This window comes from Culex quinquefasciatus, chromosome 2 (genome assembly GCF_015732765.1).
Source record: "Culex quinquefasciatus strain JHB chromosome 2, VPISU_Cqui_1.0_pri_paternal, whole genome shotgun sequence".
In the NCBI taxonomy this organism is placed as follows: Eukaryota; Metazoa; Arthropoda; class Insecta; order Diptera; family Culicidae; genus Culex; species Culex quinquefasciatus.
Window position 1 is genome coordinate 197,513,519 of NC_051862.1, and position 70,738 is coordinate 197,584,256.

Sequence of the window (70,738 nt, forward strand, 5' to 3'; positions counted from 1 at the left end):
TTAAAATTATTAGATTATTAAATTATTAAATTAATAAATTATAAAATTATAAAATTATAAAATTATAAAATTATAAAATTATAAAATTATAAAATTATAAAATTATAAAATTATTAAATTATTAAATTATTAAATTATTAAATTATTAAATTATTAAATTATTAAATTACTAAATTATTAAATTACTAAATTGTTAAATTATTAAATTATTAAATTATTAAATTTTAAATTTATTAAATTATTAAATTATTAAATTATTAAATTATTAAATTATTAAATTATTAAATTATTAAATTATTAAATTATTAAATTATTAAATTATTAAATTATTAAATTATTAAATTATTTAATTATTAAATTATTAAATTATTAAATTATTAAATTATTAAATTATTAAATTATTAAATTATTAAATTATTAAATTATTAAATTATTAAATTATTAAATTATTAAATTATTAAATTATTAAATTATTAAATTATTAAATTATTAAATTATTAAATTATTAAATTATTAAATTATTAAATTATTAAATTATTAAATTATTAAATTATTAAATTATTAAATTATTAAATTATTAAATTATTAAATTATTAAATTATTAAATTATTAAATTATTAAATTATTAAATTATTAAATTATTAAATTATTAAATTATTAAATTATTAAATTATTCAATTATTAAATTATTAAATTATTAAATTATTAAATTATTAATTTATAAAATTATTAAATTATTAAATTATTAAATTATTAAATTATTAAATTATTAAATTATTAAGTTATTAAATTATTAAATTATTAAATTATTAAATTATTAAATTATTAAATTATTAAGTAATTAAATTATTAAATTATTAAGTAATTAGATTATTAAATTATTAAATTATTAAATTATTAAATTATTAAATTAAATATTAAATTATTAAATTATTAAATTATTATATTATTATATTATTATATATTATATTATTATATTATTATATTATTTTATTATTATATTATTATATTATTATATTATTATATTATTATATTATTATTTTGTTATATTATTAAATTATTAAATTACTTAATTATTAAATTTTTAAATAATTAAATTATTATTTTTTGTTTTTTCTTAGTTCGGATTATTTTCGGAGTCATATTTTAGTTTAGAGAAATTTAGAGAAGAAAATAATAGAAATTTCGTGTTTCGATTTTCCAGAGTAAAGTTTTGGCGAGAATTATCAAGTACTAAATCCCTTGATTTTATAATTTGGTGATTTATTTTATGGTTTTATTTTTTTCCTGAATTTGTTTTTAAAGCAACGATATTTAAAAATAATAATATTGTTTCAGAAATGATTTCGCGCGGATTGGGTTTTGGGGTCGGCGCGGATCTGGCGCGGATTTTTTCTCGACTTTTTCGTAACAACCCTGGGTAAGCTCGATGTAAAATCAAATTTGCAATCAAAAAGTAAAATTTTAATAAAGTGCATCGTTTTCAAGTTAAATCCATTTTTAGGTGACTTTTTTGAAAATAGTCGCAGTTTTTATTTTTTTTTTAATTAGTGCACATGTTTTGAACTTTGTTGATACGACCCTCACGGTGTAAAGGCACGGTTCAATAAGCCGAAGGTCTTAGGTTCGAGTTTCGGTGCCGGTACTTTTTTTTGATAACTGAACTTTTTTCGAAAATGAACCGATGAGTGAAGTACTCTCGGTAATTTTGGGATTTAACCTCTCCGTCCGCACACAGTACCATTTTACTACCGAACCGTGCTATTTATCCTCTCGTATGCCGATGCCCAGTTCTGGGTTTAGACAGTGCCGATCATGAGGAAGGTAATTAAATTAAGATTTTTTTTAGAAAGGCCCAAATTATTTCAGGAAATTGGTCATATCTCTACCTATAACGGACCTTGTTCAGAAAACTGTTCTCCACAATGTGATTGATTCTAAAATGTTTTAAAATGTAATGGTGTGATGTGACAGAGAATTGAAAAAATATTTTTCGGAACTTATTGGGTAATAAACAGCATATTTATTAAATAATCCATGTTTTGCATTGTTTAATGCTCAAATTCGTATCCGGGCTGTATTTTCATGGCAAATTGTACAAAGAAAAGATTTATTTTCGGTCGTATCGGGGTTTCCAGCTAGGATTTTGGAGTAATTTCAAAGAATGCTAGAAATCTGGTAAATTTGGTTCGATTTTTTTTTTGTGGAGGTCAAATATTGGTCAAAGATAGTTGGTAAGAGTCCCTAAGGCATATTTGTAAGAAGTTTGAGTGACATGAACATGAATGCACCGAATTTCTGTGACTTTTTTGAACAAATATCCCATAAAATCGAAAAATAATCTTCAAAAAAAATGCTCTAGACCCCCCGACGAAATATTTCTGTATACCCCGCAAAATGACGGGAAAGAGCATTTCTTTCACGGTGCGAAATATCAGACACACGGATTTTTTTGATCTTTGAGGTCTCGAAAAAATACACCGTGTAATCATATTATTTTGATTGGTTCAACAAGAGCTACGGCAGGAATGATCGCATTACAGTATTTGTATTTTATTTTTCAACAATATACCGAAGGTACAACCTTTTTTGTATACATTGACTTAAATGATAAGGACCTTATGTTTCATTAAAACTAAAAACTAATAACTAACAGTCTTTGGCAAAGTTAATCTCTGGAACATGAGAGTAGTTTGCTCATTGCACATGTCGCATACAATGTTTGAAGTTGTTGATATATTAATAATTTCAAGAAAAATTAGAATCCTGCGCTTCAATTAATCGCCGCAGAAAGATAACGTCGCAATGGAAAAACCTGTAGAGAAGGCAAGAGAGTAGGCTTAGACAAAAAAAAAAACATGTTGATTGTCAATCTGAAAAAAATCGTAGGGAATGTTGGTGCTGGCTGTCGATTGCTTGTTGATTTTAGAAGACTGATGTTTGGTGATGGAATCTGCGGTTCTGCGATCTTCGCGGCCGGCTCAGTGGCATCCGTACCGGTACCGGAACTGCGACCTTCGTGATAAGCTGTACCGTACCGTCGAATGGAGGGACTGCGGGCGTTGTTGACTTTGTCGGACAGGTTCCCCCCTCGTTGGAGAACCTGCTGCCTTGAGGATAAGCCGCCTGATTTTGTTGGCACTAAAAGGCGCAAGACGACGGGAAAATGGACCCAAACATTTACAGAAACATGGTTCCACGCTTACTACAAAACCCAACCAGAGAACGGGCCACAGGAAGATCCAGATTTGTTAAATTTTCATCAAGTTTATTTTTACGAAAACTGATTTATGTAATAAAAAAATCCGTAAGAATGGAACTTCAACACGGGTTTTAAGATTTCCGGTGGCCACAGAAACAGTATAAACTGGTCATGCTACTTCTTCTTGAATTTGAATATAGATTGTCTCTAGCAAGTCTAGTGCAATTTCGTCTTCTGGACAAGTTTTCCATGATCCCCGGTGGCCACATCCGGTTTCTCAAGTGTAACAAAGTCTTTGACCCCTAACCAAATCGCCCCCACCCCACCCCCTTACTGTGTTACATTATAGAAGAACGCCAGCGGTTGGCCGGTCTTCTGGGCTGGATGCAGCGGTTCTATGGCCTTCGCGACGGGCTTGGTATTTTTTTAGCTTCGCCCCTGGATAGATGAACGCACTGCGTTCCTGGCTTCTTCGGGCAGATATTTTCGGAGTTGAATTGGAAGCCCTAGCATCGGGTGGTTCGGGTATGGGCTCGAATGGCGGATGCAAGTGCCACCGATTCACCAACGAGGGACAATTCAGCCCGACAAAGCCATCACCAACCACAGTGCGTCCATCCGACCCGATACGAATACCGAGGACCATGCCTACCGCAAAGGCCACGGAAACGTTGCATCCGGCGAAATTCCTGAACATAATTTTCTAAACCTTTGTAAATTGACAGTAATCGAAAATGAAAATCAACACGGTTGCTACGATCAATTTGAAAAAAGTTTGCGCTCGTATCTTTGAGACCCCTACAAGAAAATCACCAAAACTGATTTTTTCTCAATACGCGCAATATTTGAAATTACAAAAAAAATCCGGATTATCGATTCCGTACTGTGCTCGCGGTCCGCGAGTTGCCGCGAATCCCGCGAATCAAATTTCGCGGCTCGATAAAGCAGATCGCGCGATACATTTGACGTTGTCGGTAAGTTCTGTCAGAAAATTGCAACCTCCTTCTCCTCGCTGTCACACTGCGGGTCGCTGGTGTTAGTGCCATCGCGCACCTTCATCGTCGTAGCACGTGAAATATTAAATGAAAGTCGAATCTGGTTCCTGCTCTCTCGCGGTGTGTAATATCGGGAACATTTTCGTTTGAACAAGCCCCGTTTAGTTCGCGGTAACAGGCCGACCCCCAGGTCCGCCCGCGTACCCGTGAAGCAGTGAACAACAGGGACACGCACGAAATTGTGCAGTGCTAAAGTGCACGAAAATTGCGAAGAAAAAAAGTGTTACACGAACAGAGTGGCAGACGTCGACGACTTTGCGGAAAAGGTTGAACAAGAAGAAGAAAATTGCCACACACAGGATTCTCGCACGACACAGAGATTCGTCATTCCGCGCAGGGACAAAAGACTGGAAAACGCGAAACAACCACACCAAGTTCGGGTTTTAGTAGACGCGGGTTCAAAGCTAGAAGGCAGCGCACACTGAGATTTGTTACGAGCCAAGATATCCGGATTGGAAGGCGTTGTGTGTCCCCTCCATCCATCCATCGAACCAAAGCTGCTGGCCTTCGCAACAGCAGCATAATTGTCAACGTAGCAACTCAGAGTGCCCCACAAGAAGAGTACACTTGGCCACGACCAGTGTACAGTGCAGAGCACACTTGGATATCACCAAATCTAGCGTAGACCACTAGTCAAAGGACAATAAAGGTAAGAATTTTGCGACTTTCCTACTTTCGCGAGTCTCATCTGATCATGGTGCCTGCCAATAGAATGGAAATTGCATAAGACAGCGCTCTGCTGCTACCTTGGGTGGTTTTCCTCTAATGAAAGGGAAACTCGCTGTCGTCGTGGTATCTCTCTTGTCTAGAAGGTATGCCTGGCCTGTAAAACACCTATTATAAAAGAAGAGAAATAAAAAACCTCAAACCCGACATAGTGTGCGTTGCACTCTGCTGGTTGATTGGTTGCGTGTTGGCCGCACACGGTTGCTGCGATTAAAATTCCATTCAAGACAAGTTCCGAACTTTTGACAATCCTGACCCAAATTGTGAGGTTGGAATTTTCCCGTTGAACATGAACTTGGACGGTACAGAAACGGTGCGGCACCTCGCCATGTCTCTTGCTAATCGAAATCTAAAAAAGTTGATCCTGATCACCTTAACAAAGCCAGAGCAGGGGCTATTTAGCATTTCGAATGCGACCAAGTTCCGTGTGCGAATCAGTTGCCAGCGGCAGTCACTTCAATGCGGTGAGGTTGATGAGGATACGTCACACTCATCGGCCACCACACTCACTGCTCGCCGCCGCACACTGGGATCGCTACATACCACCACACACGTACCCTTTCATGTTGGACGTTTTTGATTACACCGATCGTAGTATGCGTTGGGTTTATTCGCGAATCCAAAAGGAGAGAGGACAATCTCATCTAGCAAGCATGCTTGTTACACACGTTGGCATGTCGGTAGTGTGTGTCACTGGAAGTTCTGAATCAGTACTGTTGGTACAAATGGTACAAATAACTTTTCTGCTAATCAATTTTTGTAAGGTTTAGCAGTTGATTGAGAAAATACTTAAAATGGATTGTTTGCACTTGTTTTTTTGTTTCTTTTATATATTAAACAGGTTTAGCGTTCTTCGTAATTAAATATATATCCATTAAATATAGTATACTGCTCAAATTTTTATTTCGTTTATTTTTATATCTTGTTCAGGAGGTAATTCTGCCTTCCCATTTTTTTGTTCTATGAAGCCTTATTTTCTTGCTTCGTGTTTTTCCACTTCAACTTTAAGTATTTTAAGGGGGTATAGCGATTGTCCACGCTCCATACAAAAATTTTTTTGTATGGACAATTGTCCACGAGGGGGTTGAGATTTCCAAAAAAGTGTCCACGTGGTTTGTGGATGGTCCCATACATTTTTGTTGGAATTAGAACTATTCGACATATTCCATAATTTTACACTCAACCCCCGTTGGTTGGTCACTTTTTCGTTTGACACTTTTTTAGTTTGTACCCCGTTGGTTGGTCAAAGTCAAACTAAAAAGTGATGAACTGTCACTTTTTACACAGCGCTCACGAACACTATCAAAACAAACGTTTGGTAGTGTGTGTGAACTCCGTGTAGAAGGGGTGTCAAACTAAAAAGTGACCCCGTTAGTTTGACAACCGTTGGTGTCAAACCATCGGGGTTTGAGTGTATCTGCTTTTTATTTTTCATTCTGGATCACTTTTTCAAAACAACCAATGCACCATGGGTTTCCTATGTACATAGGACCTTTTGAAAAAGTAAGCGAGAATTATTCTACGCCAGTGTGCTCTTTTCTGGAGTTTTTTTTTTTTTTTTTGAAAAGGTCCAATAAACCAAATTTTCAGTTTTTGCTTTTTGGGTGTTTTTTAATACCCCTGACTCAAGGCGGTTTGTAAAACACCCAAAAACCAAAATTGGAAATTTGGTTTATTGGACCTTTAAAAAAAACTCGAGTTTTGTTCTATCTAGATAGGGGAGCGTTCTTTTATTACGTAACGCAAAATAATCGGATTTCTAGACCCCCTCCCTCCCCTCGTAACAAAATTTCCATACAAATTTTAAAAAAATTGTATGGAGCGTAACACGGCATCCGACCCCCCTTCTCCCCCAACTGCGTTACGTAATAAAAGAACGCTCCCTAGGAAGGAACTCCAACAAGCTTTGAACAAAAGAGCACACCGGCACTTAATTGTAACTGTTGTAAAAAAATCGTTAAATCGTTGAACCTAAATTCATTTTTTTTGGAAGCATTAAACTTTCTAATGCCTTCTATTTTTCATGTAATACTTGCATTATAGCGTTGCAAATATTTTTTTAATGTTCTGCCGCAGCGAAAGTCATTCTTGGCAAAAAAACGATAATCTATCGTTACCTATAAGATTACAGCCGATATTGAACTTTGGACTCTTTAAAAAAAAATATCTAGAATCGTGTGCATTTCCACTTCATAAGAGTTTTTTTTTCAATATTAAAAAAATCACAAAATACCGTACTTTTTTCGAAAATACTCAAACGGAGCGAAATTTTCCATGCTTTTTCACATTCCGCTTCCTCCGCGAATTTTGAAAATTTGAGTATTTTCGAAAAATACGGTTTATTCAATTTTGTGAAATTTTTGAAATTTTCAAAAAAAACACTACTGGTCACTTTTTCGTTTGACACTTTTTTAGTTTGACACTTTTTTAGTTTGTACCCCGTTAGTTGGTCAAAGTCAAACTAAAAAGTAACGAACTGTCACTTTTTACACGGCGCTCACGCACACTATCACTAGCAAAACGTTTGGTAGTGTGTGTGAACTCCGTGTAAAAGGGGTGCCAAACTAAAAAGTGAGCCCGTTCGCTTGAAAATAGTTGGTGTCAAACCATCAGGGTTTGAGTGTAGTGAAAAAGCATTCAAAATTTCGCTTTGTTTGATACCCATATAGCAAATTAGAAAATATGAGTATTTTCAAAAAAATCGGTACTTTGTGATTTTTTTTGTATTTTTAAAATAACTAATGAAATAGCAAAGCATACCAAATTTTGCTTCATTTTGTAACCGTATTGAAAATAATGAAAATTTGAGTACTTTCTAAAAATACGGTATTTTGCAAAAACAAATAGTTTTTTTTTTCAAAAAAAAACTTCAATTAAGTGAAAAAGCATAATAAAAACGCTTCGTTTGAGACCCACATTGCATATTATGAAATTTTGAGTACTTTCGAAAAATACGGTATTTTGTGAGCAATTTTGAGTATTTATTTTTTGAAATTTACTACTTAATATATTCTTAGAGAAAGCATTGAAAATATAACATGATTTGGTTGAATTAAGTCGATTTTGAAACAATAAAAAAATCGTTCATTATCGGCGATAAGATTGTTGTCGATAGAATCATCGAAAAAACAAATTAAATAACGATTTTATCGTCAACAACCTTGTATACAAAGGTCTCTTAAACACGTAAAAATTAAATAAAAATCTGAAAAAATGGGTTAGAAGGTTGCAAAAATGACCAGAAAAATAAAAATTACAGATCGGACTCGATTATCTGAAGTTCAATTACTCGAGGAGGAGACGGTGATTTTAGCAAATTGCAGACTGGATTTCGCCATGTAATGGGATGATTGTCTAAGTCTAAGTTGCCTTGAATTGATAATTGGGGATAGAACTAATTTCACCTGAATCAGATTCTCACCACCATGGCAACCACCTTTGCTGGTCGCTCCCATCTCCACTGATTTTTCACTTTTTTAAAGGGGATAAGGGAAAATCTCCACGGTATCCCCACATGAGTTTCGCTTGGAGTTGGACGGTTTTTGGGAAGGTATAAAGTCTAGATATGCCCCAATGGCGACCAATGGCATGATATTTTTAAATGGTGAAATTTTATTCTCAAGGCAAGCAATCGGATACTGCTGTTGATGCACTTCCCATTTATTTGAAATGGAAGGTTAGTTTTCCTAAATTAAATTAAATGAAAAAAAAACGTTACTCATTTATTCCTACCCCCCTAAAGTGTCCACATGGTTTATGGATCGCCCCTAACGTGAACGCAGCAGAGCAATTCTCTACGGAATCGGTCTTTTTTCTTTAATTTTATTTTTTGTATTTTTTAATCCGGCTGAAACTTTTTTGGTGCCTTCGGTATGCCCAAAGAAGCCATTTTGCATCATTAGTTTGTCCATATAATTTTTCATACAAATTTGGCAGCTGTCCATACAAAAACGATAAATGGAAATTCAAAAATCTGTATCTTTTGAAGGAATTTTCTGATCGATTTGGTGTCTTCGGTAAAGTTGTAGGTATGGATATGGACTACACTGAAAAGAAACTGATACACGGTAACAAATTTTTTGGTGATTTTTTATTTAACTTTTTGTCACTAAAACTTGATTTGCAAAAAAACACTATTTTTATTTTTTTTTTATTTTTTGATATGTTTTTGAGGACATCAAATGCCAACTTTTCAGAAATTTCCAGAATGGGCAAAAAATATTTGACCGAGTTATGATTTTTTTAATCAATACATTTTTTTTTCAAAAAATCGAAATATGGGTCGCAAAAATTTTTCAATTTAATTTTTTGATGTAAAATTGAATTTGCAATCAAAAAGTACTGTAGTTAAATTTTGCTAAAAGGCATCGTTTTCAAGTTATAGCCATTTTTATGTAACTTTTTTCAAAATAGTCGCAGTTATTGATTTTTAAAAAATAGTGCCCATATTTGTCCACTTTTGAAAAAAATATTTTTTAAAAGCTAAGATAATTCTCTATATTTTGCTTTTTCGGACTTGTTGATACGACCCTTAGTTGCTGAGATATTGCAATGCAAAGGTTTGAAAACAAGAAAATTGATGTTTTCTAAGTCTCACCCAAACAACCCGCCAGTTTCTAATGTCGATATCTCAGCAACTAATGGTCCGATTTACAATGTCCAAATATGAAACATTTGTGAAATTTTCCGATCTTTTCGAAAAAAAAAATATTTTCAAAAATTTTAAATCAAGGCTAACATTTCAAAAAGATCAAAAATTCAATATTACGAGCTTTTGATATGTTAGTCTTGATGAAATTTTTTTATAAATATTTTTTTCGAAGAGATCGGAAAATTTCAAGACTGTTTTTTATTTTAACATTGTAGGTAAATCGGACCATTAGTTGCTGAGATATCGACATTAGAAACTGGCGGGTTGTTTGGGTGAGACTTAGAAAACATCAATTTTCTTGTTTTCAAACCTTTGCATGGCAATATCTCAGCAACTAAGGGTCGTATCAACAAAGTCCGAAAAAGCAAAATATAGAGAATTTTCTCAGCTTTTCAAAACTATTATTCTCAAAAGTGGGCAAACATGGGCACTATTTTTAAAAAATCAATAACTGCGACTATTTTGAAAAAAGTTACATAAAAATGGCTATAACTTGAAAACGGTGCCTTTTATCAAAATTTCACTAAAGTACTTTTTGATTGCAAATTCAATTTTACATCAAAAAATGAAATTGAAAAATTTTTGCGACCAATATTTGGATTTTTTGAAAAAAAAATGTATTGATTTAAAAAATCATAACACGGTCAAACATTTTTTGCCCATTCTGGAAATTTCTGAAAAGTTGGCATTTGATGTCCTCTAAAACAGCGATTCTCAACCTTCTTCTAGGCTGGTACCCCCTACCATGTAAATCAAGTGAGAATCGCTGCTCTAAAACATATCAAAAAATAAAAAAAAAATAAAAATAGTTTTTTTTTTGCAATTCAAGTTTTAGTGACAAAAAGTTAAATAAAAAATCACCAAAAAAATTTTTACCGTGTATCAGTTTCTTTTCAGTGTAGTCCATATCCATACCTACAACTTTGCCGAAGACACCAAATCGATCAAAAAATTCCTTCAAAAGATACAGATTTTTGAATTTTCACATATCATTTTTGTATGGACAGCTGCCAAATTTGTTAAAAATACAGAAAAAATCGAATGACCGAAATCTCAGAGAATTGCTCAGCACCAAAGAGGTCCTAATAAAAATAAGTGATGAGTAAAAACAGACTGCCTACAGACTTTTTGTCAAGATTGTACATACACTGCCGTGGGACGGATTGAGGTTATGTCAATTCAGAGCATTTTTTAAACTGCTTGTAATTTTAGATAGGTAAGTCAGATCTTGAAAATTCTTAATCCACAAGAAAGGTAATTTCAGAACCTTTCTAAAAATATTGAATATGGCAGGTTTTCATGCAAAAACCACCCTTTTTTGCAAATTGTGAAATTTATAAGCAGCAGTTTTTTAAACATAACTTTTGATGTGCTTTACTAAATCTTACAAATTTTAATAGGGACTTATGGGACCCCAAGACGAATCAAAAGAGGCCAATACGGTCAAAATCGGCTCATTCAGTGACGAGATATTCCAGTGACATTATTTCGGTACACATGTCTACATACAGCCAAACACACAGACATTTGCTCAGCTGGTGATTCTGAGTCGATGACGGTAGGTCTAGGAGGTCTACTTAAAAGGTTCATTTTTCGAGTGATTTTATAGCCTCAGAGAATTCCTCTGACATAAAAAAGGCAGTAGAAGGTTAAATTTGTTGCAATCCACCTTTCCCAAGCCGAAGTCAGCATCGCTGCTTCTCGGCGGCTCATTTTTGCTCATTTTCGGCGTTATTGCTACGCTTTCGCACCACATAGCTGCTGCTGACGTTATCGTGCGCGCTGCGGGTTGCGATTGCAAATTTTGAAAGTGTAATAATTCGCGTTTTGTGGCGGCTTGAGATCAGCTGCTGCAAGGGGCTGCGAACGAGTGGGTGTCGTCGCGGCTCTGTTATTATTGCCGCACCAGCATCCAAGAGAATCTTTGGTTTCTCATGATGAGTAGTACAACTCTCTCAGTATTTGTGGTAGGGGCGAGCTTTTTTTTTTGTTTCTCGTCTCAAAATGTATTTTTATCAATTAAACTCTCCGCAGATGTTTGGGGAACGGGTGCGATCGATAGTAAGACAAGACAAGACTTGGCACAAAGGTTCAATTCATACCAAACGTGGTCACAATCGAAGCCAAATTAGACAAGAAGCATTTTTATTTATTTCATGTTAAACGAGCAATAAAAACTAACTGCATGAATGGGTTTGATTCACATCGAAAACGGGAAGGAAAGTTGCATGAATGACGGTGATGCGAATGCACTTTCGGTGTGCGATGCGGCGCCACTCGCGATGATCTAATTCCATTTTGTTCCTTTCTCCTGTCTGTTGTGCGGGGTGAGAGGTGGGGAAGAAGCTGCACAAAACCATGAACATTTCTTCAACCACCCACCTGCTGCTACTACCCGCGAGTGAACGATTGGTAAATTTTCGTTTTTTCAAACGTTTCACTTCTTACAATGACTCTCCTCTGATCAAAGGGTACCATTTTTACCGTTTGAAATTTACACGAGATAAGCCGGTTCGGACGGAAGATGAAAGCGCTGAATCAAGTGTGCGAGTGTTGATTGCAATAACGTAAATTTTACGTTGATAAGGGAGTGTAATTTATTTACCTCGCTCTTACACGAAGACAAATGAGCAGTTCTCTGAGATTTCGGTCGTTCGATTTTTTTATTTGTTTTTTTTTTTAATCCGACTGCAACTTTTTTGGTGCCTTCGGTATGCCCAAAGAAGCCATTTTGCATCATTAGTTTGTCCATTTAATTTTCCATACAAATTTGGCAGCTGTCCATACAAAAACGATATATGGAAATTCAAAATTCTGTATCTTTTGAAGAAATTTTCTGATCGATCTGGTGTCTTCGGTAAAGTTGTAGGTATGGATATGGACTACACTGAAAAAAAAAATATAAACGGTAAAAATTTTTTGGTGATTTTTTATTTAACTTTTTGTCACTAAAACTTGATTTGCAAAAAAACACAATTTTTAATATTTTTTTTTCATTTTTTGATATGTTTTGGAGGACATCAAATGCCGAATTTTCAGAAATTTCCAGGTTGTGCAAAAAATCTTTGACCGAGTTATGATTTTTTTAATCAATACTGATTTTTTTTCAAAAAATCGAAATATTGGTCGCAAAAATTTTTCAAGTTAAGGCCATTTTTAAGTACCTTTTTTGAAAATAGTCGCACTTTTTAAAAAAAAAAGTGCGCATGTTTGCCCACTCATGAAAAAAAAAATTGAAGAGCTGAGAAAATTCTCTATATTTTGCTTTTTTGAACTTGGTTGATACGAGACCCAGTTACTGAGATATTGCTATGCAATGGTTTAAAAACATAAAAATTGATGTTTTTTAAGTCTCACCCAAACAACCCACCGTTTTCTAATGTTGATATCTCAGCAACTAATGGTCCGATTTACAATGTTAAAATATGAAACATTCGTAAAATTTTCCGATTTTTTCGAAAAAAAATCTTCAAAATTTTTAAACCAAGACTAACATATTAAAAGGGCGTAATATTGAATATTTGGCCCTTTTGAAATGTTAGTCTTGATTTAATTTTTTTGAAAATATTGTTCTCGAAGAGATCGGAAAATTTCACAAATGTTTCATATATTAACATTGAAAATCGGACCATTAGTTGCCGAGAAGACGTTAGAAAATGATGGGTTGTTTGGGTGAGACTTAGAAATCATCAATTTTCATGTTTTTAAACCTTTGCATGGCAATATCTCAGCAACTGAGGGTCGTATCAACAAAGTTCAAAAAAGCAAATTTTAGAGAATTTTCTCAGTTTTTCAAAAATATTTTTTTCAAAAGTGGGCAAACATGAAAATGAAAATGTGCGACTATTTTCAAAAATGTTACCTAAAAATGGCCTTAACTTGAAAACGTTGCACTTTATCAAAATTTCACTAAAGTAAATACTTTTTGATTGCAAATTTGGTTTTACGTCGAAAAATGAAGTTGAAAATTTTTTGCGACCAATTTTTGAAAAAAACAGTTTTGATTCAAAAATTCATAACTCGGTCAAAGATTTTTGGCACAATCTGGAAATTTCTGAAAAGTTGGCATTTGAGACCTCTAAAACATATCAAAAAATGAAAAAAAAATAAAAATAGTGTTTTTTTGCAAATCATGTTTTAGTAACAAAAAGTTAAATAAAAATATCACCAAAAAAAATTTAACCGTTTATAATTTTTTTCAGTGTAGGTATGGATATGACCTACAACTTTACCGAAGGCACCAAATCGATCAGAAAATTCCTTCAAAAGATACAGAATTTTAAATTTCCATATATCGTTTTTGTATGGACAGCTGCCAAATTTGTATGGAAAATTATTGCGCAATTCTCACTAACTTGGACTTCGCACTAAATTATTGCTATCGATCGCACTATTGCGACTTGTCAAGCTGGCTTGGGAAAATTTAATTTTCTCAAAAAATGATCAAAGCGAGCCGATGTTGCTCACCTGTCAATCGCAATTTTAAAGTGCGAATGTCCAGTTTGGTGGCAACTGCGACTGGAAATGTAAATAAACAACTGCCGGTTGCCTAGTTTTTGGACATTTTGTTGTCAAAAGTGCGAGATAAAAGTGCGGGTCAAATCCAAGTTACAGTGCAAGGATCAATATATGGACAAACTAATGATGCAAAATGGCTTCTTGGGGCATACCGAAGGCATCAAAAAAGTTGCAGTCGGATTAAAAATTACAAATATTAAAATTCTCAAAAAAAGACCGATTTCGTAGAGAATTGCTCAAATATAAGCCTGTAAGTGGTTTAATTGAACAAATTTTGCACGAATCAATTCAACCCATTTTTTTTAAATTGTGTTATTCTTCTTTCCACTGCTTTAGAAGCTATCATTATTTAACCAAGGTAGTTCGATAATATTTTCTTTGCCCCTATACCTTCCCCAACTCCATGCGAACCTTTTTTGGGAATACCGTGGAGATTTTACCTTATCCCCTAAACAAAGTGGAGCATGAACATACATGGCGAGGTGCAGTCTGCATTTTGCCTAAATCGCCGTCTCATAGAAGTCATCACTCATCACTATCAATGGAGTTTCAGAGGAATTTGATTTCCGATCTTCAACATTTCTGTCAATTTTTCAATAACATAATAGGACTATGATTTGGCATGATACCAAAATGTGCCTGAATTTCAAGGGTTAGCACAGATTATTGTAGCATTTTCCAGGTTATTACCGGTTGCATGCACCGACAAATAGTTTTGTGGACAATATTTCCTGAGCTTTGCGAACCTTTATGGAATATGCAATGTTTAGCATGAATAATAAATGGAAGTCGAGTAGTGCTTACGTACCGGACAATTGTTTATTGTTTCAAGGATGTGATAAGAACGGCCTCGATCGGCAAAAACTGATGGTTTTGCAAAACAAACCAGCAACTTATCACACTTTTGTTACTCTAATTTCAGAAGCTGCCGATCTAATTGTACCCGCACACTGCCACACACACTCACAGTCCGGAAATTGGTGCCACGAAAACCCTGCCAAGTGAAACTAGAAACGTGTTTCATCTGATTTTATTTGTAACGTCTTTTATTGGTTCCTATTGGCGACAAATACCCTCAAAGTCATGTCGGACACGGCAGAGCCGGTCGTTGCTGACCAGCAGCAGCATCCGGAGGATAACAATAATCAAATCGATCTGATCGATACGGCGGTGACCAAGCTTACGCTCAACGGAACGGGCACGGACCACGACGAACAGCAGTCTCACAACAACAGCAACGAGGAAAATGAGGACAACAACAACCAAACTGCTGAGAGCAATACAACTGCCGCCGTGAACAATAACGATGCTGCTGGCCACAAATCGATAGGAATCCGCATCCGCCGCACTTCGGAGAAGCTGCTCGGCGAGGAAACAGGCGGCCGGAAGAAGTATTCTCTGGATCAGCTGCTGTCACTCAAGGATACCACAATCAGCCGGGAGAAACCGACGACGATACCGGACGTGTGCAGGTCGATCCTCAAGTCTTCCCACAACCCGTCGTCGATGATGAGCAAGAACTTTGGCAACCAGGACAACTCGCTGCTGCCGACGTTCATGAGAAGTGGAGCCGACGGAGGTGGTGGCGGTGGTGGCATGGGCGGTGGCATGATGGGAAGCCGACCGCCGCCGATGAGACGAGCCCCGTACCAGGGTCGACTGTCCGAGAAGGCAATGCGCTCGTCGGACGACGTGGACGGTGGCATGATCAAGGTCAACCTGAACATTACCGAGGAGGTTAAGCTGCGCGAATCGGCCAATGCATGGAGACCTCGCTTCCTGCAAAAGCAGGAGGAAGCCCTCGACGAGGAGAGCAAGAAAACTAAGGAACTGTTTAAGAAATTCCGTAGCGTGCTGAACAAGCTGACGCCGGACAATTTCTCCGCGCTGGTCGAACAGGTCAAGGCGTACGAAATCGACACCGAAGAGCGGTTGGATGGCTGCATCAAGATTCTGTTCGAGAAGGCCATCATGGAGCCGAACTTTACCGACACCTACGCGCAGATGTGCAAGGAGCTGGGAACGATCATCAAGATCGAAACGAGCGACAACAAACAGCCCAACTTTAAGCGCAAGCTCATCACCCAGTGTCAACGCGAGTTCGAGAAGCACCATACTGACAAGGAACAAATTGAGGAAAATAAGAAGAAGGCCAAGGAGGATGAAAAATCGGAAGAGGCCGAGGATCTGCAGTACGAGCTCGAGGAAAAGGAGGTCAAGATCCGAAGACGTGCCCTCGGAACGATCCGCTTCATTGGAGAACTGTTCAAGCACGAACAGCTCACCTGTAAGATCATGTACACTTGTATTAACATTTTGCTCAGCGAAGACATGCTGGACGAGGAGTCGCTCGAGTGTCTCTGCAAACTGCTGACCACGATAGGTGGCCGCATGGAGAAGGACCCGGTGCAGGACTCACAGGGACTTCAGTACTGCTTTGAGAAGTTGCAGGAAATCGCCGACAAGAAATCCAGCCTGCAAGTCTCGAACCGGCATCGCTTCATGATCCTGGACCTGATGGACCTGCGGAAAAACAACTGGCAACCGCGTCGTGCCCAGGCCGCACCCAAAACAATGGACGAAATCGCCAAGGAGGTCGAAACCGAGGAGAACAAAAACCGCATCCTGAGCTTCAACCTGGGCGGTGGCGGCCGCGGCGGCGGTAATCGCCAGGACAACAACGATCGACACCGAGGCGACGGCGGCAGCGCGTCCAAGAACAAGCGCTTCGTCGATGACGACGGATTCGTGCAGCCAATGTCGAACAAAACGGCACGTCCGCTGCCCCAGACGTTCGATCCGAAGAAGCTGAACCTGACGGTGAGTGACTCAAAAAACCCTCGAATATCCCATATTTTAAAACGCTCACTTTCATTCTTTTGCAGCCCAAATCGCCGGACGTGACGCGCCTCGGGTCGGCCTCGATGTTCCAGGGTTGGGGCAAGAACAACGCATTTGCATCGCTCACGGACGACCAACAGCAGCAGCAGCAAGGTTCGGTTCCGCCGCCGAGCTTCTTTGGCAGTTCTGGCCCGGGAGGTAGCAGCAGCGGCGGAAGCAGCAGTAAAGGCGGAAGTGGTGGAGGCGGCGGCGGTGGTTACGGTGGAGGGAATAAAAAGTCTGGTGGAGGAGGCGGAGGCGGAGGAGGTGGTGGCGGCGGGCGGGACGGCAAGAAGCCGTACTACCACGGCAGGAACAGCAGTCGCTTCTGATAATGAGTTTCCCCGCGGGATGCATTACGAGCGTGATTGAATCAACAAACAACAGACTGTTGGACGGTTTCTTATGGTTTATTTTTTTTTAGAAATTATACGTTTATAATATTTTTTTGAGGGCAGAAGTTGAAAGTGTTTCTTTTTTTGTAATATTAGAAATGGATCTTCCACGAAATGTTATGCCATCAGAGAGAAAAAAAAGAGGGAGAAAGAGGCGGTGTGGGTGGAGATCTAACCGAACGCGATCACACTCCTGTTAACAAAATCTGCTTTTGCTTTCCGTTACACGATTAACAGTTATTTTTCGTACGGTTAAATTTACGTTGCATCTTTAACTTTATTAGGATTTTTGAACTGGATTGTGCGGGAGTTTAACTCATAACATATATTAATAGAATATTCAAAGTATAAAACAAACAAACAAAACACGGTATATTGAACAGAACTCACAGTTACGTAATGGAGCCTCATATATGACTAAACTCATTCACAAGGACTAACAAGAAAAAGAGAAGATGTGAAAAAACAAACAGCCAATATTACTAACTAAAGTTCCTTTTGCAATAAATAGTGAACCGTGCTGCATATTCCAAAATGAATGCAAAAACGCAGCGACGGATTACGGAAAAAAGTGTCACACACACACCAAGTGAACTGATATCATTGCAGCGGAAATGACTTTGAAAAAAATAAACAGCATAAATAAAAGTGGAGATTAATAAAGGAACGATTGATTAAGCACAGGACAGGTAAATAAAATGAATTATAGTCAAGTTATTCTAATCGTTTAATGAACTTATTAAGAGAGACAATGGATTGTAAAAAACACACACACACACACATAACTTAGTAAGTTCCAATGGCCTTCCAAACATCCCCAACCCTTCCCGCAATAAAAAGAAGAACCTAACAATCGATGGTTGACAAACACTTGTGAGGATTGTGGGCAAATTGACACACGCATAGCCAGCCAGCGTGCGAAAGGATAATGGAAAACTTAAAAACTAGGAAATTGATATTACATAAATTGCAAGTAAACACACACACACAAACACATAAGCGCGCGTGCATGCAAACCACGGCAGACACGTTGATGAATTAAATTGAAATAAAAATAGACAGCGAGAGAAAGAGAGAGAAAGTTATGGGAAAAGCGGTGGTGTGAGCTGTAAGGCACAGCAGCTTTACAGGACAATTAATCCAGATGAATCGCAAATGAAACATGTACTAGGTAATCAATTTTAATTATATTAAAAGCAAAATAACACTTTATAGCAACCAATATAATGGAGAGCGGAGAATAAAAAAAAACCTTCACACACACTGTGGAATATAAATAGTTGGTAAACGTACAAGGAACCAGTCTTGTGTACTTTTTTCAGACCTACATATTTAAATGTGTAAGCAAGTTAGTATATAAAATGACAAAACAAAAAAAAACACGCAAAAAAAATGAATCCGTTATCCTAAAACTCAACAAAGCTTGTTTTTAGTCAAATCCGAACTTTCATACTGTGCTAGTCTGTTTCTTTGATTGAGAACGTGGTTTTAACATTATTCTGGAGCAACATTTGAAAAGGGCGCATTAGCATTTTGACAGCCAGAACTATTTTGCAAATTCCGAGCCAACATGTAACTATTTAAGGGGTTAAATACATGTAAATCAACAGAAAAGTCAGAGGTTGGTGTGAGCACACACTTAATTTTATTTAAAATCTGTTTTCAGAGCATTAAAATATACATTTTTATCTATAATCAAAACAAATTAGAAGGCATTTGGTTGTATCATTGTCGAGATATAGCTATTTGAAGTCAGCAGTTTCAAAAAACGGGTGCCACGATATCTTAACACTGCCTTGACCAAATCGGCTCAACATTTTGGTGAAGACTCGTTAAACTGGTCCTGTATGCATGACGAAGGCCAATTTTCAAAAAACTTATTTTAAAAAAAGATAAAAATATTTTTGTGTTTTTAAGAAACGCTCAGAAGTCCGGTTGTGCACGGCAAAATGTTGAGCTAAAATCGTCTCTAACTCAGTATAATATCTTCATGAAACTTTCAGGACTGATTGAAAATTATCTTTTTAGTGGATTCAATAAATTTTTCTGCAATATCAAATTTTGTGATTTTCTACATGCATGAAACCCCTTAACAAAGCCTACATGCATGAAACCCCTTAAGAGTTAAAAGGTAGCTGAGAAGGCCACACAGAAAAAAAAATCATGGTAATATTACATCTGGAAAGGGGTACTTCTTTTATGTCAGAAAAAAGGTGTAATTTTACCTCTGGAAATTTACCAATTTATTTTTTTTTCAGTCTAAAATGGGGTAAAATTATATCATAAAAGAGGTAATATTCAACCTTCCAAAATTACAGCTTCCAAATTTACATTGTTTTTTACTGTGAAGCTTTTATTTTACATTTAGATTTTTGTGCTTATCCGCCCTTTTCTCGTGGTGTTCTAGAATTTGTGTTTTATTTTGTTATTCGGATCCTTGTCTCAAAGTATGCCATTTTGCATTATTCGTTACGCCATACAAGTCTCCAAACAAATTCGGGGCTCCGAAAGTATTAAAAATTCTGAGTCTCAGGAAGTGATTATTAAATTTAATTTGGTGTCTTGCGCAATGTTGAAGGTTGTGTGGATTTTTTTCTGAAAAAAATGTTACCTTTATTATTCAAATGTTTATATTGACTTTTTATCACAAAAAACATGATTTTGACTAAGTTTACATGGATTTATTTTTTTGAGACTTATCAACGAGAAATAACGATTTAAATTTTACTATCGAGAAATTACGATTTGAGTGTGTTATAAAAATTTCAAAAATCCTAAAAATTGGATACTCCTAGAATTTAAAAAAATCAAAATCTTCAAAAACATAAAAAATTTAAATTAAAAACAAATAAGAAATTGGCTACTATTGAAAAAAATAAAACAAAAAAATATTCAAATAAAAAACTAATAATAAATTGACTTATTTGAAAAAAATAAAACTAAAAAATAGAAAAAAAATAAAAAAGTAAAAAAATAGCTGCAATCCAGACTGGGTTATTCGAAGGCTTCGGAAAAAAATCACTTCGGATAATCTAATCACGAAAAAATATGTTCGTTGTCTTATATTTGATAATCGAGCTTAAGAATGACCCACATACTATTCTAAAATGATTTAATTTTGAAACCCAAGATGGCGGCCAAAATGGAGATGATAAAATATTGAAGGCAATCAAATATTCAAATTTGACTAAATTTGAGTCGCAGAATTTGAATTTGGTGTCTAAAGTAAGACAATAAAAAAAATAATTAAAAAACAAAATTGGTCATGATTCGATTATCCAAAGACCCGAACCACGAACCTTCGGATAATTGAGGCATCGGATAGCCGAGACATCAGATAATCGAGTCTGGACTGTTATTAAAAAATAATACAAATTCTGAAAATTTTATAAATTCTTAATAATTTTAAAAATTATAAAAAAATTCAAGAAAAATAGTTTTAAAATATTAATAAGGTCGTTGCAAATATTTTTTGACGTTGTATGGATCTGACTCTAGAAAAAAGCACAGTTGTGTGTTATTCATAAGTCCAACTTATACAATTATTCATTTAAGTCCAAATATTCCTATGCTAACTACTTGGATTCAAAATCTAAACTTTAATCTATAATCCTCTAAACATAAACTTAAACATTCCTTTAACTGTTGTAGTACTATTTCTATCAGAAACATTAAAAAAAATAATAAACTGATATACAAATAGGATAGAAATTGCGATTTGAAAAAGAAATGACCATTTACGTCAAAAGATCCGTAGTTCCTCGATTCGCAACAATGGTCGATACAACCATAATCCGAAAACCGTTAGTTCAACAGATCAACAAATTTTGTCCGATATCATTACATTATTGATTGATCGAGACTCTATGGACAATTTGACATAAAACAATGCCTGGTATTCTACATCAATCAAAGTTTATTGACAGCTTTACTCTTACTTAACAATTGCAACTAACTTTAACACCAAATAGATTTGGAAAGGATACAGATTTATTTTAAATACTAATACTAAGCAACAAATCAATTGTACTATCTTGAAGTCCCAACCTAAATCCCACATTGTGATAGTGAAAAAGTCACAGAAGCAGCGGTGTCTTGTGCAATTGTGATATTTTCACTATCGGAGAACTACCTAGTTCACGAAGACAGCTTATCGGTCAACGCTTAAGCCCTGCGGCTGCGGCAAAGCGAGTTCTAGTAGCATGAAGTGGTGTCCATAGTGCTTATAAATAAGAATGTTTACCCAAATTTTAACAAATGCACTAGGATCAAATCATGCCCCTTTGACTTTACAAGGCCCAGGCAAATATTTTTCAAAGTTTATGTCGCAGGGGGGCCTTCAAAATTGACCGAAAAATCAGGAGGCAAATTTTTTTTTTTTTCAAAAAACATCAAAATTTCAATGGAAATAGAAGTCTAATCAACTAAGAACAATCTAAAATGCCTTTTTTCTGCATTGATAATCACATTTAGCATGTTTGGGCTCGTTTAAAAATATTTTGAACTTTTGTAAAATTACAATGTACAGCACCGCAAAAATTTTATTTTCTCGCAAAAATAAATTTTCGTAAATACTTAGAAATTTTGGAAATTAATTGCAAAACAGGACAGGAGTATAATGAATTTCAAAACAGTTTTTTTCATTCAAATGTTGAAACCGTGGCCTGTAATTTCAATTTCTTTAGTTTTTTTTTTTATTTTTTTCGTATTTTTTTATTTTCTTGCATTTAAGTTCGCGAACTTTTTCAAGTGAATTCTTAATAATTGATTGCCTATTAAATCACAAAATGTATTTTCCAATAATTTCATCGCCGTCATTTTGACTGCTATTTTGCATTTTAAAATTCTTTAGTTCTTCAGTAAGACAAACAAAAAAGAGAACAGTTCTAATCCGTTCAAATCCGTTTGGTAAATCCAATCAATGTAAAATTTGATGTAGATCGCTTATAGGACTATATTTTCAAATAGAAAATTCATGGGAGAAATTCATTCAACACTATTTTAGTATTTTTAATGCACTATTTAAAAAAAACTAAAAAGATAACATTAATTAGTCAACGAATTTGCAGAGAATTCCCTTCATGCTTCTGACCTTTGAATACAACATTCAGACATACTACAATCGAGTTTGTTTACGTTTGTACGGTACACTTCTAGAGCCAAAGAGAAAAACAAATCTTGCCAAAAAAAATGTCCACCGAGCTGGAAATCGAAATAAGTTCAATCCCCTTGGCACCCGATCCAGTGGTCGAGCCACCCCCGGAAATTGAACGCATTCCGCTTGCGGACCTCAGCTATGAACAGTTCTTCGCACGCTATCTGCTGCCCAACAAGGCCGTCATCCTGAGCTCCGTCGCCGACAGCTGGGAGTGCTTCCGCCGCTGGATCAATCATGATTCCAAGGGCCTCAATGGGGCCTACCTGAGGGAGGCCATTCCTAACCTCACCGTACCGGTGGCCAATTGCGGCAAGCAGTACTACAACTCGCACGAGAAGACGGAGATGAAGTTCCACGAGTTTCTGGACTGTTGGGACTGCCGGGAGGAATCGACGTCGAAGCTGTACCTTAAGGATTGGCACTTGCGGGAGATGCTGCCGGAGTATGAGTTTTACGAAACACCGTACTGCTTTGCATCGGATTGGCTCAACGAGTATCTGCTGGATCATGGGGAGGACGATTACATGTTTGTTTATTTGGGACGCGAGGGGACGTGGACTTCGTTCCACGCGGATGTGTTCTCGTCGTACAGCTGGTCCACGAATATATTTGGGGTCAAAAAGTGGCTGCTGTTGGCACCGAAGGAAGAACAGAAGCTGAAGGATTCGTTGGGGAATTTGCCGTTCAGGATAAGCGAGGAACTTCTTGATGAGAAGGAAGTCAAGTATTACAATATACTGCAAAAGGCAGGGGAAGCTATTTTCGTCCCAAGTGGATGGTATCATCAGGTTCAAAATGTAGAGGACGCCATTTCCGTTAATCATAACTGGTTCAATGGATGTAATGTGAAGACGATTTGGCTTAGCCTGAACGAAGCGCTGGAGCAAGTTATCAATGAAATTGATGATTGTAAGGATATGGAAAACTTCGACGAACATTGCCAACTTATGCTTAAGGCTTCTTACGGAATGGATCTCAATGGATTTATAAAGATGTTAATTTATATATGTAAGAATCGTGTGAGTGCATATCGTGACGAAGCAAAAATACTTCATTTTGAGAGGTATCGTTTGGGTAAAAATCATATCCTGTTTGATCTCAAAGCAATACGAAACGTTTTCATTTCAATGATAGAAATGAGGGAAGAACTGTTGAAAAGCTTAAACTTGTTCGATGAATTAAAAAGCTATGAAATTTTAATCGATAAGCTGTTGACATGACAACTTTTACAATCATTAATGATCTAAAACTAGTCAGAATAATCAAAAATAAAATACTCTTCTTCGTTCCTTATACCATTTAAAAACAACCATGTTTATTTGAATAACATTGGGATGAGTATCACAACTTTGGCTTGGGACTGGCTAGCAAAAGAGCACCATCTTCGTATAACTTTAAAATATCCTTGGAACCTACACCGACTTCGTTCAAGATTTCTTCCACCATCTGAAGCTCATCTTTCTCAGGCGCCAACGCACCAGACTGAGCTGGAGTTCTGCTCAGTTTGGGAGCCGGTGTAGGCACCAGCTCGTCATTGGTCTTTACTTTATCCAGAAAGACTTCTCGTTCGCGGTTGTGTGCGTACTTATAAGCTTCGTCCATTTCGAGCACGGGAAATACACAAGCGTCACGATCCTGGAAGATCTTGGTCCACTCATCGCGCGTTTTGGTTAGGAAGATCGCCTCAAACAAGTGTTTGCTCTTTTCGACATCTTCATACTGCGGCAGTTCCATCTGCAAATCCAACCCCTCCAGCAGTTCCTTGTAAAATTGTGGTTCAATCGCTCCCACGGACATGAACTTTCCATCCTTGGTTTGGAACGTGTCGTAAAAGTGGACGCCCGTGTCCAACATGTTCTCCCCTCGAGGTCTTCCCCAAATGGGTAGCTTTTGCGATCGAATCAGCCAACTTCCAACGTAAGCCGCTCCCTCCACCATGGCATGGTCCACAACTTGTCCTTTGCCCGAGTTGTGTCGTTCCAGTACTGCAGCCAGAATCCCAAAAGCACACAGCAATCCCCCACCGGCAAAGTCCGCGGCCAGATTGATCGGCGCCGTTGGTCGCTCATCCTTCCGCCCCAGCAGCGAAAGAATCCCGGAAAGGGCCACATAGTTGATGTCGTGACCAGCGCGAGCCGCATGTGCCCCATTCTGGCCAAACCCCGTTAGCCGTGCATAGATCAACCGCGGATTTTCCCTCATAAGCTCACTCGGCCCCAGTCCCAGCTTTTCCATAACCCCAGGACGAAACGGTTCAATGAGAACGTCGGACTTTCGACACAAAGAGCGCACAATCTCAGTCGCCTTGGGTTTCTTCAAGTCCAGCGCCAGTGTCCGCTTGCCGCCTTGCAGTACATCTATGCTGTTGTAAGGGGTCTTGAAAATAAAAATTTTCAGAAAATCTTCATCGAAACAAACACAAGCCACTTCACCTTATCAATCCGAGTAACACAGGCTCCAAAGTCCGTCAGCAGCATACCGCAGAACGGACCGGGAGCTAGCCCCGCAAACTCCAGAACCTTTAAACCTTTCAGTGCCATCGTGGTATTTGAGAAACATACGAGTTCGTGGACTCCAGCTGGCGATTCAATGAAAAGCAGCTATTCTTTGAATAAATTTAAAAGGTCGGCTCGTACGTATGAACCATTACGGCTGTTATCGTAGCGACTACTACAGGATGGACTTTAGTGCGTTGAGTGAGATAGGTAGAAAACTTGTGAACGACGCCCAAAACGGGACAGAAATGGGGTACCGTTGATTAGATTGAAAAAAAAAACTCTACAATTGAATAAAAAAACACTTTTTTGAAAATTACACCAACTTTTTTAAACATTAATTTACATGACTTTTATTTTTGAAATACGCATTATAATTATTATAACACTACTACTTATTCAACTGTTGTTACTAACAGGTCGCTATGTTATGATTCCAAGTCGAATTGTGTATGTGAAGGTGGTTCTTTGAGGTTTAATTAATAATTTCTCTCAGCTTTTTTTTATTTTTTCTTTAAAGCTTGACAATTTTTTTTTTTCAAATCAAAAGAACGCATTAAAAATGCCATGAAAGATGCACAATATATTTGGCCAACAGTCCCCCGTTACAGTTTTGGCTCTTTATTGGAACAAACCTTAAGTTGACGTCTTTCACACATTCGCCGTCAAAAACACCCAAACATTAGGTAGCCAAAGTGGTGCGCTCTCGCTTCCACCACCAGCATAAAGTATTCGAGCATGGTTAAGAGAAAGAGCTAGAGAGATAGAGAGCGAGAGAGAGCACACACCTCCACCACCAGAACCATTCATTTTCGAATGAATGACGTAGATGGGTGTATTTGTGAAATCGTGACGAAACTAACAGGCAGCTCGCCAGGTTTTCGCGTAGCTGCGATTTTTCCTCTAATTTCGTTTATTTTAAGTTAGTATTTCGGTTCGGTACTAGTTAAGTTTTGTTCCTTAGTTCGTGGAGTTTAGTTTACACTAGTTGGTGTTTCGTTTCCGGCGCGTACAAGCGGTGAAAATCGCCTCCGAAAAAATCTTCGTGGGATCCTCAGCAAACTGCTGCGTGAAGAAGAGAGTTGGGCCAAAGAATTCAGGACACCCAGCGCAGACAGAGAGGCCCATATAAGGCAGGCAGAGTAAGCAGAGCAGAGCGACCGTCAACATCAGCAGTGTGGATAGAGAGGGCGACTGTGGAAAAATGTTGGGCGTACGCCAGGGATGGTGTGTTGGTGAGAATGGAACTACAAAATGATGATGGTAGCGGTTCAGCCCTTTGCCTGCTAAGGTGTATTACAACGCTCGTAAATGATGACTTGTCGTGATTACGACCCGATGGGAAAATGAAACATCAATGATACACCTACTTTGACGTCGCGAAAACAACACAAAAAAGCACAACATTCCACCGACGTGAGACTGGGGAGCTGCTGCTGGAGGAATTTTGAAAAACAGTACGATAATTGTGTGCAGCGCAAACTGTGATTCACCCCGCCACTTGAAAGTGGCTCAACGTTCTAGCCAGTCTGGATTTAATCAGCGTATGGTGACAACAGCCGATATTCATTAGTTCGCTGCTGCAGCTACGTCGAAAGGAAAGCGAGCTGAATCATTACACAGGCTAACCACAGCTGAGCGCAGCAGTAGAGGATGGCCTTTTGACCTCGGTCAATTGAGGAGTGATAAGATCTGCGCCAACGGCCAAAAGGAAAACGAAGCAACAGTTTGCAACTGTAGCGTAGCGTGTGTGGGGTATAATAATAACAGAAACAAAATGAGTATGTGTGTGGAAATAATAATACAAGGCTTATCTAATCTGGCAAAACAGTGAATCGGTTGACTGCCATCCGCCAGTCGGACCCAGAGTTGGCCCAAGTGTTCAGAAGAAGAAACGTGCTGTCGCGTCCATGTGTAAATGTACTTGAACAAAGGCTTTCTAGTTCGGTTGGAACGTCGTGTGCGAGTACAATATGTGGTTGTGGTTCGCTTCGAGCTGTTATGAGAAGTGAGAGCGCGAATTGCATTAATTATAATCAGTAAAACCTCAATGGAAGGTCTTTTCTTGTGTGGCGGCGGCGACGACAGCAGCAGACTGGCAGTCGATCAATGACGATGATGATTCATGAGGGCGATCACAGCATAGAGTACTTGTAGCAGCACTACCGTACTGGTATATAGGAGAAAGGCATATCTAGGATCAAGATCGAAAAGAAACATGGGTGATGCTAAGGTGAAGCAACCCTACTTTGGAACTCCGCCTCATCAACAGGCGACTACATCGAAGGCCGGCCTAGTGGTATCACCAACCACCATGATTGATACGCTGAAACCCAGTGGGAAGGACGATGCAGCTTCCAAAAGTCCTACGAAATATGAACTCCTGAAGGCGCGCAAAGCCGAGCTCGAGAAACGACTCAACGAGAAGTATGCGCAGCTACAGCAAATCAAGCGAGAAGAGGCTCAGCTTATTGGCATGTATCCGAGCGATTTCAGTTCCGGTGTTGGAAGTCAAGATCAGAACGGAGCGGCACCGACGTTGAGGCGGAAGATTGGTACAAGCTTTAAACTACCGGAGAACCTTTTGAACAACAAAGAAGACGACATTAACAAGCTGTTGCTGGAGAAGCAAATCCAGCAGCAAATATCGGAAGCTTCGTTGAGGTTTGCTAACGATACGTCGCAGCCAAAATCGGTACGGAGGACACACAAGCAAAACTATGAATCTGCTCAGCAAAAGTTGCTGGCTATGAATCAAAACTTGAGTCTTTTGAAAAAGCGCCAACAACAGCAAGCCGAACAGCAGAAACCTCCTCCTGCAACCAGAGATGACATCGACCTCCACAAAAACAGTAATGCGAATCGTTTCCGGTCAAACAGCAACAGTATGATGCTCAACATGTCGGAACGACGGAATTCGATCAAATCGAACAATTCCTCGAATCACTCCAGTAATCTTATAGCACCGGGTGGACCAATGCAGAAGCAGCAGCAGCTGCTTGTACAAATCCCACCTCAACATTCGGCTCACTACCATTCACAGCAGATATCACCGTACTCCATACATTCGGGAACCCTCTCGGTAATGCCATCCGGTTCGCAGAGTATGACTCCTGCAGCATCGGCCGCGATGGTGTCTCAGCTGAGTATGCTACGGCATCGATCTCGATGTGACAGCTTCAGCGGTATCATGAGCTACGATCTTTCCGGAGCAGCGATTGATCCCGCAAAAATGTCTCCTGTCAGTAGCAACAGCAGTCATCATCACCACCAGCACCCGCATCAACACTATCAACCGCAGCAACAACCGCAACCTCAAAGTGGAGCTAATCGCTTGAACAAGTTGATGCAGCAACAGCAGATGCAGAGTTACAGCCCACCACCGGGACATCACCAGCATGGAAGCAGTCCCGGATACGTACTATCGCCCCCGGCAAGTGCTTCGTCGAACACCGTTGGACAAGCGTTCGTATATGATACAAAAATGATTTCACGATTCCAAGCTCCTCCTCCTCCTCCGGCTCCTGCATCAACTGGCCAAGGTGTCCAGAACGATCAGGGTTATGGATCCAGCATACCACAAAATAGCAATAGCTACGATTCACAGCAGGAAATGACGACGTCCGGTCTTGGTGGCTACTGGATGATGCTTGAAACGGGAGAAAAGGTTTGGTGTTCGGTGGATTCACGATTCTCCAGTTTAGATCGGAAACAGGGTGGTGGCAGCATGAAGATATCTCGTTCCAAGCTTAGCCAGTATCCCCACGCAGCTCCTATCAAGAGCAATTCGATGGGAAACTTTGATTTTATCAACAAACAGCAACAGCAGCAGCTGGAAGACTCGATACAACCCGACGCAATATCGGTTACTTCAGCTTCCAGTGAGAACAAGAAACGGGAAAAGGTCTGGAGAGAAACATCGTTAGACAGTCCGGTTGTGAAGCACAGGACGATTCCATCTCCATCGCCTGGGATGATGTCGAATCCACCTCCGCTTCCGGCGTATCCTCAACCTCCACCACCACCTCCTTCTTCACAACATGTGCAGCAACAAGCTCACCTACAAACTCCTCTACACGTCAATACCAGTCACAATTACGGTGTATCGCCATCGTCACCCCTCCTCTTATCACCTCAACAAATGCGATACTACCATCAGCGACAAGAACAACAACGTCAAAGAATTAAACAACTAGAAGAACAGAAGCAACATGCTTACATGCTCGAACAGCAGCAACAACAACATCAGCGGCTCTTACAGCAGAAGCATCTTCGTTCTCCGCCACAATTGCCAAAGCATCAACACAACAACTACAGTCAACAGTCGCAACCGGCAAGCCAGCAACATTTGGACCTGCTGCCTCAATCTCCTCGGTTCTACGACCACGAGAACCACAATCTACCACCGCACTACTACCAATCGCAGGAACATCCGTCGCAGAACAATCTCTCCGCACGGCATCCCGATCTCCTCATATCGCCCACACTCTCAGCGTCCTCATCCAACACGTTGACGTCGCCAACGTTACGGCCATATTCATCCGTTTCCCCAACCCCCTCGACCATCACTACGACCTCGACGGCAGCGATCATCCACGCAACGCCGGACATCCAAACGGAATCACCCAAAAACGTAACCATTGTGCAGCAGGGTAAAATCATGCCGTACAAGGAAGTTACCAAACCCTTTGAGATGTCCGACTTTTACAAGTACTCTACCAAGTTTAAAGAGAAGAAGCAACAGCAGCAGCAGCAGCAGCACCACCACCACCAGGGTCAGCATCACCAGATGCACCAGCACCAGTTTCATCACCCGCAACAACAGCAACAACAACAACTGGCTGATCCGCTAAGTCCCAACGGGAACAGCATGGGTCCCAACGGAGAGCTGATGCAGCGAGCGGTCTATCAACCGCCAAATCCTTCCATTTGTAGGCCCATCAACTACAACTGAGTGTGTTTGACGGGTGCGATCGGGTAGTCAGCGTAGATTTTCTCGTGGAAAATGGACACGTTAGACTAGGATTTTGAACATTTTAGTCAGACATTCCACGATTATCATCATTTTGATCACTTGGTAGTACTTTTTTCTTCGTACACCCATCCGAGAGCGAAAAAATACTCTGAAATTCTGATCAGAGCTTAAACAATGTTTGTAAAAAACCATTTTACTCCAAGTATCAAACCGAAGCGCTTTGGATGAAATTCTAACTCTTAATCACTGTGCTGCGCGATCTTGTTGGTAGCGGAGAGGCAGAACGCAATCAGCGTTGCACTCTGGAAGGTTGGCGAACGAAGTTTATCATTTCTTTGCAGTATAGCTGTCAACGGATGTCAGTAGTTTTGCCATCACTGAATTGAAGTGTAGTTTGGTCTGGGTGTAAAACCTTTTTTTGCTGATTTAAATCTTCAAGGAAACAGAATCACTCATTTGTCACAAGTTATTAATGATTGGTTTTTCATCTGTACTATTTTTTTCAATTTCTACAGTTTGATCGTCAAGACTTTCACTGTCTTTCACCGACCACAAGTACATAGTCACAAACAAGGTTTATTGAAAAACACTGAAGAATAAATATCAATCAAAACATATGTGCGTGAAAGTGTATGCTAATTAATACTGGTAGTCTGCGCAGCTAAAGCGATACTGATGTGTTGTGTATTAAACAAGTTTGCATGAATAAACAAAGTCATTAAAAAGAGCAAAGAATGCGCCCAACAACACATCCAACCGAGCGAGGAAGAGGCAGTCGTTGATGATAAAGCAGAAAAACTGATCAATGATGATGATAATGATGGTCGATGTCGATGATGATACGTACTGCTGCTGGTGGAATGATTCTCACTTGCGTTTGCGAAGAGCAGCAGCAGCAACAACAGTTCGTTATAAAGCCCCCCACTGACTGGTGTAATGCAAGCTTAAAGAGATTGCAGGTAAACAAAATTGTTTATGTTTAACATAAAAGAAGAGATAAAGAGAATAAAAAAAAACGTTATTACAGTTACGGTGCCTTCGTTATGAAAGAAAGAGAGATAGTTCGATTTCGAGCTATAAAAGCAGATAAACAAATACAAATTGTTGTGTAAACAGTGTAGTGTTTGAATATGAATGATCGTAACCCGAAAAAAAACAAAATGACTTTTACAAGACATTTTAGTGATATTTTTGAAAACACATAGACAAATTACGTGCGGTAAAGTTTGCAAACCCTTCCAACAGAACACTTACAGATTTTTTTCTGACAGAGTTTGTCGAGAATAATAAGACTTAAACACGTAGCAGCTGGAATAGCAAGTATGATCAAATGCATTTAATTAAAAAAAGAAAATCGAACAAGCGAAACCAACCAACTCCTATGAACTGTAGAATCAACAAGACTGTTAGCTCACACGATGTAATTGAGGATTCCGATTTCGAGCTTTTTTGTCGAAAGGAACCGACTTAGGCTAAAGGTTACACACACACACACAACGGTTACTATGCGTGCTTTTTCCTGTTTGAGGCCTTTATATAAATAGTTTAACAAGTAGTGAAGTATAGTAAAGCCTTCGGAACACGCAATGCAAATTGGCGATCAAGTAAATGAATCAAAAAGTACCTTGCTAAATTGTAGATTGTTAGCTTGTAGGAACTGCTAAGTGTAGCATTTGTAATTAAAACTTTTTCAAATCTCCCAGGATACGAAAAACTTGTAAAACACGATTTATTTCTATGAAGCAATGAACAAAACAAAAAAAAAACAAAAGAGAAGAAAACAAAAGGATCAAATAAATTTTGCTGAATCCCGTTTTTTTACGTTTGTACTTTAAGATGTAATAACTAGTTGTAAATACATTATATACTCTGTACTGGTTAATTCGTTTTAAGAAATTTTCAAGAAGTAGAAGAAAAAAACACAGGGAAAGTTTTTTTATATCCACTTTATATATTGCTTTTTGTAAGTGAGTCGGTTTAGAACAAATAAAAGATAGAATAAAAAAATTAAAACAAAAACATTTTATTCCATGGAATCCAAAAATCATTACGACTCAGTAAGGTAAATAAAATTCGACAGTTATTTCGTTTTTTTAGGGTTGTGAACCTTATTTTAAATTTCAAACTTCATTATGAAATTATTTCTTCAAAATATTTCAAGAAAGATATGCTCTTGCTGGCAGATTTGCGAAATGTTAAGAAAATAAAAAAATATGTTTCTTTCCTTTTAGTTTTGTTTAATATTTTAAATAAACGCTCGAATTGACATATTTATTTTCCTTTTTCGTATTTTTAACTCTTGTATGCTTGGCTTGTTGATATGTGAATCCATGCCACGTTTACTAATTGACACGTTGCTAAAAAATCGAAAACTAATCTAAAAACGTTACTTAATCCACCCTTAGGTGGTTGGTGCCTTCCTCAAATTTAAAGGGTGCTATCCAAATTGGACACAAAAGGGTGGTGTTTTTCAGGGTTTTATCAATTTGACTCATTATTCATACCACTAGATCTTCATATTGCAGGGCACTTATGTGCTTACAACTTATGATAGGGTAGTCAGATCTCTAATCCAATTCGTGCTCGTTGGAAAGGTCTTTTGATTACCTATCCAACGATAGGTCGCATGAAAGATCCGGACAACGTTTTCATCAAAATATCTGAGATCCGGCCTCTAAAAAGTGCATAAATAACACTTAAGTGCTAATAACTTTTTATAGGGTTATCAGATCTTCAGTGTTTCAAATACCTTTCTAAAAATGTATAGCATGACGGCCTTTCTTACAAAAACCACCCTTTTTACAATCTTGCGAACTTTAGTCAAAATCGTTTTTTTAGCATAACTTTTGAAGTACTTTACTAAACATAATGGTATGAAAATATGACCTATGGGACCTGTAGACGGATCTAAACACACAGATCCGGACAAAATCGGTCAAGCCAGTTCCGAGAAAAGTAAGTGAGAAAAAAATCTACGTCCATCCACACACACAGAAGCTCAGAATTTGATTCTGAGTCGATATGTATACGCGAAGGTGGGTCTACGAGGCCTATTCAAGAAGTTCATTTTTCGAGTGATTTTATAGCCTTTCCTCAGTGAGGTGAGGAAGGCAAAAAAAGTTGGAAAATGATATGGAAAAATATGTTGTTGAATAATTTTCGAAATTTGCTGGGGCGGCTGGTCCCATACACTTTTCTCTTGAAAATAAGACATTTTAAAATGAAGACATCTCGAGCTTAGGGCCGGTATGCTCTTCAAAAGAAAGGGGGTAAAAACAGCTTTACGAACGGCAGAACAAAAGAGAGAGAACGTTTGCATGGGGCTTTTCTTCACCCTCTCTGGCTTGCTTTCGGTACCGCTGCTGCCCATTTGAAATTTTTCTTGACCGTTTTTTTCCCAAGTGCATATCTTACATTAAAGAAAAACACCCCTTTCGACTGCAACCTGGAGTTTATATTTGGCTTGCGCTTTTTAAATTTGCATCTTTTGACAAAGGACTTTTTTACCTTAAAATTGCTGTAATTTTTGACCGGTTAAGGCAATTTACTTGTCAAAAAATAAAAATGTTCGTTTTTAGGGCGCAAAAAGTGCTCCTAACATCACTTTTCTCTAAAACTTTAACGATGATTCATGAAACTTAAAAATCCATCATTTTCAGCATCAAATTTCTTGAGCAAGGATCGCAATTCCAAGTATCCCAAATCTAATCAAATTTTCACATAAAAAATGGATTCAAGCAAATTGATATTGAGGTCACATTTAAAGACGTAATCTTGGTTGGCTTACGATATCATTAGCAACGAATAATTTTCCAAGAATTGTGAATCGGAAAAAATAATCCTCTACAAAACAACCCCACATCGAGACGGGGTTGAAATTCATTTGAAATCAATTTTCAACCAATTTTTTATTCGCAATTCGCAATTTTCAGTGTAAGAACGGGCCTTGACCGATCTTATGCACTAGGTTCCCGACAAACACGCACTGCCCTTACACCTACATTTCACCCTTGCTCTGAGTCAGTACGAGCAGCACGCTAGAACACGCTTTGAGTGTTCGTGCCAGGCATGCACACCTTCTTTTCCGGTTACGCATTTTAACTCGGCCGGGGGTGGTACATTACGTAGGGTTTGATGTAAGTATAAGCGCCTAACCATTTATAGTGTGCCTAACAACTTTCATTAAAGCAAAAACTGTTTTATTTTAGTTTGAATTCAAAAACTTATTGTTATTTACTGTGTATTGTTTTCTCCTGAAATCTTTCCTAGTGTTGAAGTGTGTTTATATGTTGCTATTTCTTTTGTCGCGGTGTTTTGTTACAATTTTTGGTCCTAAGCATGTTATAAAAGTTTACCAAAAATACAATAGTAATATTTGTGTTAATTCTTTGATCATTCCCAAAATTGAACAAGGGCTCGAACCTCATTTGTTTGAAGAAAAGGGTAAAGATTGAAAACAATGGACAGTGAAAGAAATATACTATTTGAAGAATCAATAGTAAAAGAAAGATAGTAATTTATGAAGTAGATAAAGAAATTTACAATAGTTAATAAATAGAGGTAACAAACAAGCTTAGATTGTATTAAGTGCAATTTATAGAGCAGATGAAAAATTATTCAAATAACTAGATAAATAAAGATAAACAAAATTGACATCGCTGCCAAATTAAGGGAAAACAGACAGTTTGTTGCAGCAGCATAAATTGGTAAAAAAGAGTGGAAAAGCGTTGAGAAATAAGAGAATCAAATGATTAAAATCGAAATCAAATAGAGGATAGTAAACAGAAGCCACGTTAGGAAATCAGTGAAACAAAATAAACAGAAGATAGATGGTAGTTGAAAATGAAGAGAAGAGAAACCCCGTTGTGCGATGTTTCAGGTACATCCACAGCAGTTGACTCAACATACTGCGAATCAAAACAATACCGTCTACAATCACAAATTACATCCCTTTCCCACATTGTCGCGCCCCTTTCTTTTAGCCGTCTCGACTCTGACCCGCGGTGGTCAAAGGTTTACGATCCGTTTCCACAGGCCACCAGCTAGGTCATCATGAAAACCAAGCCAACGTGGAGGTAAGAAAATAGGACACTTGCAAGGAACCAGAGCTATACTGTCTTGATCAAAAATGATCTAACAGGACTACGGACGTAGTCAGTGACGCTCCTTCCAGGATGTTCCTCGCCTAAGCGTCAACTGAAATGGGAACATCAGCATCATTCGCCCTTGGCCTGCAATTTTCAACCAATTTTTTATACTTAAAAATCATTGGAAAAATGGAACCTTCCAATATACAAACCAAAAATTGTGTGAGTCACTTGTTTCACACAGTAAAAAATTGTGTAAATTTGGAAGGTGGAAAATGGGACGTTTTGTTATGGCATCTTTTGTGATGTGACCTGAGACCTCAAATGCGACTTAAAAATTGGTAAATGTACACATTTTTAGAGGTAAAACTATACATGTATTTTAACATAAAAGATGTACCCATTCCGAGATGTAATACATTACATTTATTATTTAATAGACAATTAACTATTTAAATTTGACTAAAATGGGGTCGAAAAAACGAAAAAAAAATGTTTGTTCGTGACTGTATTACCATTTATTTTACTGTGTAATGCTTCCTCGTAAGCGGAAGATTGGGGTTCAAATCCCGGGTAGGACCAACAGAACTGTTGAGCGTATTCCTTCCTTCGATTGCATAGTAGAGGTAAGGTAGTGTGTCATCTGTTCAGATATGCAGTAGGGGGAGAGGGGGTAATATGCACCCCCGGGGCAAAATGCACCCCCTGCTTTTCTCGGTATTTGGAAGAATTTTCCGGAGAAAAATCTTAGAAATTGGAAGCTTAACATTGCTAAACCATGCTGGAAAAATTTGAGCATCGCAGTATAAAAACAGCTCAAGTTATTTGCAAAACTTTAAAATGTTGTGTTTTCATCTAATTTTCTTTGCACTTTCATTATGATTTTTGGACAATATAAAAAGCATTTATTTATATTGTAAGTGTTGAGGTAAATAGTTTTTGCCATAATCTTCATTATTCTGTAGATAGATGAGTCCAAAAACATCAAAAAATGCATTTTTAATTAAATTTTCTGCAAAAAGCGTGGTCGGGGTAAAATGCACCGCTGTGAAGCTCCTTAGTAAAAACAGCGGTGACATCTAGTGGTGACTAGTGAAAACTGATTTTACCCGGTGCATTTTGCCCCATGTTGTGGTGCATTTTGCCCCGTTGTTGTAGTGCATTTTGCCCCAATGTTGCGGTGCATATTGCCCCGCATGGTTGTTTGAAATGAATCAAAAATGATTTTAGAAATTTGATATTTTCGAACAATTTTGAGGTTTTTTAAGACTTAAGACACATGGATGACGAAGAATAATAGTTGTTTTAGAACATCAAACAAAATTCTTCCACAGTAATGCTGTAATGGTTGAGAAATCACAGTTTTCCCTTAGGGGGTGCATATTACCCCCTCTCCCCCTAGAAGGTAAGCCAAAACAATTGGGTCCAACATGCTGATTTTATTGTTTTCAGCGATTTAGCTTATTTTTTTGAGTACAATGACCCTTTGTACGACCACAAAGAGTTTAAAATGGATTTTTAAATCAATTTGTAAAAATTAACCTCGCGGTCCTTCTTCACAGAAAAGTACACTTGACAGCTCGTTCCAACGGAACCAAAGTTGATCCATCGAAAAAATATTGTCTCGTCAATATTTTTTTGCATTAAAATGAAAAAAAGTGATCAGAAATGGTTTTTATCGTGTTTTTTTACCGTTGTACATACAAATTGTCATAGGGCTTTCGTACCCAATTCAGAAACAAAAATAACAATCTGTATATAGGAGTTAGAACAACAAAACAAGAATGGTACTTTTTCGCTTTGAACAACCTCTGGAAGCGAATTTAAAAACAGAAAGATCACACAGTTAAATGAAGAATTATTTTAAAAAGGCAGGGTTGTTTGGTTGTTTCATAGTTGCAATGATTTTAATGTTATTCGACTGGTTATTCGTTTTTTGGTTAAAAAGGTATATTAAATGGTCTTACTTTATTTAATCAAACATCAAACTGGCAACTCTTGAGTTGCGAAAAAACACACAAACACACTGATCGCACCAACACACATAGAAACGACACACACACTAAATTTGCAGCCAGCCAAGTGTACACGCGTTTGAACGCGGTTTTCTCTTCATTTCATTCATAAATTTCCTGCTGCGCGAGGTGGTCCGTCGTCATTCGTCGTCCTTGCGAAAATAATACCTACTTGCGTTGTTGGTGCATTGTGTCGTGGAACGAAAACGCAAGGAAAAGCTTGTTTTAGTTGGAAAAAAAGATATTTTCCTCGGATGACAAAATCGGATTAGTTTGTGCGATCAGTGTAAGCGATACAGTTGGGCGCAATTGCTAAAATTACTTGTTTTTATTCCCCCTTTCTGATTGGCATGACCATTTGGTTTGAAAGTTTTCACTCCTACTATTGGATTATTGTTTGGTATTGATTCTGAAGATTTTGATACGTTTCTGATTAGTTGAATAGTTTTATGAGTTTCGAAACGAGTGCAAACGTGATAGTACTTTTTTTCAAGGGGCTTCCTTGCAGCCACGAAGGCCATCGATGTTAGTCATCGGTTTTGATAGTAGAGAAAAAGTGCTTCGAAACTGTTTGTGAGAAATTTTCAATCTTATTTTATTTTTCGCATGAATTTAGTACTCTTTTCAGTATCAGTAAGCGTACTCAGTAGGCTGTTATCTTGAAATATTTGCTATCAACTCTATTTTTTTTCTCATCAAACGAAGTGATAAATCGATTTTGCTTTTTCGATTCCGTGGAATTGTGTACGTGTATGTGTGCATCAAAATCTCGAGATTGTATGCGACGACGTGCCAATTAGTTTGGAATTCCAGCAGTGCTAGTTTGAAACTATTTTTGAAAATTTATCTAAAAAACAATAAAAATTCAGAAATTTATTTATCAATACAAAAAAATTGCGATTGTTCAACCTATAATAAACAAATTAAAACTTTCACAGTATAACTTGTTGGCAACGTTACGGTTATTTACGTACGATACAGTCGCGTTTTAGGTGCATGCTTGTGTGCGTCCCTGTAAATGTGTGCGTGAACGTTTTTCTTTATTTTGATTACGTTTTCTTGCTTCTCCTCGGTTCGATGTCAAGTGGTTTTGTTTGCATACAAAAGGTGTGTGCACACACGTACACTCAGGATAACTGTGTCGAGTCTCGGCGGTCGTAAGCAGTAGTAGCACAGATGATCGACGGCGAACCGAAAGCAAGATGACGTCCAACTATGCCGTGAGCCTGACGGATTTCCAGGCCAAGCTGATCTCCGTGGAAGGCGTCAAGCTGGAGGAGTACAATGATCGCAATACGATCGAAATCGAAGCAGGCATGACACTGAAGATCGTGGAACGAATATCCGGGAGGTATGCCGCGATCCAGATACTGGACTATTACAATCCGGACCATAAGGCGCACGAAAGCCACCTGTTTCAGTGTCTGCAAACCCAGCTGCAGCCCATCCCGGATGACCTGTGGATGTACGTCGTTGCCATACTCGATCCCCAGGAGCGGCTGAACTTTGCGAAGCACCCGAAACGAATGCTACAAGCAAAGCAGCTGGATGTATCTAAAATCGTTAAGGTGTCTGGCCGACCATTCAGGAAGACGGGAGAATTTTTCGACTGCATCATCCGCTATATTGGACCCGTGCGGGAGATAGGCCCAGGCCACTACATTGGGCTGGAACTGTTGGTAATGTAACGTTTGGTTTTTGTTTCCCTGTTTTTACTCGATGTGCTTGTCTATTGGAATTTAGCTCTCTTTTGTTTGATTTTTCCAAAGTTTGCTTTTCTATTTAGAGTAATTGCATCTGGTTTTAATCAAGAATTGGCTTTCACCTTACTATCATCTGAATTATTAGAAACAGTTAGAAATCAAGTAGATCTACTAGTGCTTTTCAGCAGAAACTCTGAAAGTTTTACCTGACTAAACAAAACGATTGGCAAAATCAGCACAGACTAACAAAAGGCCAGTCGCAAATCAATTCTGAGCACTCAACGGATAGTTTAGGTGTTCATTCATTTATCCCCCGGATTATCTCATCTAAAACTCATTTTCATTTGCAGAGCTTTACGTTTGGTGAGTCGCCCCAGAAGGATGATCTATCGTTCGTGTCCAAATATATGAAAATTGAGCCCAAATTGGCTCTGATCCTCGCTGTTAACTGGCTTGATCTGGACGAGTACGAGCTGCCCAACACCAGCAAACAACCGAAGAAAAACTTTGTGAGTGATTTACTCTGTGGCGCAAAGGAAAAAATCAAACGCAACGGAAAACGTTTTACGGATCTAACGAAAAGCTACAGCGATCAGCGCGAAGACTTCGTCGCCAGATCCTTTACGCCGGATCCTGTGGGGCCGAATCGCAACTCGGGAGATTTCTCCAGCTGCTTCGAAGCGACACACGCGATGGAAACCAGAAACCAGAAGCGAATTGCCGCCTCGGTTTCGAGCCCAAATTTGTCCAAGCAGGACAGCAGCAGCAGCACCGGCAGTTCCAGCCGGATAACCAACAACTTGAACGTAATGATGGATTCCGACCTCCGGTACATCGACAGTCAAACCGAAGACAGCTACCGCTCGGGCAGAAGCTCCCAGAACAGCTCCAACAACAGTACACTAAAGCATTCCAAAACTCGCAGAAAGTCCCCCAAAGCGAGCACATTCCGCCTTGATGACCGTGACATTGTCATCATAGATACAACCGACATCAAGGAAGCGACCAGTAACGAAAGCGCTGTGATAATCGTGGATCCGCCGGCCATCGTGCCCGAGCCGGACACCAACGACGTCGATCTCAAAGATGTGTTGGGCAGCAATTGGCCGGCAGCGGCCGGCGGAACGGCCAGCATCTTGAACACGGAAAACAAGAAGACGCAAACCCGACCCAGCAGCTATGCGGCTGCCGTTGCTACGAACGGTAGCGGTGGTGGCGGAGGCGGAGGCTACAGCAGCAGTAGCAGCACCAGTACCAGCAGCAACCGGATGCCGACCAAGTTCGAGCGGAACAAGTCACCGAATCCGCTGAGCCACCTGGCCAGTTCGAAGCCGGGCACGATAAGCTACAGGAAGGAACAGAGGATGATGCAGGACGCGGCCACGATGGCAAGTGAGTATCGAAGCATTACAAATTCTGATGGAATTAAGAGAATTTATCATATAACAATCAAATCTTGCTCTTGGGAAAAAGAGAGTTGCTTGCTTGCTCACTGTCTAGCCTCGACAAAGATACTTTTATTCGATGTTATACATTTTTTAACATTCTTCGTAAACTTCGGTAATATTGTTCCCTGGCACAGAAACTATAAGCTTATGTTTTTGACAAATCTTACAATCAGAAATTTGCAAAAATAAAAAAAGCACAAATATTCGGGTTCAAAATCCCACTTAAACTTCAATGTCAAAGCTACCGATATTGTTTTTTTTATTTCTCAAATCTGAAGTAAATTTGCATATATGACAAATTTAAATCACTTAACATCTTCTAATTTTTATTCAAAGTAATATTCAAGTTTTCCGCTAGATATCGCTAAAACCGGTGCGAGACGCCAATTTCGGATGCGCAGGAGGTTCGGAGCCGGTCTCTTTCGAAAACATCCCACCAGTGTGTTATTTTTTTTCGAAAATAAACATTCGCGCGACTTCTGAGGGTAAATTTAGACAGACGGACACGCACGTACAGCGAGACTGCATGCTCGAAACTCCGACCGACCTAATAATAGCAAACCCGATCACTCGCTGACACATATCGGTGCGGTTTCAACCCCGTTGTTGCATTTCGAATTCTATCACTTTCCAAATAGTGGCCCAACTGTTCAAGTGTCTTCCTGATCGATTTACTCTGAGGATCGTGAAAAAATCATGCGTTTAAAAGGAGGTTCTCACCCCCAAAATCCGTTGGAACGTGTTTGTGGCTAAATCGGGGTGACAGTGATTAAAATATTTGCGTTTGTGCGTGCGTCCATTTATGGTGTAAAACGTTGCATTTAAAATAGACTTTTTTCCCCGTAATTAGTGAGTAACCGTGTGTGCAAGTTCGTGTTGTTCGATCATTGAATGTGCAATCGACCGAGTGACTTTAGGAAGTTAGATAACGCAACTATACAAGACTGAGCAGTTTAAAATGATTCCCGATTTCGTCGACCTTATGAACTCGGATGTTTCCGACATCCCGCTGACCGTGCTGGACTTCTACGACCCGGCGGATAGTTCAGAGCACTACGAAGGTTAGACAATTTGAGGCTGACGTTACGCAGATTTTAAGGAATTTTGATTATTTTTTCACTAAATCGTTTAAGTTGTTTGTTGAAATTTTTTAGGAATGTTAGTTTAATAATTCATGGCCGAAAAAAAATATTTTGAATTTTTATCGAATACTTCTATACCAAATAATTTTTATTCACTTATTTTGAAGAAAAAACATACTTCTTGGCATATTTTTTTTAAAGTTGACTTTCTTTTATAATGAAAAGTAATTCTGGCCCTGATCGCATAAATGTCCCATATGCATTTTCATCACTTTTGGGTTATTGATAATAACAATAATAACAATAATTATTATTTGAACATTTTAACTTTAAAAACTTAATCAGCTTTAATATTTCAACTCATTGTATCTCGACAAATAATAGTCCAATATTCAATGTAAAAAAAATATTACCTAAATCTTTCTGTGCTTTCCATTGAACATATTCTTTGAAATTAATCAATCTTTTTGAAGAAAAAAAAACTGTTTCAAATCGCCGGGATGACTGTAATGTAAGGCTTTTCAATTTTAAAAACGTTGTTAGGAGAATTTCAAAATTACTTTTTTTTTCAATTCAATTCATTTTATTTACCGAAATAACAATTTTACAACTTGTGTGAATGGCTGGTTCATAGAGATTTGGCGTTCCTTGCAACTATTTCCTTTTCATTAACCGCTTGGTAACAGAAGGTTCTTCAAATGCAATTAAACAAAAACTAGGGAAAATTTGACCAAAAAACCTAGTGAGATCGGTCAAAATTACTTAGAAAATACTCCAATACGTCGTAATTTTAGACGTTAATAAGCCAATTTTTAGTTTTTTCAATCATTCAACGAAAAACTTAAAAAAAATCTCAAAATTAATTATTACTTATATACTTTACAGATCTTTTCGATATTGTTTTTTCAATGCAAAAGTTTTGTCAAAAAATTAGTAATTTAAAAGTAAAGCTTGATTTAAAATCAAATTTTAAAATTTACACACTGTTTCTTTGATGCACAGTGGTCCTAATTTGAAATTTAGAGACACCAATTTGGAACAAACGATCAGGATCAACTGGGACATCTTTTGATATGGTGGACATTATAGTGATCCAAATTTTAGAGTGGTTCAGTATTTTTATTTTGGCGGGATAACGAGATAGCACTTTGGTGACTTTAGAAAAATTGTAGGGAACACCATTTTAAGCAACTTTTCTAAAGAGCACAAAGCTCTATCTTCAAAGGGGAAGTTTTAACACAGGTTAACTGCCCATGATCGCATAAATGTCCCATATGCATTTTCATCACTTTTGAGTTATTGATGCAGTTTGGTTCAAAATCGTGTGCTCTTTCTAAAGAGCCTATAACATCCAGTACTTTGTTCTAGAAATCGGGAGGAAATCCAGTTTTTTCGTGAAAACTTAACACGTAGCCTTATGTGTGGGACAAACTTCAAATGCGTTTTTCTCATTTTGTTATTTTTGCATATGAGCATGAGCATGAGCATGAGCATGAGAGATCACCCATGGTTGTCCTTCTCCGTTGCTGAACAGGACCGTAATATCCTATCAATACAACTGACCATACGCTTAAACGATCTAATGGTGTTTCCCTTATCAACAGCATGTATGAATGCGTTGAAAAGATAAAACATCAAGATCATTAAAACTAGATCTGAAGCAAATAGGTTACAGTCATTGGCCACCAACGGCGCCCGCCATGTCAGTTTGTAGATCTCGGGCAGATTGGGACGGGAATGTTAGTTAGCACAGGTTGCTACAAAGGGTGGGTTCTATACGATATCCACACCCCCACGTGTGCCGGAAAACTACTTCTACTTGGGATTTTGTTAGTGGGAAAGGGTAATGGCCAGGATTCATCATAAAGGATGATGATGCGACCCAATAATCAATAAATTTTGTTTAATGATGTGATGTATTATGCATTCTCAAGGCAAACAGTCGAAGGATGCGGATGAGATTATTCCCGGTTATTTGGTGTTGAGTTTAGCATAAATGATTCAATCTTAGACAGCCGGCTGTGGAAAGATAAAACCAAATAAAATGCGAAAACGCCTAACCGCTCGGACCGAAAAACACACACAATCGGGGGGAAAAAAGACGGAAACGGCAACGAAAATCCGGCTTGCTGACCGCGACGCGAACCGTTCAAATTCTCCAAAGCAACTGTCAAACATCGCATCGAAATACACACACAATCGGGGGGGAAACAGAGACGGAAACGGCAACGAAAATCCGGCTTGTTGACCGCGACGCGAACCGTTCAAATTCTCCAAAGCAACTGTCAAACATCCCGAAATCACCCGGGTCGAAATACACACACAATCGGGGGACATTTATGCGAACATGGGCATTTGAGGTGCTTATGAAAAAAAAATATTTTTTTGAATTTATTAACTCAGGTTTATATGTCGTAGAACCTGCTCGTGCGACAGCGACAATATAGAGTTATCTAAACCCGCTCTCACGCACACTAGCACACCATTTGATTAGCCTGTCGGTACAAAATTTAACCTCACTTTTTTTCGTGTACGTACACGCAATACATGCGCACGTAGATAACTCTATGGTCTGATGATAATTTGAAATAACATTTGAAAAAAGTAAAAAAAAAATGTTGTGAAACATTTAGCACACTCATAAAACCACGTATCAAATGTGTATCGAGCTGTCAAATCGCAACATGGAGTTAAACTTTCTGTGCAGTTGCTGTGAAGCTTACCAAGGCTTTTCAAAAAGTTTAACTCCATGTTGCACGCACACATTCTCACTTTTAATTTCTCGATACATTTGCTAACATGTTTCACTCACAAATACTTGTATCGCACTCGTGAATCACATTTACACATCAATGTTTTGATTAAGCGTGTATTAGTCAAAATGCACACATCAGCATAACTAACGAGAACGACAGTTTGTTTTGAATTCGTTTTCAAACTCCAAAAAAAAAAAAAGTGTCGCGCTTCTCCCCTAAATGTTTCCCCTGCGAGACTATTTCTACGCCCAGTACTTGACCGCTCTGAACGCTCTGTTTCGTTACATCTTCCCCATCACCAACAACAACAACGCCCTCACCGATGGTCATCATGCCCTCTGTTTTCCGCACCCGTCGCCCCCAGCAGATCCAACCGACACCTCGTCGCTCATCACATTCGACAATGGCAACGGCTCTGTGCTGCCTCCACCGCCGCCGCACGGGCCATCTCCGTCCGATCCGGAAGCGGTCATTCAGCCGTCGCCGCTGAAGGAGCTGCCGGACAACGCGCTGCTCGAGGTGGGCTCGATGGTCGAGGTGGACGTCGAGCATGCCGAGCTGTACGGCGTGATCCGCTGGATCGGGCCGCTGCACATCCCGGGCACGATCAGCAGCAGCAACACGCGCGTCATGGTCGGCATCGAGCTGGAGGAGGAACCGATGGAGGGCAGCGTGGAGATCACGGACGGAGTTTACGACAATGTTAGGTGAGGATCGGCCGAGGGGGTTTGAACTTGAAGTCTGGGTGAAAGATTCATGGATTTTTTTTGGCAGGTTGTACAAATGTCCAGCGCATCGTGGCATCTTTGTGTTTCCGGCTCAGTGTAACCAGGATCGACGCTTCCAGGACGTGCTGCCGTCGGCGAACCAGATCCCGCCGAAGGTGGTGGCTTCGTCATCCAAGTCCGAAGCCGGTCAGATGTTTGGCGCGAAGGATTGCCCCATCGTGGTGGGATCGGTGGCTCCGCTGAGTAAGGACTTGGGGAGAGGTTTTGAGTGGGTTGCTTCTTATGATGTTTACGTTGTTTCACAGAGATTTTGAAACCAGACGGTTTGGACGCCATCTGTGGCAAGTTCAAAGGAATACAAGGTCACCACAACTCTTGCTACTTGGACGCCACGTTGTTTTCCATGTTCACCTTCACGAGTGTGTTTGACTCGTTGCTGTTTCGTCCTCGGGAACCGGAGGTAAGAGTTTAGTGGTCGTTTCCCTCCAAGCCGTCTAATACTCTGTATTCCTCCAACAGGACAACTCCCAATACGAGGAGGTTCAGCGTGTTCTACGCGAAGAAATCGTAAATCCACTACGGGCGAACCACTTTGTGCGAGCGGATCGCGTTATGAAGCTACGCCAGCTGCTGGACCGGCTGAGTTCGGTCACCGGGCTAACCAGCGAAGAGAAGGACCCGGAAGAGTTCCTGAACAGCTTGTTGGCGCAAATTCTGCGGGCAGATCCATTTTTGAAGGTAGTCATATCAAGCATTCAAACGTAACAAATATATAAACGTCGTTCGTTACAGTTAAGTTCCGGCTTGGACACGTTCTACTATCAACTGTTCGTGGAGAAAGATGACCAGCTGAAGCTACCTTCGGTGCAGCAGCTGTTTGAGCAGAGCTTCCTCACGTCCAACATCAAGCTCAAGGAAGTTCCGTCCTGTTTGATCATCCAAATGCCACGCTTCGGCAAGAACTTCAAGATGTACCCCAGGATATTGCCGTCGCAGGTTTTGGATGTAACGGACATCATCGAAGACTGTAAGTCACTTGAATTCAGCATTTGCTAAGCAAGATGTCAATTAACCTCCCTTTTCCAGCCCCCCGTCAGTGTACGGTTTGTGGCTGCCTGGCGGAGCACGAGTGCCGGGACTGCTTCGGCATGATGCAAGGTAGCATCGACTCGCTGGAGAGTACGGCCTTTTGCCAGACGTGCCTCGAGAAGGCGCACACGCACGTCAAGCGCCAAAATCACACGCCAAGCCCGCTGACGGTGCCGAAGGACTATAAGATGATGGCCGATCACTGTCCGGTGCCGCGGCTGTTTATGGAGCTGTTTGCGGTCGTGTGCATCGAAACGTCGCACTACGTGGCATTCGTGAAGGCGGCCTCCGGCCAGGATGCGCCGTGGGTGTTTTTCGACTCGATGGCCGATCGGAAGGGTACGTATGGACTTGGCTTAAACCCCGAATAAGAGCACGATGGTCCAGTTCATTGTCTATGCGATTTTGTATGGGAAATCATGTCAACAAAGTCATTATTTTGTTGTAGCCGTTGCTAGGCTACAGAGAAAGACAGTTTGTTGGGTATCTGCGGCTTTACTACGTGGTACTTGTTGGGTGCCCAAAAACGAACTGTACTGGGAGTGGTGGCCTACTACATTTCTAACGAATTCCCTTTCCTTCCCTACCAGGTGAGCAAAACGGCTACAATATACCGGAGATGATTCCGGTGCCGGACTTACCGCAGTGGCTGTCCGAGGACGGTGCCCGCCAGTTGAACGAGAAAGCCATCAACGACAAAATGTTACCGGAACATGCCAAACGGTTACTCTGTGACGCGTACATGTGCATGTACCAAAGCACCGACGTGATGATGTACCGATAAGAGCAAAAAAAAAAAAATGCGGCGATAATTGCGATCACGTTCCTGTACCTTAAACTATCTTTGTCTCATCCTCCTCTAAAGACCTCCTAACTATTTTGCAAACTTAGGTTATAAAAAACCACCAGCGAAAGCAAATGCACTTGTTGTAACCACAATTATTACTCATCGGCTGTTTATGGAACCAAAATGATGAATACGTAGGACAAATTGCTTTGGAATAGTAACAACAAATCAAAAACGTGATTTTTTCCTGAACACAAACAAAAAAAAAAGAGAAATATATTTATATTTACATCGGCGAGATGAAAGTCTTGTTCAACCAAACTAAAACACTACAAGCTGAAGCAGAGAACTCAATGCAATACATACGAACGACAACCAGAAAGTTCAAATTTAGCGGAAGTGAGATCTTACTGTTGTTGTGCTAAGCAAAACACTAAAAGACAAATCTTTATCGTTCTTTAGAAAGGGTGGAATTGTTACTACAACCAAGTAAAAAAAAAGAGTTGACCTTTTACCTGTAGTTTAGGTGTGGCCAAAATCTATAACACTATATTATTGCTTTGTCTGTTTATCACGCGCGTAAAAATACTGAAAAATCCTCACGAGAACAAGTGTAACAGTAGCTTTAAAAGCTTTTGAGGAATCGTTCGTAAATTGTATTGCCGATACTACAAGTACGCACCAATTTAGGAATCATTTCTCAAAACAAAGAAACACACACACCCACGAAGAATAAAAAAAAGAGCTCGATATACAACCGAGCGACCATTGTCGCAACAACACAGAGGCTTCACACACTGATGAAAGGGTTTCGAGTTTCTTGCTAGAAGGAAATATTTACCACCTTCCTCACCATACACACAACAAGCAACAACAGCGCCGTGTGACAAGTTTGCGTTTGATTAGTAACTACATAAAAACAGAAAGAGAGTATTCAAAATACCAACAGAGAAAAAAAAACTGCAAAAATACAGCGAATGTTACGTCCTTCCGCATGTGACGGGAAGGTTAAACGAACACCGTACCTACAAAAACTTATTAAACAACTTTTTGCTGGACAGAAACAAAAAGGAAAAAAATGATGCTTCAAAAGCAGCGCGAAACTATTTGCAAACGTAGAAATTGTTTAGATTCAATGCAATATTACTATATAAAATAGAACAACAACAAAAACGCGTCGGTCGAAATTGGCCGATTTTCCAAAAAATAAGAAATTGAACACCAGAGTTTGGGCGCGGAAGCGAGGAGGGTACTGCAGCTTGATGAGCAAAAGATTGGGAACTGTTCTCCAGAGTGCTGGATATGTTTAAAACCTTGTACCTAGTTGGGAAATGAATGAAACTTGGAAAAAAAAATTTAGTCGATCAATTAATATCCGAAATCCTGCTTCTGAAATTTTTATTGACGTTAAAAAAATGATCTGATCCATTTTATAGCATTGTAGCTCGGGTGGCAAGTCGGTGAAAATTTAAACTCTAGGTTACCTTATTCAGAAACGTGTTTAGAAACACCCTTTAGCGGAATGCTAACGATGGCTCTGTCATCACTGACTACCAGGCCAGCATTGAAAGTAGGGACCTACATAGGGAAATGAAATGTTCTGGGAGAAATTTCAAACACCCAAAGTCATTCAAATTTAAGGTTGAAAAACTTGTAGTTTTTCTTTCGTGCTGGCACTTTTTCTATACCGAACAAGCACAAACATAACAAAAACTACCAGATTATTAGGCTGGTACAAATATTTTTAAAAGTTTTTGTCACCGCCCCCCCCCCCCCCTTCAAAATTGGCCCGAAAAATCAGGGGGCAAAAAAAATATTTTTACAATAAACTTCAAAATTTCAATGAAAATTCAAGTGCAACCAGCTGAAATCAAATTAAAATACATTATTCTGCGTTTTAAATCATTTTTAGCATGTTTGAGTTTATTAAAAAATCTTAAGATTTTTTGAAAATTTTCGATGCAAAATCTTTTTTTTTTCGATACAATTTTTGTTTTTGTCAGATCTTAGATTTTTTGAAAACTAATGATTGCAAAACAACTGAACAAGTGTAAAATGCATTTTAAAACACATTTTTCATTTAAATGTGTAGACTATGGCTTGTTATTTAAATTTTTATATTTTTTATTTTTGCCCCCTTGACCTCGGCCAGGGCCGAGGGACAAAAACTTTTTTAAATATTTGCATCGGCCTTATCAACAACAGTTTTACAATACTTGTAATTGTTAGAAGTCTAGTTTTTTTGCCAAAACTATTTTAAATTGATTCCAACCTTGTTCTTGCATGATCTTGTTGCTCGATTGGAACCCCGATTTGACAGTTCGATTGGAACCCTGAGAGTGACATTTCGCCTCTCCATATAGGCTCTCTAATTGAAAGTCATAAAGTCGAACTGAAAAAATATACATTTTTTGCCTCCTGATTTTCATGGACCAAAAATGGCCAGGCCATCATTGAAAGACAAAGTCGAACTGAAAAAAAAAATATTTTTTTTTGCCTCCTGATTTTTATGGACCAATTTTAAAGAATCCGACATAAACTGAAAAATATTTTAGCGCAAGTATTAAAATTTGTAAAAGAAATCGAGCCAAACATTTCATTAGGGCACAAGTCAAAACGTAAACATTCGGGATTATTCCACTATTCCATTCATGAGTACACTCCCTACACGCCCTCCAAGAATCAGATTGATAGCAAACAATTTCCTATTGAAAAAATCAAAAAAGCAATAACAATGTTCACTCCAAACAAAAAAAAAAATGTTCAAATGTGTCCTTTTCTTTTTCTTTAGTTTTTCGTAGTTGAGAAACTATTTGTGTTATAAAGTAAACTTTTCATACATTCTTAACACTAATTCACTTAAAAACAAAGTTTGGTTTACTTTTCAACAAAAATTTTTGCAGAAAAATATTTCGTCAAAATAGGTTTGTGACCTCCATGTTAAAGGTATAGGCAGAATTGTTATGGGAAAGTCGAAATCCGTGCCGACCGAAACCTAAATCCGCGCCATATAAAAAAAATCGCGACCAACGTTCCAAAGAAAAAAAAACTAATACAGAAAGTATTTGATAAAAAAAAAATTCGTTTTATGTTTGAAGGAATGAAAGCAAAAAATACCTCAAGAGACGTCAAGAAAAGTGTCACATTTTTTTTTTCTTTTTGCAAATCAGAGGGACACTACAATAATTTTGACCAATATAAACAAAATAGAAAATTATAAAACAATATAAACAAAATTTAAAAATCTAATAAATAAAATTTAACTTTAAAAATATATCAGCTAAAAAAAACCGAAATCTAAAATTTTAATATGATTAAATTTTAAATTTCGAAATTCTAAAAAGTCAAAATCTATGAATTTTAATACAGATTGTATTCCAAATTCCTCACTAAAATTTCATTCCGAAACAAATGGCATTTCCAATATTTGAAATATTTTCTTCTAAAAAAAACAAGAATTTAAGGATTTAAGAATTTAAGAATTTAAGAATTTAAGAATTTAAGAATTTAAGAATTTAAGAATTTAAGAATTTAAGAATTTAAGAAGTTAAGAATTTTAGAATTTTAGAATTTTAGAATTTAAGAATTTTTTAAGAATTTAAGAATTTAAGAATTTACGAATTTAAGAATTTAAGAATTTAAGAATTTAAGAATTTAAGAATTTAAGAATTTAAGAATTTAAGAATTTAAGAATTCAAGAATTTAAGTCTAAAATCCCGAAAATCTCTGGACGTAATATTTGAACAAACCCTAATGATGAGTTTTATCGTATCATCAGTAAAAATGCCATTTTGTGCCGTAATGAAATGTTTGGATCGAAACAATGATTAAAAAAAAACGAAAATTTAAAAATGCATCAATTCAAAAACGAAAAAAAAATATTTTTTTATTTTTGTGTTTTTTAACACTGAAACCCCGATGGTTTGACAGCAATGGTTATCAAACGAACGGGGTCACACTTTTTAGTTTAGTTTAGTTTAGTTTTTTTTAGACACCGAAGCGACGAATTGACCAAACACCGGGGGTTGAGTGTAGTTTATTTTAATCCAAATTAAGAAATGTTTTGATTTAAATTCCTTTATTTATCCTTTACGATTGCAACATTTTTGAAATATCTTCTTCTTATTTTTTAAATTGTTTGAAATTCATATTTTTAATATTTCACGAAAACTTAAAAATATTAACGAAAATATCTTAAGATTTTGCTTGAGGTTTTTTGGTTTTATCAAAAAAGTTATTTATTTATTTTTGAACTTATTTTTTTATTCATATTCGTTTTTTTTTCCTTTAAAAATTTCTTTTTTCAATTTTGAAATTGTTGGATTGATTTTCAACTTGCGAAACTCATATTTATTGATTTCCTTCCAGCCTATAGTATTGCCAAACCATGGTAGTCCACGGGCTTTGTAGTACTAAAAATGAGACCTCATCAGTACCAAATTTTTGTTTTACCAATACACGAAAAATTGCAAAATTGCTTAAGGGACCATCCACAAACCACGTGGACACTTTTTGGAAATCTCAACCCCCTCGTAGACAATTGTCCATACAAAAAAACTTTTTTGTATGGATCGTGGACAATCGCCATACCCCCCCCCCCCTAAAGTGTCCACGTGGTTTATGGATGGTCCCTAAGTTTGTATTGAAATGATTGATTTTTGTTTATTTTCTGTAGCCCTCGGAATAGCATTGGTTGGTATTTTTGTGGTCTTTGACATTCATGGTTTTTGTATGATTCCATGTTATTTTACCATCTTTTAATAGACAGCCAAGGGCGACGCATTTTGGTCGCTGATATTTGCCGAAGGAATGCCAAAATTGGGTATTCCCGGGTTATTATCTTCTGATCGGGTAAGGTAAATATTATATGTATATTTAAGTGCGTTCAATTCGGAAAACGGAAATTTTCCAACAAATTTCCCGGGAAACAACAACAAAATTCACTGTTATAAGGTTATAAGGTTATAAGGATGTGATATTTTTTATTATTAAAAGGCACGTAGTGCTTTTTTAGCAGTTTTTATTGGTTTTAAGGTAGTTGATAATGTAATATATGTAATTTCTTACGTTTCTACAAGATATTATTTCTACTACAGAGAATTTGTTATTCATTGAAACAACATCATATGTATTTTTTTTTTTGCATTTAACATACTCTTGTTTAAGTCGAATAATGTTATTTTTATTTGCTTATTACATTGTTTGCAATCAACTTTATGAAAAAAAAGAAATAAGTTCAAGTCCACTCCACAGTTGAGTTGAGTACAGTCAGTTCAGAACAACTTCAATGTTAGTGGGCGTAGTTATGCTTCCTTGAAGTATAACTCACTGATTTTCTTTAATTCATAGGTCATGATAATCATTGCAAGTTTAAACAGAGAACTATACTTCAAGAAAGAGTAAACTTCTAACTTGCTTAAAATTAAATAAAAATAATAAAAAATAGTTTTCAAAACAAAACAGCCACAAACACATCTAAGACAGACCAATCGCTTGCCGAAAACGCCATCCCCGCAACTTGACCGGAAGTCCCTAAATTCGACGGTCAAAGATAAATTCGAATGAGTTACAAACCGACCTACCGGTCACTTGCTACTTTGGCGCCTTTTCCGAAACCAGCATACAACTGGTGCTTATCAGTTGGACATTTTGCTTATCTCGGCGCGTCCACACGGGCATTCTCAACCGTACACAACAACCACGACGGTGCTTGGTGTGTCAGCTTCACCTTAATCGCTGGTCAAATTGAACGTGACGAATGCAACTGGAACCTTCTGCCGGTATGTCAATAAGTTGGGTTATTTCGAGAAACAAAGGAATCACGCTTGAACATAACTTGCAACTTGTTGAATGAGATCAGGTTTTTTGCTGTTAAAATTTTTCATCTTTTTTTTATTTAGCATGATGAATATTTCACAAAATAGCTGTTTGTTTCGAAATTTTTAAAATGTGTATCAAATCAAAATTTGAAACAAGCAAAAGTAATTTAAAGAAAACATTTTTTTTTCGCATTTTTATACCAAATATTCATTATGCCTTTTACCTTGCTTTCACGTCAATCAAGCTGACCAAAAACACACACACAAACAGACGGAGAGAGAAACGGAAAGTGAAATTGGACGCCGGTCGGTCGATCGGCGTGTGCCGGCCGCGTTGCACGAGATATCGATAAAGCAATCGGGGCGGGTTGCACCGCGCGGAAGGCTGTCGACATTCAGTTTTATTTATTTTTTGTTGCGTTTTATCTGAAACGTTTCTCACTTTCTGTTCGCCGCCGCAGCTTAAGGGGTTAGAGCGCTGCTATCTATGCGGAGCACCCTAATTTGGGCCTATTTGGAGTTTGGTTGGGAAATTTATCGACTTTGAGGGCATCTCCACCGAGGGTAGTTAGTCGTGATTTAAGGTTGCTTCGATGCGTTTAGGATTTTATTTTGCTAAGCGTTAATAATACAACTCTTTCAGGTTGGTAGCAAAAATTGCCACCGATTTCTTCAGTTTGAAGCATAAATAACTACTCAAGGTGGAGATGCCCTAAAGTCGAAACAACCACTAGTCAACTAGTCCTTTTGCGGCGACGGAAAGCACAGCAGAACTAACAATAGCGATGCTATCTATGCAGCTCACCCAATTTGGACGTATTCAGTTCTTGGATAGGAAATTTATCGAAATTTAGGGCATCTCCACCGAGGGTAGTTAATCTGGGACATCGTCAAGTTTGCACCCTTTGTCGAAATAACCGCTTGTTGCCCTATTTATCGAAAAGCATAGCAAAACTAACACTATCTCGCAACCGGGGGGTTTTTGTTTTTCGGCACGTGACGCACGTTGGTTGGAATCGATTTGGGACAACGCTTTCGGTCTGTCTAATGATGTGCCTTTTGCATGTTTTTTTTTTTTCTTGGGGAATTTCCGTTCGCTTTTTTTTCGGGATTTCTATTGCTTTTACTATAGCTGTTAGTTTATCGTAAGAGTTAGGGGTTTAGTTGAAATTTACTCGATTGACAGTTTATTTTTCGTTCGTGATGAGCTGACATATTTCGATAAATTTAAATTCATAATTATTTTAGCTTGGAAAAAAATATTTAAAAAAGGTATAGCTTTAAATTTCAAACTTTTACTAAACGGTGAACCGGACGGTTCTAGCAATCTTTCCAGCTGAGCCAAACCTTAATCCTTTTCGCGAATGACTCCCGCAAATGTTACTCCTAAAGCTACCTATCACAATATGTAATTTGTACTTCAGAAATCGCTAATGATGATGTTTAAAATGAGTTGTGCGGTGCCATCGCCATCTTTCGAGTTTTCCGGTTCACCCAAGATCAACTGAGCAGTTTTTTTCGCTTTTGGTTTTCCATCAAAGCAATTGAAACGTTTTGTTAATAATTTTGTTCAGTAAGGGAAAACAGCAATCTGTGCTGTAATTTGTATAAGTATAGAGAAAAATTTCACATCCATTTGAAGCATAAAAACTTTGCGATTAAAAACTACGAGTTTTCTCTCTTCTTCCTACGAGCTAATATCACAGAGTACAGTCAATCAGATAGTTCTCACGTGCGGCTCCCCCCGCTTTGGAGGGATCGAAAAGTTCTCTACCGCCCTATCTCACTGAGTGTACTTTTAAACTGTTAATGTTTGCCAGTGAATGTTCCGCCCAGAAGATTCCAACTGGGGGGAAGCTTTTCACGTTCGGAAAAGCAACTCTCTGCCAGACAAAAACAGGGGCAATCTCACCAACTGGTGACCGCGAGCTGGAACGAAATCTGGAACCACTTCCGAGGATTGTTTTTTTTTTGCAATTATTGTTTTTTATTCTTTTTCGTGAAAAACAACACCGGAATGAGCCCCAAATTTCGCTCCATCGCAGTCGCAAACGCGGGCGCGCGCGGTTCTGTAATGTACCTTGTAATATTTATATGTTTGTGTAAATTGCATGTGCATGATGTGTGTGCATCCTTCCATTTCGAAACAATTTCAACGTTTAATTCTTCATAAAGAGGGTCATTGCCCACCACCTCACACACACGTTGCATTGCCGGAGGTGCATATCCTGGCCGTCATCAATGCATCATGCTTTGCTTTTTATTTCGTTAATTATATTTGCCTTAAACATCTAAAAACTGTTTGCTCCTCACCCCGCGCCGTTTGCTGTTCCAGTTGGCTACACATTGCCAGCATCGCGCACTCACCGGTTACGTAAATTCTCACGCCGCAGCTCTCACCTGCCTTCACGTAACGGTGCTGTGCTGTGTGGTGTGTTACAAAAATTGTTCAAAATTGTTCCATTGTTACTTGTTACTCTTTATATATATATATATATATATCTGTAATAATTATAATCGTGCTTTCTTTAGCAAACATTGATAGCCTATGGTGGTTAAGTATTTCCTTTTTCCTTTCCTTTCGGTGTCATTTTCAGCAAAAAAAAGTCCGGCTTTTCGCCCTCGCAAAGAAAACAAACAACTCTCTAACTCTAAACGAAGAAAAAAAATATATAGAAAAAAAAACCTTCACTTGAAAAAACTTTGCAGGTGTGTGTTAGAATCCCTTCGCCTTAATTGCTCTATCTTTCTTAAAATTGCGGTTGAAAAAAAAAATCATGCGTTTTCATCAAAAAACTACAGTTGTAGCTGCTCCCGCTATCATCGCACTTTAGTAACACTCGTCATCTTCCATCGCGAAATCGCTGCTAAAGCCGGAGTCGGCGTAAACCGAGCTGGAGAAGGGAGAGAGAATATAGAGAAAAAAAAATGTTGTTTTTAATTTGCGATTTTTGTCGCAGTTTGCTTAATGTCTAATGCCATGCAACCTTGTTAGATAAAATCATGCAAAATATAAGTAAATTGTGAAATTCCCCTAAAATAATTCTTCCCATCTTTTAATTTGCCCTCCTTAGTGCATCTCCACCGCCTGGATTTTACTTTGCTACCCGGTATTCAGCCTGTTTGCTACCGCATCAAATGGAATTATGCTCGGAAAAGGCAAATCAAGCAGGGAAAAAAATCAAAAATTTAAAAATAAAAATCCTAAAATAGTAGTTTATGCAACAAGTTGCAAAAAGAGGATTTTTTCAGCGCGGGTGGTACATTTATCCAACGAGGTTCACCGAGTTGGATAAATACGAAGAGTGCTGAAAAAATCAAGTTTTGCAGCGAGTTCCATACATTTTTTGCAATTCCAAAAAACACACACTGAGTGAAATTTTATGTCAAATTTTCATGTATTTTGTCAATAAATCGTTTAAATCAAAAAATTTTTGAAAAGTGTTACTTTTCGAAACAAGTCCTGAAATGTTCAACTTTTCAGCACCCATTTCAGTGCTGAAAGGTTATTTTGAAAAGTGTTGCTAGTCGATTCTGTTATTTTTGGTACAGAAAAGTAGGCTATTTTGTCGTTCAAGAATGACAGGAAAAGTAAATTGTTTCACGACGGAATTGCAAAAAAGTATATTTTTAATTTAAAAAGTAAAAAAATAAAGTTTAAAATAATAAAAAGACAATGTAAAAAGATTAAAATAAAAACATAAAAACTCGTAAAAAATTATAGCTATAGATAATTTATCAAATTGAAAAAATATACCGTAAACTGGGGTGACTTTGATAGCCCGGGGTGACATTGATAGAAATTTGATTTGGCCACTATTTTTGATACATCCAATGTATCAGTCACATTTCTGCATATATGTTCGATAATAAGCTTTCCCTTAATGCTTACATACTCAAAATTCTCAAAAATGTTTAAATATTAATTTGACGGGCATTTGAAAAACCTATCAAAGTCACCCCGGGCTATCAAAGTCACCCCAGTTTACGGTAAATCAAAAAAATAAAACCTTGGTTTTTTAATTACGTTCTATAATCAGATGTAAACATTTTGTGTATCCCATTTACTCCGATGGACATTGACGTCAGGTGTGAGAGGGATACACTCAATGTTTACATTTGTTTATAGGACCTAATAATCAGAAAACACTTCTATTCAATTTCTGAATTTTTGTTCATGTTAGCTCTCACCAACCAGAGCAGATATCCAAAAATCTCCGAAACACGCATTCAAAACTTTGCTTCCGGCTTGCCTGTACTTGTCGGGTGTCAGAATATGAAGGAGCCATTACACTACAAACAAATTCGCACTTTTTCGTGTTTGACAGTTTGCCAAACTCGCAAACAAGGCAAAATGTATTTATGCAGGCTGACGTTTGTACAAACAAATCCAGGCAAACAGACAAATTGTGTTTTGGTTGAGCGTTTTAGCAGAGTTGAGAACAGAACACTGATGAAGTCTGCAAGTAGTAGACGAAATACGTAACTGTCAATATATTAAAATATATAGCGGAATTAAAAAGATCTACTCGTCTCTTGGTAAACAAACAAAGCAGGCAAACTATCAAACTGTCAGAAAGTGCGAGTTTGTTTGTTTGCCGTAGTGCAATAGCTCCTTGAGTACCCGACAAGTGCCGACACATATTTTTCTTCTACAGATGAACTTGAGATCAAATTTGGTACCTGCTTTGCTACGCGCGGTGGGAGACTTGGTGGCAAACTCGGGGGCAAGTTTGTTGGGAATCAAATCGGGTAGCAAATTGTTTAACTCTCGACATTTTCGAAAATATTTATTCTTTTAATTTTCAATAGGATTAAAAAGTTTTATAATCTTTTAGCATTTCTTAGCATGATTCAACGCATAATTATTGATTTTGAAGGTAAACGAGGAAAAAACCCATATTTGACCATTGCGAGAAACTTTGTTTTTTTTTTCCAAACACAGATTTGACAGTGCACATATTATCGACGCCAACATTGTAAAAGGCGTCATGTACATTTTGACAGATTTTGGATTATTACATATTTTAACAGAACTGCTATTAAGCTACCCTTCCACAAAAAATATGCAATTTTTTTTAGCAAGGTTTTATTTTTAAAAATATTTAAAATTAGGAGTTTTGAACAAAATTTCTGGCATTATAAAAAAAAATTGCGGATTTTTTTAAACTGAAAAAATCACAAAAAAAAACAATTTTACAAAATCCATTTTATTTTTATACTTGAAATTTTTGTTATCTTTTAGGGGACAGATACCAGAACTTTCGAGCAATAGATAAGTATGATAAAAACTTGACGCCGAGTTATGACTTTTTGATTTTTTTTTTTAAATAATATTCACTCGACTCGACACTCGACCAATGACACAAAATGGCTTCTGTAGTTATAGGGAAGGCCCCCAACGCTTTGGGCCTAACAAAAAAATTAAAGTGCGCAAAATCGGCCGATTTCCGAGCTAATATTTCCAATATGGGTCATTCCAGGTCAACTGAGTACACTTTTGGACTCGACCTTCACCGATTTGGACCAAACTTGAAGGGAACGTTCATCTATCGATAGTTAGCCGAAATCCCAAGTTTGGTGCTGATTGGACCATCTCTCTATTTTTGGCACCGCCCTCTTTTTTGACTTTCAATCATAACTTTGCAACTGTTTGAACAAAAGACTTTCTACAGGTTGCATTTTATAGAAAATTGTCCAAGGAATTCGATAAAAATAAAATTTTAACCCTTTAATGCCCACTTATATTATATTTTAACGTTCTTAGTTTTAAAATTCAGTTTTGACCAATTCCTTATATTTTTATTTGTTTTATTTTATCACCATCGTATTCCCCGGACAATTTCACATAATAATCAATGTAGACCTCAAAATAAAAAAAAACTATTGGCGAGATACAGCGATTTTACTGAAAAAAGTTTAATTTTGCGCTGCACACAATTCAAATCCGAAACAAGTTTCTCACATATAAAAAACGAACTATGCGGGATTCATCCCTTTTTGTTGAAAAGTACACCATGTACTTCCAAGTGCTGCGTAAAATCAAACTTTATTCAGTAAAATCGCTTTATCAGCATCATGTTTGTATGGGAAAACACTTGGTTATTGAAGAGTGTGGATTAAAACACGTCTGTAGGGTTTGGAGTTTATTCAGGAAATGAAATAATTTTAGGTTAGACTTTAAGTCTTCCTTCGTCGATAGCACCGGCCTACTCGGTTATCTCCAACAATAACTGAAAAGATGTTGGGGAAAGTCTAAATTTATGTTTGATGATTCTTTCACATTTATCTTTGATAAAACGACTTTCAGCTATTCCTAGCAATTAGCAATAATATTTTGCGTAAAATTGTAGCCAAAATCAGCATCAAGTTCATGTAAACAAGCAACCAATACTGAACCACCCCGACCTCACTCGGTTTCTCAGGTCAAGAACGTCACAAGTACGCGCGTAGTTATGTTTTGTTTTGTGGGTGACCAAAACCATCGGATTGCTGACGGTCGAAAAGAAACTTGCGACGCTTTTGCGTTGGTAAACACACAGCCAAGTAGTCATCGGAGAGTGTTGTAAAATTAGAACACTCGCATTGCTCGAGCCAAGGGTTCAACGAATCTCGCAACGACAAAGACGATCGACCGGGTGGTAGGGAAGGGGACGGTCTTGAATAAATCAAAGAGTTATATGGGCCGCGGGAAAGAAAGCGGTTCCGCGAGTGTGTATTTGTGCCAGGTATTAATATATCCGCATGTAAAACCAGCTGAGCGCTTGGCGATGGTTAGCTGGTGTTGGTGTTATGCCTGTACGGTTTCTAGATTACGAACGGAGGAAATGTTAGGGCAGAAAAAAATATTTTCGTAGACACAACTGATTCCGATTTAGACTTATTTTGTTTTTCTCCACCAAAGGCAAACAGTTCGCACAAATGAGTTAAAGCGAGCAAACACAAAACGAACAAACACTTACTTGATGGCCCGGCAGGTGAAAAATACGATGCGCTTCAACTTTTTGTTGTAGAAAAAGTAGTTGAACGACCACAGACAGCCCGGCTCGCCGAACGGGTCCGAGTTGAGGTCCGGATTGTAGCTGTAGATGTCGCAATCGTTCAGCGAGATCTCGTCCTCGATGGTGGACCACAGCGCGGTACGAATCTTGTGGTACTGATCTCCGGCCACGGCCGACAGGTTACTCTCGATCGAGTTGAGAACCCACTGCAGGGACGGTTCCTTGCTGAACTCGTGACTCTGAAATTTGAAGGATAGAACAAAAACAGATCATTAGAACTCCGCCCAATCATATACGACAGTTTTGCGATTACGAGAGTGCGTTGATTTCGGCACGCATAAAGTCAACGCAACGCACACTCTTCAGCGCCGAAGGACGGTGTAAATGGGACGAGAAATCAGTTTCAACCTCTTTTTTTTCGTCTTCTCTACGGTGGAGCGTTTTTTGGTGAATGCACTTGAGACAGCGGCAGGTCATAATTTCGAGTGAAAAAAGAGGCTTGGTGTTGGTGAGCTGTCTGTGTTGTAGCGATTTACCGAGACTTGGGTTGGATTTGTGCAATGGGGTTTGGCTGTAGACACCGGCCGCGAAGCGGCGGATGTGAAGGCGCGTTCTCACTTAGTAACTTTAATAAGTGGAAAATATGCACATCCCGAGCTTGGCTGGTTTGTAATACATGTGTAACCGAAAGTAACCGTATTTTTCTTCAAACTGCGTTTAAAAACACAGGTTGTGATCTGTTTGCTTTTGTCTAATAAAACTCTTGTTGAACTTAAATTAACTTCTAAACTCGACATATTGTTTATCCGTATTGCAAAATGGGTCAACCTCCACCAACTCACACATCAGTTGCCCCGATCCCTCTTCGATTTCCGTGAAACTTTGTCCTAAGGGGTAACCTGGTTGCCTCTAATCACGAATCAGAGGTCCGTTTTTTGATATCTCGTGACGGAGGGGCGGTACGGCCCCTTTAATTTTTGAACATGTGAAAAAATACATGTTTTTTTTAAATAATTTTCAGCCTGAAAAGGTGATGAGATGGAAATATGGAGTCAAAGGGACTTAAAGTAAAATTAGACGCCCGATTTGATGGCGTACTCAAAATACATGCTCCAAAAAAAATTACAGTTAAGTAAAGGAAAACGGCAGTTTTTAAAACTTTTTAAATGTTTGTTTCCGATGAAAACTACTTTTCTTGGGGAAGTTATCCATAAGGACCCGACTTTTCCCGGTCCGAGGTTCATTTGGACATCGTTCTTTCAACAGTTTGCTACGTACTGTTTCATTAGAGCAAATAAGTGACAATGAGGAAAGATGTGAAACAACACGTAGCGTTTGACCTTCAGATGTTTCACCCTAACCATCGTCACCGGCAATCTTCGTTTGTCCTGATAGGATCTGCGTTCCAATAAAAGGAGTATCTTCCCTTCCGTAATGAGTTCGTACGAAGCATATTCAGCCGTCTCCCGTTCTTCTTATTGTAGTGAATGCAGGTTCCAAATTCTGAGATGATTTCATAAGGAAAAGGAAACTCGAAAATGGGCAGGATACGAGGCAGTCGCTGATGGAAATTCTACGTCGTTTCATATCGCCGAAACACAGCTTGGCTTTGCAATTCATGGTGTCGTTCCAAATCCTAAAATAAAATTCCCTGACTTTTCCCTGACCTCTCCCGACCACCTTTTTTTTATTTTCTATTTTTTACTAATATATTAATTGGAGCGTTTTTATGGTTTCATGCATTTTCCTTTTTGAATATAGCAAATTTAACCCTCTAACGCCCAGAGCTGTTTGCTTATCGTAAAAATAGTAAATGGCTTAATTTTGGTACAATAATGCAGGAAATACTTTACTTTGACCCACAAACATCGAATTGGGGCAAAAAAGGAGAATTTGAAGTGGTGCACCAGAGCACCATCAGGAAGATGAGCAACTTTTTTTTAAACCACAAAATCTCGTTTTCTTCAAATCTATTGGTTCATTTGTTTGAAAACGCTTCGAAATGTGTTAAAAACTACTTATTCTTTGCTGTAAGACCATATTTCTGAAGTATGAATTACAAATTCTAAAATCTTTGAATTTTCAGATTTCTTTAATTGGCTCATTCAAAATTCACAAACAACCATTTTCATGAAAAATGAGGAAAATAATGAAATTATCGGTCTAATAACAATGTTTTGTCTTGTTTATGAATAGTCAAAACGTTTATAAACTTTTGTTTTGATAAAAATAAGCTTTTTCTGTAATTTAGAAATAAGTGCTCCTGAATATTTAGTTGCTCATATGCCTAGGTGGTGCTCTGGTGCACCAAATGAAAAAGGTTGAAAAACACTTAAAACCGGTCCAAACTCACAATGTTATTCACAGGGGTTCTTGTCCAAGGTTCAAATGATAGCAAAACATTTTTTGTTACATAAAATTTTGTGTTAGGTATTTTTTACGGGCTTTCGAAAACAGGTCTTATTTATTTCCCTAAAATTGGCCCATTTTTGTTTACATTTCACACTGTAACTTTGCTTGTGCTCAACCAAATTTGATGAAATTTGGGGAGATGTTAGTATACATTCTACATGAACACCTGCAACTTAAAGCATCATGAAAAGTTGTGTCAGTTCCGAGATATTTGAGTTCAAAGTTTTGGTGCTCTGGAGTAACCATGGGCGTGAGAGGGTTAAGATATTGAAAAAAATCAATGACTTTTTTATTTTATTTATTTAACGATGCATTCTGTAAAAACTTAAAAACTTTTTTTTTTATTTTGTCAATAATTTTTTTCTAATCGAACATCCAAAATGAGCAACCAAAAAATTGTCCTATGTTTTATATCTGGTGATGCCATTTTAAATTTTTTGAATGGATCCTATAAACATATGAAACACAATAGCTTACAGGACCTTAAAAAAAACTCAAGAAATCATTAAAAATTACAATTGTTGCAAATTTCAAATTGCGATTAGTTAGTTTCACTTCATTTCCTGAAAAATATTTAAAGTTAAAAGTTTTCAAAAAAAAAAATAAAAATTTGAACTAAAGTAAGAAGTCATGTTTAATTTTAAAATTGTTGCCTTTAACGGAATTTTCAAACGAATTAGGCCGATGCTATTTTTGATTGTGTTTTTATAAAAAAAACTAAAGGTTTTGAAGACAAAAACCTTAAAAAAGATTCGCAATTCGCAATTCGCAATTCGCAATTTTCAGTGTAAGAACGGGCCTTGACCGATCTTATGCACCAGGTTCCCGACGAACACGCACTGCCCTTACACCTACATCTCACCCTTGCTCTGAGTCAGTACGAGCAGCACGCTAGAACACGCTTTGAGTGTTCGTGCCAGGCATGCACACCTTCTTTTCCGGTTACGCATTTTAACTCGGCCGGGGGTGGTACATTACGTAGGGTTTGATGTAAGTATAAGCGCCTAACCATTTAAAGTGTGCCTATCAACTTTCATTAAAGCAAACACTGTTTTATATTTAGTTTGAATTCAAAAGCTAGTTGTTATTTTACTGTGTTTTGTTTTCTCCTGAAATCTTTCCTAGTGTTGAGTCGTGTTTATCTGTTGCTATTTCTTTTGTCGCGGTGTTTTGTTACAATTTTTGGTCCTAAGCATTTTATAAAAGTTTTTCAAAAGTACAATAGTAATATTTGTGTTAATTCTTTGATCACTCCAAAAATTGAGTAAGGGCTCGAACCTCATTTGTTTGAAGAAAAGGGTGAAGATTGAAAACAATGGACAGTGAAAGAAACATACTATTTGAAGAATCAATAGTAAAAGAAAGATAGTAATTAATGAAGTAGATAAAGAAATTTACAATAATAAATAAATAGAAGTAACAAACAAGCTTAGATTGTATTGAGGGCAATTTATAGGGCAGATGAAAAATTATTCAAATAGATAAATAAAGAAAAGGCACATGATAAACAAAATTGACATCGCTGCCAAATTAAGGGAAAGCAGAAAGTATGTTACAGCAGCATCAATTGGTAAAATAGAGTGAAAAAGCGTTGAGAAATAAGATAATCAAATGAGTAAAATCGAATTCAAATGGAGGATAGTAAACAGAAGCCGCGTTAGAAAATCAGTGAAACAAAATAAACAGAAGATAGGTGGTAGCTGAGAATGAAGAGAAGAGAAACCCCGTTGTGTGATGTTTCAGGTACATCCACAGCAGTTGACTCAACATACTGCGAATCAAAACAATACCGTCTACAATCACAAATTACTTCCTTTCCCACATTGTCGCGCCCCTTTCTTTTAGCCGTCTCGACTCTGACCCGCGGTGGTCAAAGGTTTACGATCCGTTTCCACAGGCCACCAGCTAGGTCATCATGAAAACCAAGCCAACGTGGAGGTAAGAAAATAGGACACTCGCAAGGAACCAGAGCTATACTGTCTTGATCAAGTATGATCTAACAGGACTACGGACGTAGTCAGTGACGCTCCTTCCAGGATGTTCCTCGCCTGAGCGTCAACTGAAGAGGTATCATCAGCATCATTCGCACTTGGCCTGCACAAAAACCTTAAAAAAGATTAAAACAAAACTGAAAAACTAAGAATAATATACTAAATGTAAATTAAGAATTGAGGATTTAAAAAATTTAAGATTTAATTATTAAATTTTTAAAATCTTAAATTTTAATTTAATTTTAAAATTTAAAAAATTTAAGAATTTAAGAATTTAAGAATTTAAGAATTTAAGAATTTAAGAATTTAAGAATTTAAGAATTTAAGAATTTAAGAATTTAAGAATTTAAGAATTTAAGAATTTAAGAATTTAAGAATTTAAGAATTTAAGAATTTAAGAATTTAAGAATTTAAGAATTTAAGAATTTAAGAATTTAAGAATTTAAAATTCAAAGGCGGATTTTCTGTTACGTCCAATCAAGCTCATATTTGGGATAGAAGCACAGTACACCCACTGGAGCATGGCCAATAATATTTTTTGTTACATCCAAATGTCTGTATCTTCATAAAAAGTTTGAAATATGATTAAGATTTACAAGATTAAAATTGAATGTATACAGTATACAATAACCATAAATAAAGATAAAAAAAATTGCTCAAAACTTTAAAGAAATTAAATATTCAGTGTCAGTATGTTTAAAAATGAGTTGAGTGTAGTCCGTAACAACCCGGTTTTTTCCATAAATTTTTGTTTTAATTCTTTAATTCTTGAATTTAATTCTTTAATTTTTGATTTCATTTCACCATCACTATTTTGCTTACATTTGAGATTACACAAAATTAGACTGCTTCTGATCATTTTTAAATTATAGTTCAGTTTAATTTTGAGAAAAATAAAAATTGATATAACGAATACTAAATTGAAATTTTGGAAAATTTTCTAGCCATACAATTTTTTTTTTAGAATAAGAATTTTAAAAAATTAAGAAATCAACAACTCTAAAATATCAGAATTTCCAAATTTTAAAAATTTAGAATCTTGATGCTTTAGAGTTTTAGATTTTTAAAATTTTCAAATGATCGAATTTTTTACCTTTGGTTTTTTTAAATCATTCAATTTTTCTGACAAAATGTATGATTTTCTCTATGGTGCCTATATGCTAAGCAAACGACCAATTTTTGAACAAATCTCTGAGGATGGTGGGGCAACTGCCTCATATTGTCCCACCCTGTGCGCTAGTATAATTTGTAATACAGTAGTTGTTCGGTAACTGGGCTGAGAACGTAGCCCAGTCATCGAATGCTGTTCGCTAACTGGGCTGAACGAAAAATAACGAGGGGACTACCGATGCATAAAATTTATTGGATGAAATATAAAAATAAAAGTAACTCAAATTTGTTTACAATGATTACTTTTCATATTTCTTTAATTGTGACTGGAAATTACATAAAAGTTTGAAAAAAGTTTTTTTATTTGTTGACCATGATTTTTGCATCCATTTACCCCTCGTTGATTTCGGTTTGTTTTGGATTTTTGACGTTTGTCTGCTTTTTAACTGGGCTACGGCCCAGTTATCGAGCGCCCAGTTAAAAAGCAGCCCAGTTAAACAACGCCCAGTTACCGAACAACTACTGTATTCAGTTGAACGGAAATTCAAATCAAATCCAAATGGTTTGATTTTTAAACCTAAACATATTGCAAACAAGCAACGCTTTTTTCATCGTGACCCTTTTCTTAAGCATTTTTTATATGGAGTTCTGCGTTCCTTCCGGACTGATCAATATAAAAAATTAAATATTATCAATGTTGCAAAGTTTGGCCTGGAAGACATTCAAATACATCATCAAGGGCGAATTTTCAAAAAGAAATGAAATTTTGTACTAATATTTTTAAGATCATCGAAATTCCCTGACCCAGCTTAAAATTCCCTGATTTTCCCTGACTTTTCCAGGTCAAATAAAATTCCCTGACGATTCCAGGTTTTCCCTGACTTTTCCAGAAATCGACACCATGCAATTGTCATCGTGCTCTTTTCACCCATCGTCATACTCGTCGTCCACGTACTCGTCCATGTCGCGGGCGGGTTTAAACGCTTAAACCTCTCCCGCCCATGGTTACTCCAGAGCACCAAAACTTTGAACTCAAATATCTCGGAACTGACACAACTTTTCATGGTGCTTTAAGTTGCAGGTGTTTATGTAGGATGTATACTAACATCTTCCCAAATTTCATCAAATTTGGTTAAGCACCAGCAAAGTTCCAGTGTGAAATGTAAACAAAAATGGGCCAATTTTAGGGAAATAAATAAGACCTGTTTTTGAAAGCCCGTAAAAATTACCAAACACAAAATGTTATCAAACAAAAAATGTTTTGCTATCATTTGAGCCTTGGAGAAGAACCCCTGTGAATAACATTGTGAGTTTGGACCAGTTTTAAGTGTTTTTCAACCTTTTTCATTTGGTGCACCAGAGCACATCCTAGGCATATGAGCAACTAAATATTCAGGAGCGTTTTTTTTTTTCTAAATTACAGAAAAAGCTTATTTCTATCAAAACAAAAGTTTATAAACGTTTTGAATATTCATAAACAAGACAAAACATTGTTATAAGACCGACAGTTTTATTATTTTCCTCATTTTTTATGAAAATGTTTTTTTGTGGGTTTTGAATGAGCCAATCAAAGAAACCTGAAATTGCAGAGATTTTAGAATGTGTAGGGGAACAGCATCTCATTCCAGCGTGCCTCTAATGTTGGCAGGTCAGAACTTTGACATTCAATTAAAGCTAATTAAAGGCGTTTTCAACTGAAATCGAGTGATAAATTGCTCAATAAGAAGTGAGCAAGCAAGTTTCTATCAAAAGTTTTGCAAAATTAGTTGTTTGAATAGTGAAAATCAGCTAATTGGATGGAGTTAGGAGCGAGTGCTTAACCTGCCAAACATACGAGAATTTCCCCTAGTTAATACTTCAGAAATATGGTCTTACAGTAAAGAATAGGTAGTTTTTAACACATTTCAAAGCGTTTTCAAACAAATGAACCAATAGATTTGAAGATAACGAGATTTTGTGGTTTTAAAAAAAGTTGCTCATCTTCCTGATGGTGCTCTGGTGCACCACTTCAAATTCTACTTTTTTGCCCCAATTCGATGTTTGTGGGTCAAAGTAAAGTATTTCCTGCATTATTGTACCAAAATTAAGCCATTTACTATTTTCACGATAAGCAAACAGCTCTGGGCATTAGAGGGTTAAACAAACAAATAATCAATAGCACATAGGTGGAAATGAGAAAGTACTCCGAAATAACAGACATTTTCAACAACAACAAAAAATCAGTAGTCCCCTTGAAACAAGTGAAAATCATCCTGTTTGTACCCTACCCAAATTTCCAGTTCGTCAGAAATTCTCACACAAATGCGTCTTTGTTAGGGGTCTGTTTCCTCTCCCTTGTGCACATTCCTGCACTATCAGTCACCCCAAAATAAGGGAAAACGGAAAACACACAATAAAGTACAGCCTGAAAGCAGAACCAAAACTGAAACTAGTTGGAACATAGCTTGTTTACTTCCATTCCCCGCAGGTTCGGTGTTACGAATGATGGTGCTCAAACACACCACCCTTAAAAATAGCCTCTTTCTCTGCGCTTGTTCCGCGGCGTCTCGTACTTTTTCGTCTATTTCTGTTTTGACTCACCTTCGCATCGCTAAAGTCGTAGTCCGGCTCGAACGCCGAGTTGAGCGTCGCGATCAGATAGAACAGCGTCTTGCGCGAAATGGTATCGCACAGAGTCGCGCCGCTCTCGTCCCCGGACAGCGAGCTGCGCATGATCTGCGGCGACAGATCCTGCAGCGTTTGGGGCGGCGACAGGGCCTGCAGGTCGGTCGGGGCCTGCTCGGACGTGAAGCGCTTGTACAGCGCCTTGTCGTTGCCGGCCATCTTGCACGAGTACGACTCGATTCTGCCGTGGATGACGGCGCTGTCGCCGCTGGTTTGGATGTGCAGCGCGTTGTTGATCGCCTCGAAGCTGGTGCTCTCGAGCAGCTTCATTTTGGGGCGTTGGGCGATTAAGTGTGTTGTTTTGGGCGATGAGTGTGGTGAGTTTCGAAGAGATGTTTGGTTTGCTTTGCACGCTTACGTAACGGTTAAGGTAGCTTCTAATATACGATTTGTTATGTTATTTTGAACAATTTTCTACACCCTCGAACGATGCCGTTTTGGCTTACAAAACTAAGCTAGTTGGTGTGCTCTGATGATGGTTGATGCACACGAACGACCCTCCACACAGCGGAGATCTGCGGACTTAACAGTGATGGGGCAAAGCCGGGAAGACCTGCGGAACTGCTGAGTACTTGACCATCTTGGGGGACCGCTGACTTATGAGACTGTTGTTGACGCGCGCGATCCTGAACATGGTGGCGGGGTGAACACAGAGTCTCTTTTTTAATATCTTGGTGCTGGCGATTCGGCGGCTGCTGCAATTCTGCGTTCGCTGGGGGCACATTTAATCAGGGTCGATCTCCGGAACGGGCGGTAACTGGAGGTACCGCTAGCAAGTAAATTCACTGCGCGATTGAAGAGTTTGTCCAAAGTTCCGCTTTAAGTCACTGCTCTAAGCCTTGAGGGCGATGGTTAAGGGCACCACTTCCAAAAGTAGTCACAACACAGCAAGTCAAGTCCTTCACACTTCCTCAATCGGAAGAGGGCTTTATTCACGCACTGTGCTTCTCGTTCAGGTTTTCCTGATTCCCTGCTCACATTCACTGAAACTTCTGCTTCTTCTTCTTCGATTTTGGCTAGCCAAGTTGAGTCATAATAATAAACATCTGCATACTTATTTTTCCCAGTGTGGAATATTTGTCAACACAGGTCTCACACGCACATCAACTCACTCTCAGTGGGTAGCACACGCACAGCTACATGTACTCGTACAAAGAGGACTTATATTTTTCCATCATTTTCGCTGCCTTTTTTTGGCTCAAATTCACGCACGAAATCGCGACACACGCACGCGGTCAATTCGTCAAAGCACTCGTAATGCACGAAATTACACTTTGGGCGCACTTTAAACGGGCGGAGGGCAGGTGATTTGGGACTATTTTTGTTTTTTTTTTCTGCGGGAGAAACTCGTCAGGACTGATCTTGGCAAGCGCTTGAACTGTAATGAGGAGAAAATCGACGGTCGACGAACGAGAAACGAGCTTGGGCTTCGAACACTCAAAAAAATACACACGTTGATGCTAAGTGAAAAATCACGTAACCCCAATTTTCCCCTCGCTATGCCGCACTCAAAAAAAAAACACATTCACGTTGAAGTTGAAGTTACGTTCGTATTGGTATTTTTTTTTCAAAATATAATAAAAAATAATTGATAGGATGTGTGGGATATAAGATTGCGCTATCCCTGTACCGGTGCTACTGTCAATGCTGAGTGACGCATGTGACGTTCGCAGTCAAGCTGTGGGCCCGCCACATTGTGGTGTGTGTGTGACACAAGCTGGCTCGTCCTCTTTCATCTGTCAACCGCCTGAGTGAACGGTCGTGTAAGCGGGGGCTTCTCGTCGGAGCGGAACGCACAAATGGCGATCCTGCCAGGTTTCCACTGATTTTTTTTCAGTTGGAAGTAAATTTTCTTAGCAAACCTTTCTGCCCTACGAGAAGCCCCCAACAACAGTAAAATAGTGTTTTTTGTTATCCGAGCATTCGTTGGTGAAGGTTGTCTGAATCAACATGACTCGTCGCGTCCCGGCGCAAAACGCCGGCAATATTGCCCTACCTGCGGCTCAAGCAGGCAAAAAAGTGGGAATTTCCAAAAGGAAGGTTGAGGCCTCAACTGATGGCCAAAAACCGGGGATTTCCAAAAGGAAGGTGCTTTTGGAAGTGACATCGAACAGCAAAAAGACGAAAAAGAGCGACGGTACTGTACCGATGGATGAGGAGGAGGAGAACTCTTCATCGCACGAGGAGCAGCTTTTGAAGAACAACAAGTTTGCTGGACTGCCTGACGAGGACCAGGTAGCGGAAGCAAAGGAGAATGAAGTGAAACAGCGAAAGGAGAAACTGCCTCCTTTTTATGTGCGGCAATCAGCAGCAACGATCGACTTTCGAGCGGGGCTGGTTGAACTCATCAAGTCTGGGAAAGTCCTAGGCAACATTCGTCTGTGTCAGGACGGATTTAAGGTGCTGGTGCAATCCAGGCAGCACTATCAACTGGTCAAGGATTACTTGACCGAAAACGAGGCGGAGTACTTTACCCATGATGTCGCCATGGATAAGCCGTACAAAATCGTCGTCAGAGGTCTGTACGACATGCCAGTGGAGGAATTAGCTGCCGAGCTAAAAGTTTTGAAACTGGATGTGTTGGCCGTGCACAAAATGAGCCGACGCAACAAAGACATCAAGTACCGTGACCAGCTCTACCTGCTGCATTTGGCTAAGGGATCGACGACGCTTCCTGAGCTGAAGGCAATTCGAGCGGTTTTCAACATTATCGTGTCGTGGGAGCGATACCGACCAGTGCATCGTGACGTCACACAATGCTTCAACTGCCTGGGTTTCGGGCACGGAGGTAAGAACTGCCACCTGAAGCGTCGTTGCGCCAAATGTGGTACCGATGCGCACATCACATCCCAGTGCATCCAAGATTCGCTGGTGAAGTGCCTCAACTGCAACGGTGAGCACTCGTCAACCGACCGAAAGTGCCCCAAGAGAGCTGAGTTCGTGAAAATTCGGCAGCAAGCATCGACGAAGAATCAGCCTCAGCGTCGTAGA

The 70,738-nt window shown here is 38.2% G+C and overlaps 6 protein-coding genes and 1 long non-coding RNA gene across 11 annotated transcripts; 5 read left to right on the forward strand and 2 right to left on the reverse strand.

Moving 5' to 3' along the window:
• Nucleotides 1–4,220: 4,220 nt before the first annotated feature.
• Nucleotides 4,221–18,820, forward strand: LOC6036447 (eukaryotic translation initiation factor 4 gamma 3). Of its 2 annotated transcripts, XM_038253244.1 has the most exons (4): nt 4,221–4,906; nt 10,885–10,888; nt 15,075–16,972; nt 17,038–18,820. In XM_038253244.1, the coding sequence occupies exons 3-4, from the start codon at nt 15,236–15,238 to the stop codon at nt 17,362–17,364; spliced, it is 2,064 nt and encodes a 687-aa protein (XP_038109172.1). In that variant the 5' UTR covers nt 4,221–4,906; nt 10,885–10,888; nt 15,075–15,235; the 3' UTR covers nt 17,365–18,820. The 2 variants fall into 2 exon arrangements, with proteins under 2 accessions (XP_038109172.1, XP_001846498.2); XM_001846446.2 differs by lacking the exon at nt 10,885–10,888.
• A 3,721-nt stretch (nt 18,821–22,541) lies between these two features.
• Nucleotides 22,542–23,852, forward strand: LOC6036446 (2-oxoglutarate and iron-dependent oxygenase JMJD4 homolog). The gene has a single exon (XM_038252051.1). It carries the CDS (start codon nt 22,618–22,620, stop codon nt 23,803–23,805), a length of 1,188 nt encoding a protein of 395 aa, XP_038107979.1. The 5' UTR covers nt 22,542–22,617; the 3' UTR covers nt 23,806–23,852.
• Nucleotides 23,853–23,867: 15 nt separating this feature from the next.
• On the reverse strand, nt 23,868–25,324 carry LOC6036445 (alpha-methylacyl-CoA racemase). The gene is made up of 2 exons (XM_001846444.2): nt 25,018–25,324; nt 23,868–24,961 (listed from the first exon to the last, which is right to left on the reverse strand). Exons 1-2 carry the CDS (start codon nt 25,123–25,125, stop codon nt 23,927–23,929), a joined length of 1,143 nt encoding a protein of 380 aa, XP_001846496.2. The 5' UTR covers nt 25,126–25,324; the 3' UTR covers nt 23,868–23,926.
• Nucleotides 25,325–25,863: 539 nt separating this feature from the next.
• LOC119766707 lies at nt 25,864–32,048 on the forward strand. Its single transcript, XR_005277071.1, has 2 exons — nt 25,864–26,002; nt 30,571–32,048. It is a non-coding gene; the product is annotated as an uncharacterized LOC119766707 (long non-coding RNA).
• Nucleotides 25,996–31,821, forward strand: LOC6036444 (alpha-protein kinase 1). Its single transcript, XM_038252050.1, has one exon. It carries the CDS (start codon nt 27,299–27,301, stop codon nt 30,032–30,034), a length of 2,736 nt encoding a protein of 911 aa, XP_038107978.1. The 5' UTR covers nt 25,996–27,298; the 3' UTR covers nt 30,035–31,821.
• A 5,203-nt stretch (nt 32,049–37,251) lies between the features above and the next one.
• LOC6036443 (ubiquitin carboxyl-terminal hydrolase CYLD) lies at nt 37,252–48,105 on the forward strand. Of its 4 annotated transcripts, none has more exons than XM_038252534.1 (10): nt 37,252–37,443; nt 38,243–38,836; nt 39,211–40,252; nt 44,511–44,853; nt 44,921–45,117; nt 45,180–45,334; nt 45,394–45,612; nt 45,667–45,901; nt 45,961–46,302; nt 46,554–48,105. In XM_038252534.1, exons 2-10 carry the CDS (start codon nt 38,360–38,362, stop codon nt 46,745–46,747), a joined length of 3,204 nt encoding a protein of 1,067 aa, XP_038108462.1. In that variant the 5' UTR covers nt 37,252–37,443; nt 38,243–38,359; the 3' UTR covers nt 46,748–48,105. The 4 variants fall into 4 exon arrangements, with proteins under 4 accessions (XP_038108462.1, XP_038108464.1, XP_038108465.1 ...); XM_038252536.1 differs by having other exon boundaries at nt 44,514–44,853; XM_038252535.1 differs by lacking the exon at nt 37,252–37,443 and adding an exon at nt 37,483–37,730.
• Nucleotides 48,106–51,753: 3,648 nt separating this feature from the next.
• On the reverse strand, nt 51,754–69,143 carry LOC6036442 (repressor of RNA polymerase III transcription MAF1 homolog). Its single transcript, XM_038252556.1, has 3 exons — nt 67,664–69,143; nt 59,532–59,809; nt 51,754–55,463 (listed from the first exon to the last, which is right to left on the reverse strand). Exons 1-3 carry the CDS (start codon nt 68,015–68,017, stop codon nt 55,400–55,402), a joined length of 696 nt encoding a protein of 231 aa, XP_038108484.1. The 5' UTR covers nt 68,018–69,143; the 3' UTR covers nt 51,754–55,399.
• Nucleotides 69,144–70,738: the final 1,595 nt, after the last annotated feature.

What these genes read in the sequence shown, in the direction of transcription:
- LOC6036443 (XM_038252534.1), top strand. Translation starts at nt 38,360, where the DNA reads ATGACGTCCAACTATGCCGTGAGCCTGACGGATTTCCAGGCCAAGCTG. An exon ending in ACATTGGGCTGGAACTGTTG is followed by an intron (nt 38,837 to 39,210) that starts GTAATGTAACGT and finishes TTTCATTTGCAG; the next exon opens with AGCTTTACGTTTGGTGAGTC. An exon ending in GGGCAGATCCATTTTTGAAG is followed by an intron (nt 45,613 to 45,666) that starts GTAGTCATATCA and finishes CGTTCGTTACAG; the next exon opens with TTAAGTTCCGGCTTGGACAC.
- LOC6036445 (XM_001846444.2), bottom strand. Translation starts at nt 25,125, where the DNA reads ATGGCACTGAAAGGTTTAAAGGTTCTGGAGTTTGCGGGGCTAGCTCCC. An exon ending in GTGTTACTCGGATTGATAAG is followed by an intron (nt 24,962 to 25,017) that starts GTGAAGTGGCTT and finishes TTTATTTTCAAG; the next exon opens with ACCCCTTACAACAGCATAGA.
- LOC6036442 (XM_038252556.1), bottom strand. Translation starts at nt 68,017, where the DNA reads ATGAAGCTGCTCGAGAGCACCAGCTTCGAGGCGATCAACAACGCGCTG. An exon ending in ACGACTTTAGCGATGCGAAG is followed by an intron (nt 59,810 to 67,663) that starts GTGAGTCAAAAC and finishes TTCAAATTTCAG; the next exon opens with AGTCACGAGTTCAGCAAGGA. An exon ending in TTCACCTGCCGGGCCATCAA is followed by an intron (nt 55,464 to 59,531) that starts GTAAGTGTTTGT and finishes TCCCTTCTCCAG; the next exon opens with CTCGGTTTACGCCGACTCCG.
- LOC6036447 (XM_038253244.1), top strand. Translation starts at nt 15,236, where the DNA reads ATGTCGGACACGGCAGAGCCGGTCGTTGCTGACCAGCAGCAGCATCCG. An exon ending in CGAAGAAGCTGAACCTGACG is followed by an intron (nt 16,973 to 17,037) that starts GTGAGTGACTCA and finishes ATTCTTTTGCAG; the next exon opens with CCCAAATCGCCGGACGTGAC.
- LOC6036444 (XM_038252050.1), top strand. Translation starts at nt 27,299, where the DNA reads ATGGGTGATGCTAAGGTGAAGCAACCCTACTTTGGAACTCCGCCTCAT.
- LOC6036446 (XM_038252051.1), top strand. Translation starts at nt 22,618, where the DNA reads ATGTCCACCGAGCTGGAAATCGAAATAAGTTCAATCCCCTTGGCACCC.